At 50.8% G+C, this 68,852-nt stretch overlaps 4 protein-coding genes across 7 annotated transcripts; 2 read left to right on the top strand and 2 right to left on the bottom strand.

The window, feature by feature from the left end:
* The first annotated feature begins 16,528 nt into the window (after positions 1–16,528).
* SHD (Src homology 2 domain containing transforming protein D) lies at positions 16,529–22,900 on the top strand. 2 transcript variants are annotated; one of them, XM_038771357.1, is made up of 6 exons: positions 16,529–17,600; positions 18,438–18,567; positions 18,910–19,122; positions 19,483–19,654; positions 21,996–22,115; positions 22,322–22,900. In XM_038771357.1, exons 1-6 carry the CDS (start codon positions 17,316–17,318, stop codon positions 22,506–22,508), a joined length of 1,107 nt encoding a protein of 368 aa, XP_038627285.1. In that variant the 5' UTR covers positions 16,529–17,315; the 3' UTR covers positions 22,509–22,900. The 2 variants fall into 2 exon arrangements, with proteins under 2 accessions (XP_038627285.1, XP_038627284.1); XM_038771356.1 differs by having other exon boundaries at positions 18,862–19,122.
* A 3,954-nt stretch (positions 22,901–26,854) lies between these two features.
* Positions 26,855–31,639, bottom strand: TMIGD2 (transmembrane and immunoglobulin domain containing 2). The gene is given in 6 exon segments (XM_038770712.1): positions 26,855–26,926; positions 26,928–27,190; positions 28,286–28,384; positions 29,137–29,170; positions 30,885–31,240; positions 31,594–31,639. Coding segments are annotated over 6 exon segments (870 nt in total).
* Positions 31,640–40,429: 8,790 nt separating this feature from the next.
* Positions 40,430–50,535, top strand: FSD1 (fibronectin type III and SPRY domain containing 1). Of its 2 annotated transcripts, XM_038771154.1 has the most exons (14): positions 40,430–40,594; positions 41,116–41,203; positions 41,511–41,606; positions 41,980–42,111; positions 42,370–42,471; positions 42,740–42,762; positions 43,082–43,203; positions 43,539–43,748; positions 44,454–44,552; positions 45,877–46,036; positions 46,613–46,692; positions 49,126–49,377; positions 49,609–49,697; positions 49,877–50,535. In XM_038771154.1, the coding sequence occupies exons 1-14, from the start codon at positions 40,536–40,538 to the stop codon at positions 49,985–49,987; spliced, it is 1,623 nt and encodes a 540-aa protein (XP_038627082.1). In that variant the 5' UTR covers positions 40,430–40,535; the 3' UTR covers positions 49,988–50,535. The 2 variants fall into 2 exon arrangements, with proteins under 2 accessions (XP_038627082.1, XP_038627083.1); XM_038771155.1 differs by lacking the exon at positions 41,116–41,203.
* A 427-nt stretch (positions 50,536–50,962) lies between these two features.
* On the bottom strand, positions 50,963–67,840 carry STAP2 (signal transducing adaptor family member 2). Of its 2 annotated transcripts, XM_038771276.1 has the most exons (14): positions 67,694–67,840; positions 65,214–65,285; positions 64,398–64,532; positions 64,120–64,176; positions 63,748–63,848; positions 63,147–63,278; positions 62,945–63,014; positions 62,722–62,824; positions 62,355–62,438; positions 60,651–60,791; positions 57,314–57,346; positions 56,463–56,549; positions 51,505–51,597; positions 50,963–51,298 (listed from the first exon to the last, which is right to left on the bottom strand). In XM_038771276.1, the coding sequence occupies exons 1-14, from the start codon at positions 67,793–67,795 to the stop codon at positions 51,240–51,242; spliced, it is 1,269 nt and encodes a 422-aa protein (XP_038627204.1). In that variant the 5' UTR covers positions 67,796–67,840; the 3' UTR covers positions 50,963–51,239. The 2 variants fall into 2 exon arrangements, with proteins under 2 accessions (XP_038627204.1, XP_038627205.1); XM_038771277.1 differs by lacking the exon at positions 57,314–57,346 and having other exon boundaries at positions 67,694–67,795.
* Positions 67,841–68,852: the final 1,012 nt, after the last annotated feature.

Here is a 68,852-nt window from a genome sequence, read left to right as displayed (position 1 = left end):
ACAAGGGGACTGCATAGGATCCAGAGATGGGGTGAATCACCCCCCATCCAGTCTCTAGACTATAAACTCGTTGTGGGCAGGGAATGTGTCTGTTTATTGTTATATTGAACTCCCCCAAGTGCTCTGCATACAGTAAGCACTCAATAAATCCAACTGAATGAATGAACGAACCCCACTCTGGTCTGCACCATATGGGACCCAAGCAGTCCCAGCCCAGCACAAATGAAGCCACAGGAATTAGACGGACATCCATCCAACAAAAAGCCATCGGCAGGAAAAGAGGCCCAGGAGAGCCAGACGCAGAGAGGGAGGGTTCGGCGGGACACTCCTGTTCTTTGATGCTTCTCACGTAAGCTGAGCTGGCGGAAGAACCAGGGAATACGTTTCTGCTACGCGGGAACTCAGGAGCGGAGGCTCTGTCCTCTGCCTCCCGTCCCTAGAGCTGTGGCGGAGCCTTAAACACATTTGTCTTTCTGACAGGACTCGGATCCGGGTCTTTCCGTCGAAAGCAGGTCATTCATCATGCACCATGCAGAGCAAACCTTTGAATTGGGCCCTGGTGCTCCTCTAATGAAGTGTGGGTAGCCCCTTTACCTCTTCCTCTCCTTGCTTTACTCAGCATTGTGCACTCTTTGTGATGGTGGAGAAATGATCTCTAAACCCCTTGGGAGTTAAATAAGGAGTGAGCAGCAGCCTGTGGCATTGATCCAAGGTAACCTGTAAGGTACAGGCTAAAATTGCACTGTCTGATTGATCCAGGGTTTAGAACAGTGCTCGGCACATAGTAAGCGCTTAACAAATACCAACATCATCATTTCCATTTCCCCTGTAACTTTGTACTGACAGCACTGGCCAGGCTCACCCTGCTTCGGCCTAAGGGACAGGCAGAGTTCTGCTCACACAGCAGTTCTTCCAGTCTGGCCACACAGATACAATTCCAGTGTTGGGATACCTCTTTTTAGCCAAATAATAGCCCAGACGCTCTTCTCCTCAGGCTGTTGTCCTTCCATTGGCCAAGAAGGTATCTGGAAGTTTAATGCTCTTTGCCCCGCTGGTTTGAGGGAAACTGGGGGCAAGGTAGCTGATCGACTATTCATTCAATCGTATTTATTGAGCGCTTACTGTGTGCAGAGAACTGTACTAAGCGCTTGGGAAGTACAAGTTGGCAACATATAGAGACGGTCCCTACAGAACACCTTGGGCCTGGGGGGATCTTCCCCCATTTTCCCTACTGAGAGCTTACCTCCTCCAGGAGGCCTTCCCACACTCAGCCCCCTCCTTCCTCTCCCCCTCCTCCCCATTCCCCACTTACCTCCTTCCCCTCCCCACAGCACCTCTATATATGTATATATATATTTGTACGTATTTAGTACTCTATTGTATTTGTACATATTTATTCTATTTATTTTGTTAATACGTTTGGTTTTGTTCTTTGTCTCCCCCTTTTAGACTGTGTGCCCACTGTTGGGTAGGGACCATCTTTATATGTTGCCAACTTGTACTTCCCAAGCGCTTAGTACAGTGCTCTGCACACAGTAAGCGCTCAATAAATACGATTGAATGAATGAATAGAAGGGGGAGACAGACAACAAAACAAAACGTAGACAGGTGTCAAAGTCGTCAGAACAAAGAGAATTAAAGCTAAATTCTATTTATTTTATTTTGTTAGTATGTTTGGTTTTGTTCTCTGTCTCCCCCTTTTAGACTGTGAGCCCACTGTTGTGTAGGGACTGTCTCTATGTGTTGCCAACTTGGACTTCCCAAGTGCTTAGTACAGTGTTCTGCACACAGTAAGCGCTCAATAAATACGATTGATTGATTGAAGCAGCATGGTGTAGCGGGTAAAGCACGGGCCTGGGAGTCAGAAGGTCATGAGTTCTAATCCTGGCTCCACCACTTGTCTGCTGTGTGACCTTGGGCAAGTCACTTCTCTTCCCCCCCACCTTACCTCCTTCCCCTACCCACAGCACCTGTATATATGTTTGTACATATTTATTACTCTATTTATTATTTTATTTGGTGTATATGTTTTGTTGTCTGTCTCCCCCTTCTAGACTGTGAGCCCGCTGTTGGGTAGGGACTATTTCTATATGTTGCAAACCTGTACTTCCCAAGCACTTAGTACAGTGCTCTGCACACAGTAAGCGCTCAATAAATGATTGAATGAATGAATGGAATAAATAGAACAGTAAATATGTACAAGTAAAATAGAGTAATAAATCTGTACAAATATATGTACAAGTGCTGTGGGGAGGGGAAGGAGGTAGGGCGGGGGGGGATGGGGAGGAGGAGAGGAAAAAGGGGGCTCAGTCTGGGTAGGCCTCCTGGAGGAGGTGAGCTCTCAGTAGGGCTTTGAAGGGAGGAAGAGAGCTAGTGTGAGTCCTAATAGGGATGCCGGCAACCCAGCCCTCTTCATCATCATCATCTTCATCATCATCATTAGAAATGGTGGTATTTGTTAACCGCTTACTATGTGCTGAGCACTGAACTAAGCACTGGCATAGATACGAGTTAATGGGGCCAGCTATCATCTATGTCCCCCAGTAGGAAGAAGGACAGGGATTGAATCTCCATTTTACAGATGAGGAAACTGAAGTTCATTCATTCAATCGTATTTATCATATTTATTGAGCGCTTACTGCGTGCAGAGCACTGTACTAAGCACTTGAAGTACAAGTTGGCAACAAGTGAAGTGATTTAATAATAACTGACTGCTTACTACATGCCAGGCACTGCGCTAAGCGCTGGGGTGGGTACAAGTCAATCGGGTTAGACCCAGTCCCTGTCCCGCGTGGGGCTCACGGTCTCATCCCCCTTTTCCAGATGAGGTGACTGAGGCCCAGAGAAGTGAAGTGACTTTCCCAAGGTCACAGAGCAGACAAGGGGCGGAGACAGGATTAGACATTCTGACTCCCTGGCCCGGGCTCTATCCACTACACCATGCCTTGCCTAAAATCACCGAGCAGGCAAGCGGTAGAGCCGGGGCAGGGAATGTGTCTGTTTACTGTTGTACTCTCTCGAACACCTAGTACAGCGCTCTGCACACAGTAAGCGCTCAATAAATACGACTGACTGACTGATTAGAACCCAGGGCCTCTTGTCTCCTAAGCCCCTGCTCATACCGCCTTACCTCCTTCCCCTCCCCACAGCACCTGTATATATGTATGTACGGATTTATTACTCTATTTATGTATTTTATTTGTACATATTTATTCTATTTATTTTATTTTGTTAATATGTTTTGTTCTGTCTCCCCCTTCTAGACTGTGAGCCCACTGTTGGGTAGGGACCGTCTCTCTATGTTGCCAACTTGCACTTCCCAAGCGCTTAGTACAGTGCTCTGCACACAGTAAGCGCTCAGTAAATACGATTGAATGAATGAATGAATGAATATCACTAGGCCACATTGCTTCTCTTCTTCCCTCTTTGTTTTGTCTGCTTCCATCTTTTAAGAACCCTCCCCATCCCCCCGCCTTACCTCCTACCCCTCCCCACAGCACCTGTATATGTGTTTGTATGTATTTATTACTCTATTTTATTTGTACATATTTATTCTATTTATTTTATTTTGTTAGTATGTTTTGCTTTGTTGTCTGTCTCCCCCTTCTAGACTGTGAGCCTGCTGTTGGGTAGGGACCGTCTCTCTATGTTGCCAACTTGTACTTCCCAAGTACTTAGCACAGTGCTCTGCACACAGTAAGTGCTCAATAAATACGATTGAGTGAATGAATGAATGAACTTCCACCCTACCCCTACCCTCTTCTGCCTGGCCATGGCAACCAGAGCCAATGTAGCCCTGAGTCGAAAACCCCATTAACTCTCCTGGCAGTTCCATTTACCTGCATTCAGCAGCAGCCTGTGGAGCCGTAAATTGGGGTCACCACTCTCTCCGGATCAGCTATAGCTTTTCTTGGCAGTCAAGAGGGGCAGTCAAGCTATAGCCATCAGGAGCAGAACAGGCCCCCCAGGAGGAAAGACCCCTTGCACTCCGTATTCAGATTAAAAGGTGCCCCAGGAGGGGGAAGGGAAATCTCTAGTTTATCTTGCTTGAACAACTTAGATCATGCAGGGGAGGGAACAGGAAACTGACCCTCTTAAAGCCAACGACCCTGCTCTGTCTCCTCCCCCGGGCAGCTGAGAAATTGGGCTTTCCACACCCCCTCCAATTAAAGGAATGCCTTTTCTTCAGAGCCGGAGGCCAAGAGGTATCTGGTACCTGCTCTGGGGCCCAGGCCAGAGAAGCTGAGCTGACATTAGTCCTTTTATTTGTTTATAATGGTACTCATTGAGGACTTACTGGGTGCCAGGCACTGTTCTAAGCACTGGGTTAGATACAAGGTAATCCGGTTGGACACAGTTCCTCTCCTACCTGGGGCTCACAGTTTCAATCCCCATTTTACAGATGAGGGAACTGAGGCACAGAGAAGCTGATTTGCCCAAACTCATACAGCGGATGCAGCATGACATAGTGAATAGAGCATGGGCCTGGGAGTCAGAGGGTCATGGGTTCTAATCCCGCCTTTGCCACTTGTCTGCTGTGTGACCTTGGGCAAGTCACTTTGCTTCTCTGGGCCTCTGTTACCTCATCTGTAAAATGGGGATTGAGACTGTGAGCCCGTCATAGGACAGGGACTGTGTCCAACCCGACTTGTTTGTCTCCACCCCGGCACTTAGTACAGAGCCCAGCACATAGTAAGCACTTAACAAATACCATAATTATGATTATTTATTATTTTTAAGGGGCAGAGGCAGGGTTAGAACCTGTTACCTTCCGACTCCCAGGCCCGTGCATTGTCCATTGGGCAGTGCTGCTTCTCACGCTGCTTTTAAAGGTACTTGTTAAGCCCTTACTACGTGCCAAGCACTGTACTAAGGTACAAGATAAGATTGGACACAGTCCCTGTCCCTCATAGGGCTCACAGTCTTAAGATTTCTCTAAAAGGGTTAATCTTCTGAGCTGCAGAAGTGACAGACAGCCAGGGGGGCTCACTTCTCCCACCCTTCACTTTACAAAGGAGCCGGAGAGCCGCTAATTTAGCTCGTTCTAGCAGAAGGATTCCAGGTTGGTCAATTACTGAGTCTTCTACCTCTAGGGCAGGGTCTTTCCAAGCTGCCCATTCTTTTCCTCCTGTGTATTGTTTTCTGCCGAAAACTTCTGACACTGTCTCATGTTCATTATGGGCAGGACACATGTCTGCTAATTCTGTTGTAGTGTACCCTCCTACTTAGACCAGTGCACTGCACATAGTAAGCATTCACTAAATACCATTGATTGATGCCACACACCCCTTCTCCTCAGCACCCTGACTATAGGCTCTCTGCTCTTCACACACACCACACAGCTGATGTCATGCCTCCCCATCCTCTGTTGGGAGGTTTGTTTCAAAAGGTCCATTTTTTGGTCAGCGTTTCCAGATTAAAAGCCCTATTTTGGGGAAAATGTCATTTTGTCTACAATTACCTTCAACCCAAGCCATGTCAGACAAAAGCAGCAGGAAAACGTGGCATTTGACTGCACCGAGGACGGGCTTAATTACACCTGCTGGGTTGGGGTGGAGATGCTGAAAAGCATCCAATTTTTCACATATGTTCCAAGCTTTTTTCTGGGCCTCTGGAGGGAGAAAGGGCCTGATTCTAAGGGAGGCATCAGTCTGCCAATGTTTAAGGTTAGTGGGTGGGTGGGGGGTCCTCTCCTCTTATTTAGGCAATAATTAAGGTTGGTGGGGGAACCCCCTCCGCCTATTTAGGCAACAATGATTTGCACCCAACTTTGATGCACAATTGGGCATTTGCAGGCAGATGGCCAAGAAATCCAGGGGTTTTGTTTATTGCGTCAGATCGGAAAACTCAAAGGACCATCAGTCAATCGATCTGGTATTTATTGAGCTCTTTAATAATAATGATGGTATTTGTTAAGCGCTTACTCTGTGCCAGGCACTGTACTAAGTGCTGGGGTGGATAAAAGCAAATCGGGTTGGACACAGTCCCCTGTCCCACGTGGCAGTCTCAATCCCCATTTTACAGATGAGGAAACTGAGGCCCAGAGAAGTAAAGTGACTTGCCCAAGGAAACACAGCGGACAAGAGGCAGAGCAGGGATTAGAACCCATGACCTTCTGACTCCCGGGCCCTGTGCTCTAGCCACTACACCAAGCTGCTTTTTGTGTGCAGGCCACTGTACTAAGCACTTGGGAGAGTACAATCCAACAGAGTTGGTAGATACATTCCCTGCCTACCCAAAGTTTACAGTCTAGGGGGGAAACATATATTAATATCAAGTACATATATGTATGTAAGTGCTGTGGGGCTGAGGGTGGGGTGAATATCAAGTGATTAAAGGGTACAGAGCCAAGTGCATAGATGATGCAGAAGGGAGAGGAAGTCAGGGAAAAGAGGATTTACTCCGGGAAGCCTGTTTCAAACCCATTTGCCCATGCACATGATTAAACAAGGTCTGGATTTTTTTTTTTTTTCCAGAGGGGATGGAAACCCTTCAAAGTGGTAGAATGGCCCAGAGATGAGCTCGTTATGGGCAGGGAATGTGGCGGCTAATTCTGTTGGATTGTACTTAGTGCAGTGCTCTGCACATAGTAAGCACTCAGTAAATACCATCGGTGACATATCTATATCAGACCAACTGTGTGACATTTGCCAAAAAAAAGTTTAAAATCTCAGCAGGTCTTAGTTGCTGTTTCCAGCCTCGGTTTCAATGGTTTCTGTCACCGTTCAGCTCAGATTGCCTGGCAAGGTTGAGTTTGTGGAAGCAAGAGAGTGGGTGTGCATGCAGGCGTCCCTGTGTGAGCCACTCGATTAGCCTAGGTGGAAGTTGGCATAATTGGCAACTGACGTTTGGGGGAGGCTCGTCTCCCATCACTACAGTTCTGCCTGGACTCTGGACGGTGAGGAAACTCCCTCAGGGCCACCAGGTCGACCTGGGGGAGGTGCTAGGTTAGGGGCGGAGGGAATGCTAGAGAAACACTAATCAGGCTTTTCCAATGATGGACTCCATTTGTAGCTGCAGGATGGGAGGGAGGGTGCTGAGAACGAGATTCTTGTTTTCATTTTGTCAGTCCCTGAGTTGGTGTGGCAACTACAGAATTGGTTTAGTGGAAAGAGCACGGGCTTGGGAGTCAGAGGACATGGCTCCGCCGCTTGTCTGCTGTGTGGCCTTGGGCAAGTCGCTTAACTTCTCTGTGCCTCAGTTACCTCATCTGTAAAATGGGGATTAAGACTGTGAGCCCCACGTGGGACACAACTTAGAACAGTACTTCGCACATAATAAGCGCTTAACAAATGCCATCATTATTATTATTGTTTCAGCGAATGTGAATGGCTTTCAAATACGCATTTCCACCCCGTTTCCAGTCCTGACTGCCCAAATGCGGTCTGGCTGAGCTCCTGCAGTAGGAGAAGCTGACAGGGGACTTTCAGAATCAACAAATCACACCCCTTCCTTTGGTAATGCTAAATGCAGTGATTGTTGAATAGCCTGTTACCCTAGCAAATGTTCCCATCTGTCCTGGATGGATTGGGCTTTGACCTGTATGGAGGCAGAGGACTAGACCAGATGACCTCTGATCCTTTGCAACTCTGTGACCCTCTAGGTGCATATGGGGAAAATCCAAAGCAATAAAGCTCCAAACTCAGTGGGAAAACACATTGGAACTTGAGAACTTGAGTTTTTCTAGGTTTTCAGTAGCTCAAGCTGGGGTGGTGGGGAAGGGAGGATTTCTTTTTAAACTTCTCGTAGCAGTTTCCCTTTCTGTTGAGATTTTTTTCTAACCTCGCACTCGGAATGTGTTGCCCAAGCAGATTATTTTATTGCGGAGAAACAAATCACTTTAGGCCTCCGTTGGATTTAAATTTATTCTGGCCTTTTCTTGTTTCTCCTTGAAGCAGCTGGTCTGCAGAACAGAATGTCAGGCTTTGTAATTCTTCACCCTGTCTTATCTCTTACCTGAGCCGAGAACTCTCTGGGGCTTGTCTGTTTCTGAATCAGATCCTTATCCCCGTGACTCTCCACTCCTGAGTCTCAGAGTTCTCTCAATTAATCATTCAATCAATCGATTGTATTTATTGAGCATTTACTGTGTGCAGAGCACAATAATAATAATACTTGTTAAGCACCTACTATGTGCTTAACAACTGAGGTATTTGTTAATCATTTACTATGTGCCAGGCACTGTTCTAAGCCCTGGGGTAGATACAAGTTAATCAGTCCCTGTCCCACATTGGGCTCATATTCTTAATCTCCACTTTTTTTTACAGATGAGGTAATTGAGGCATAGGGAAGTTAAGTGACGTGACCAAGGTCACACAGCAGAGTCGGAATTAGAAGTTCTGGGTTCTAGTCCCAGCTCTGCCACTTGTCTGCTGTGTGACCTTGGGCAAGTTATTTAACGTCTCTGTTCCTCAGTTACCTCATCTGTAAAATGGGGATTAAGGCTGTGAGGCCCCTGTGGGACATGGATGGTGTCCAACCTGACTAGCTTGTATCTATCCCAGCGCTTAGAACAATGCCTGGCACATAGTAAATGATTAACAAATACCTCAGTTATTATTAGTATTATTATTACCCAGAAAGAAATGGAAGAAGAGGAAAATGAGGGCTTAATTGGGGAAGACCTTATTTTTTTTCTTAATGATATTTGTTGAGCGCTTACTTTCTGCCAGGCATTGTACTAAGCTCGGGGATAGGTACAAGTTAATCAGGTTAGACACAGTCCTTGTTCCACATGGGGTTCACAATATTAATTCCCATTTTACAGATGAGGTAGCTGAGGCATTGTGGAGCGAAATGACCTGCTCAAGGTGACACAGCAGACAAGCAGTGGAGCCGGCATTAGAATTCAGGTCCTTTTGACTCGAAGGCCTGTGCTCTATCCACTAGGCGACACTGCTTCTCTCAGAGGAGATGTGGTTTTAATAAGACTTTGAAGGTGGGGCTCCCATTTCATTTTTTTGGTCATTGGTTGCATCTAAGTTGTTCCTCTTGTTCCACTTACAGGTATGCTATCTGTGTCAGCCTTCCTCCACTCCCCTCCCCTCCCCAAACTGGGTGGCCAGTTTCTTGAGTGCAGGGTCCACACTGTCTACTTTTATTTGATGTTCCCAAGAGCCTCGGTCAGTGCTCTGCACAGAGAAAGTATTCAGTTAAATACTGATGGTCATGCGTTCTCATCCCTGGAATCCTGTCCTCTGTGGCAAAGGCATCTGACTCCTGCCTGCCAGTTCCCTGACGGTCTCGTTTCTCACTGTCTCCGGGGTCTGTCACGCTTATCGGCCGGTTGTTGTCAAACCTAATTTGAGACCTCTTCTGTCATCTGGCTAGCACCACTGCAGAAGAGTGTCCAGGGGGCAGCCCTCTCCGCTTCCCTCCAAGCGGGTGTTTAATATCCTTTCTTTAAGATGATGAATAATGGAGATCAGATAGAGAAGGAGATATTTTGACCCAGGCAGGACCTCAGGGAGAAGGCTCTCTCTCTCTCTCTCTCTCTCTCTCTCTCTCTCTCTCTCTCTCTCTCACACTCTTTTGTGCGTTAGTTTTTTTTAATGGCATTTATTAAGCGCTTACTATGTGCAAAGCACTGTTCTAAGCGCTGGAGCACTGTTCTAAGCGCTGGGCACTGTTCTATATCTCTGCCCAAGCACGAACTACCACGGTGATCAGCCATAGAAACCAGATTCATTCAATCATTCATTCATTCGATCATATTTATTGAGCGCTTACTGTGTGCAGAGCACTGTACTAAGCACTTGGGAAGTACAAGTTGGTAACATCTAGAGACAGTCCCTACCAGTAGCAGGCTCACAGTCTAGAAGGGGGAGACAGACAACAAAACAACACATATTAACAAAATAAAATAAATAGAATAGTAAATATGTACAAGTAAAATAGAGTAATAAATCTGTACAAACATATATACAGGTGCTGTGGGGAGGGGAAGGAGGCGGGGGGATGTGGGGAGGAGAGGAAAAAGGGGGCTCAGTCTGGAAAGGCCTCCTGGAGGAGGTGAGCTCTCAGTAGGGCTTTGAAGGGAGGAAGGGAGCTAGCTTGGCGGATGTGCAGAGGGAGGGCATTCCGGGCCAGGGGGAGGACGTGGGCCGGGGGTCGACGGTGGTGAGAACGAACTAGATGATAGCTCAGGGAGCTGGTTCCCATCTCCGTTGAGTCATTGGACACGAAAGAGAACGATCCCTGATTAAAACGTCAACTCTTTTCTTTCAGACAGATTCATTCCAATCCAGCCTTTTTCCTTCTTGCCCCAAATCAGCCCTTTCTCTGGGACCTGGCCACCGAGATTCCCGGATTTCTCATTAATCCTTCTCTGCTAATCCTGTCAGCCCTTTAATCATCCCAGTGGTTTCTGTGAGGGCGGGGGCGTGCTTTACCAGGAGTGAGCTGGGAGCCATGCAGAACTTGTTGCCTAAAGATATCCCCAGATGCCAGAAGGCCCTTCCCATTCCAGTGCTTTCCCCTTTTAGAAAATGAGCAGGGCTGGTGCGGGGAGGAGTCTACGGGTTTATCTCTCCTAATCCCGGTGCCTCAGGCTAGACATTTAGCAGGGACTTTTGCTCAATCAGTCAACTGTATTTATTGAGTGCTTACTGTGTGCAGAGCACTGTACTAAGTGCTTGGGAGAGAACAATATAACAGAGTTGGTAGATATGTTTCCTGCCCACAACAAGCTTACAGTCTAGAGGGGGATAGAGACAATCCAATAAATAAATAAATTATGGGTATGTATGGAAAGAGCATGGGCTTTGGAGTCAGAGGTCATGGGTTCAAATCCTGGCTCTGCCAGTTGTCAGCTGTGTGACTTTGGGCAAGTCACTTAACTTCTCTATGCCTCAGTTACCTCATCTGTAAAATGGGGATGAAGACCATGAGCTCCCCGTGGGACAACCTGATCACCTTGTAATCTCCCCAGCACTTAGAATGGTGCTTTGCACATAGTAAGTGCTTAATAAATGCCATTATTATTATTATTACTATTATTATTATGTATAGAAGTGCTGCAGGGCTGAGGGAGAGGTGAGTAAAGGGTGCAAATCCAAGTGCAAGGGCAATGCAGAAGGGAGTGGGAGAAGAGGAAATGAGGGTCTAATCAGGGAAGGCCTCTTGGAGGAGGTGTGCCTTCAGTCAGTTAGTCAATTGTGTTTAATGAGCATGTGCTGTGTGCAGAGCACTGTACTAAGCACTTGGGAGAGTACAATATAACAATAAACAGACACATTCCCTGCCCACAGCGAGCTTACAGTCTAGAGAGGAAGACAGATGTTAATAAAATAAATAAATTACGGATACGCACATAAGTGCTTTTGTGCTGAGTGTGGGAATGAATAAAGGGAGCAAGTCGGGGTGACTCAGAAGGGAGTGGAAGAAAAGGAAAAGAGGACTTAGTCAGGGAAGGCCTCTTGGAGGAGATGTGCCTTCAATAAGGCTTTGAAGGAGGAAAGAATAATTGTCTGTGGCATATGAGGAGGGAGGGCATTCCAGGCCAGAGGCAGGACATAGATGTGGGCGAGAGGTTGGTACTGAAATGAAATCGAAATACACTGAGGTTAACATTAGAAGAGCGAAGTGTGCACCCTGGGTTGTAGTAGGAGAGTAATGAGGAGAGGCAAGAGGGAACAAAGTGATTGAGTGCTTTAAAGCCGAAGGTAAGGAGTTTCTGTTTGATGCCGAGGTGGATGGGCAACCACTGGAGGTTCTTGAGGAGTGGGGAAACATGGCCTGAATGTTTCTGTAGAAAAATGATCTGGGCAGCAGAGTGAAGTATGGACTGGAGAGGGGAGAGACAGGAGGCTGGGAGGTCAGCAAGGAGGCTGGTAAAGCATAAGTGCTTAGGTTAGCGTGGTAGCAGTTTGGTTGGAGAGGAAAGGGTGGATTTTAGTGATGTTCTGAAGATAGAACCTACAGGATTTGGTGACAGACTGAACGTGTGGGTTGAATGAGAAAGGTGAATTATGGATAACACCATGGTTATGAGCTTGTGAGACAGGAAGGATGGTGGTGCCGTCTACAGTGATGGGAAAGTCATGGGGGAAAATGATTGGATTGGGAAGATAAGGAGGATAAGAAGTTCTGTTTTGGACATGTTAAGCTTGAGAGGTCAAGTGACTCACCCAAGATCATACAGCAGTCAAGCAGGGGGAGCTGGGATTAGAACCCATGACCTTCTGACCCCCAGGCCCAGAGTCTAGCCACTAGGCCACGCTGCTAGGAACTAAAAGCCACTAGCCACTAGCAATGGTGGGAGGGAGATGGAGCAATACCTGGAGGGAGCTGTGGGGTCAAGGGAGTGGTTTTTTAGGATAGGGGAGACATAAAGCATGTTTGAAAGCAGTGGTGGAAAAAGACATTTTCCTGCAGGAGGGGGCACCCCCCCCCCCCCCCCCCCCGGGCAGAGGGGACAGGGTGATATACATTCAGGGCTAACTTTAGATATCTGGCTGCCCCGACGTGGGGAAAATTTAGCCTCACTCCACGTACTGTTCATTATGTCACGCTGCGCACGCTCAGAGCTCATCTCTAGACTGTGAACTTGTCTCTAGACTGTAAGCTTGTTGTGGGCAGGAAATGTGTCTGTTTATTGGTATATTGTAGTCTCCCAAGCACTTAGTACAGTAAGTCCTCAATAAATACGATCGACTGAATGAACGAATGAACATTACAGTGCTGTCCTGGGCCACATTTTGTGGAAGAGAATTTCTTGGCCACCACATTGCCACTGCCCTACCCCCACTGGCCCCAAATGAGTCGACAGCATACCCCGGGCACTTCGGCTCCAAAACCCTGGCTTATGGATCCCTTCCATCCCACTTCCATCTGTATGAAGGGCAGCAGTATCCCCATCTTTGAGCTTGCAGAAGTGCTGCCCTAATGCCCTCTGAGCGCTGCTGTCTATGAGTAGACAGTGGGAGCGGGGGATGGCGGAGGGGGTGGAGGGACACTGTTATGAAAGTCAGGGCATTCAGTAACTAGGTACCCGGCCCTGTGGAATTTGCCACTGATCTGTAGAGCCTCCCTCCATCTGCCATCTCATCCTCCTTCGGGGGATCCAGCCCCAGGCCTGGGGTTTCTGGGCTGGAGGAGCAACTGAAGGGAATGGGCAGCCACTCTCTCACCTCACCACAGCCTCTGGATCCTTGCCAGCTGCTCCACAACCATGGCAGGAGGACAGAACTCACCCAACCAAATGAGTCTGGCCCAGCAGACAGGGTGATGGTAGCCTTCCTGGCCGACGCTCTATTTGCTTCCGATTGTGGTTGGTAAAAAGGAGGAGTCGAGATGGAGGCTTACAGACTCCAAGAATTCAACTGGTGCCTAGGCCCTCCTAGAGATCATCTTATCCATCCCCCAGCTTCAAGGCTGCACTGCCCCTTTCCCAGATCAGATACGTGTCTTTTCTAGTCTTATAGATCTTCCCTTCAGGAAGGGAAATTTCACAGCCTCTCTCTTTCCATTCTAAGTGTCTCCCAATCATAAAGTCAGAAAATTCTTTCTGCCCGATCTAAATTCCTCCTGCTGTAATTTCAATTAGTCTGTGTCCAGTGGAGATGGAGAGAAGGGGTTTGGCAAAAACACAACCCCTGCATTATGGGAGAATTTGGGGTAGCTTGGATTCATAAAACACTTTCTTTACTGTGGTCTCCTTGATATCCCTGAAGGCAAGGGTCATGACACATTTTAAAGGCAATGTTCAAAGAGGTTAAGTGACTTCTCCTAGGTCACACAGCGTGCCAGGGGTAGAATTGGAACTAGGGCAATTAAGTGCTCACTATGTATCATGCAATGTACTAAACACTGGGATAGAGACAGGGAAATCAAGCTGGACACAGTCCAAGCACTTAGTACTGTGCTGTGCACACAGTAAGTGCTCAATAAATACGATTGAATGAATAGAAATTAGATAGCCTGACTACCAAGAGATTAAATAAAACAACTCATTATTTTTTGCAGAAACAGGATGATCTTCAAATCCCATTCATTCAATCATACTTATTGAGTGCTTACTGTGTGCAAATCACTGTACTAAGTGTTTGGGAGAGTATAATAATAATGATGATGATGATGGTCTTTGTTAAGCGCTTACTATGTGCCAAGCACTGTTCTATGCACTGGGATAGCTACAAGGTTATCAGGTTGTCCCACGTGCGGCTTAAAGTCTTAATCCCCATTTTACAGATGAGGTAACTGAGGCACAGAGAAGTTAAGTGACTTGTCAAAGTCACACAGCTGACAAGTGACGGAGCCAGGATTAGAACCCATGACCTCTAACTCCTAAACCCATGCTCTTTCCCGTAAGCCATTCCTGCCCACAGTGAGCTCACAGTCTAGAGGGGGAGACAGACATTAATATAAATAAATAAATAGATAATAAATAAATAAATTACAGGTATACACAGATAGATACATATGTGCTGTGAGGATGGGAGGGAGGATGAATGAAGGAGCAAGTAAGAGTGTAGAGGGAGTGGAAGAAGAGGAGAGGGGGCTTAGGGAAGGTTTCTTGATGGAGATGTGCCTTCAATAAGGCTTTGAAGTGGGAGAGAGCAATTATCTGTCTGAAATGAGGAGGGAGGGCGTAGGATGTGGGTGAGATAGATGAAATTGAGGTACAGTGAGAAGGTTAGCATTAGAGGAACGAAGTGTACGGGTTCTGCTGTACTGGTCAGCTCTGATGTAACTAGCTCTCAAATTTTGTGTTTCATCTGGGTCTTTCCTTGAGTGAGCCATATTAACCTCCAGCATTTCAAGAAAAAAAAGATGAAAGCCTAGAAGTCAAATGCTCTTTTGATTATTCTGCTCATATAATTAACATTCCTCACACACTGGATTGAAACTAGACAGCCCTTTTCAAATATTTACACTTTAGGTAGTGCGAATTTTTTTCAAGGGAGAGGATTTATATTTGATGAGATGTCAACTGTTCTCAGGGACACGGATTTTTTTTTTCTGCTGGCAGACTTCTGAAAACAGTATGATTGCAGTAACCACTCTAGTCCCCCAACCCAGTCCCCAAGAGGTTTGAGGATTGCCAATCTCATTTCTTCAGAGAAGAACATATAAGCACCTCAGGAGGTGTCTGAGCTAAAGAGGTTTGAATGTTAATGTAGCCCGTGGCATTTCTCTATCACATAGAGGTTATGGCTCTGGTTTAATCCCAGATCAAGGGGCCTCTAGTTCAGGATGCTACTCCCCCACTCCTTCCCAGATTATTAGCCTCAGAGGTTACGTTTTGTAAATGAACAAAATTCTGGGGGAAATCTAATCCGTCCCGGTGCCGCCAAGCAGGGTGGTTTATACCCTACTTAGGTAGAAGTGCATTTGTCCCTTAAGATCCTACCACTTCCCAAGGGTAGGTTATCCCAATGGACTAACTAGGTCAGGAAATGCCTTCTAATGTCTAACCTAAATAATTCCTGCTCTAGCTTCAACGCCTTGCTGAGCCTTCAGGAGAGGAGGAGAACTGGTCTCATGAAAGCTTTGTTCTCAACAAGGCCCTGGCACGTTCTGAGGTCCCAGAGAATCAGCTGTGGTCCTGGAAAGAGAGGATTTAGACAGGTATCTGGGTGTGAGTCAGACAGGGCTGTGTTAACCTCAGACACGGGATTCAGGCCGGTGTCTACTACTGCGAAACAATGGGGTATGACCACAGGGTCTGGAGTGACGGGTGAGAGGCAGCCAAGACTGAAAGCTGAGATCCCAGGGTTTATAGCAGGGCTTGGAATCCGAAGTAAGGCCGGGTGTGGACAGGCAGGCGAGGCTTTGTGCCTCCTGCGCGCTGACTCTCTATTCCTCTCCCCCTTCCCCCAACCCTGGAAGAGCCGGGAACAAAGGAGGGCAGATGCTCCGGGCCGGGCCACGTGCAGGGAAGCAATTGTCGTTTCATCTCCTCCGGGATGGCGGGGAGGGGGCTGCTCTTTGTTTGGGGAGATGCCCTCCCCGGCGCTTCCCGCCCCCTCCCCCGCCTCCCGGCTCCGGCTCTGGGAGTTGGCGATTTCAAACCTCGGCGAGGGAAAGAAGAGGGTGTTAGCCCCCTTTCATTCATTCATTCAGTCGTATTTGTTGAGCGCTTACTGTGTGCAGGGCGCTTGGGAAGTCCAAGTTGGCAACATAGAGAGGCGGTCCCTACCCTTCTACCCAGCTCCGTCCCTTCCCCCTCCCCGCTGTGGTTGTCCATTTCATTCAATCCTGTTTATGGGGCGCTTCCTGTGCGCAGAGCACTGTACTAAGCGCTCGGGGAGTACAATTCGGCAACAGGGACAATCCCTAGCCGACGACGGGCTCACGGTCCATTTCGACTTTCGCCTCCCTTAAGTCGGTTTCAGCAGCTGCTTCCCAAGGGGACAGGGGCGCTGCTTGGGGGGCGGGGTTGAGGGTACCCCCCACCCCCCAATCCCCACCTCCAGCGGGCGGGGGAGCCGGAGGGGGATGGGGAGAAGCCTCCACCCGTCCTTTCCCATCTCTGCTGCCGAAGGGCTCCTTCGCCCAAGCTGCGAGATGGAGGGAAAGGGTAAAGCTGGCTAGGTGAAGAGGACTCACAGACAGTTGATCGCTCGGCAGTGGGGCGGGATCCTCTCCTCTCCTCCACCGCCGGGGCGCCTGATTTCTTAGGGAGAGAAAGAAAGAAAGAAAGAAAGAAAGAAAGAAAGAGAGAAAAGAAATCTCTTTTCTTTTGTGCCTGTGCGGGTACCCCGAGAGGGGGTTTGGGGAAGGGAGGAACGAAGAGGAAGAAAACGCTCGGAGCCCGGAGTCAGTCAAGTACTCGCCGGCAAAGTTTGGTCCGGCGCCCCGAGGACTCGGAGCGAGGAGACTTGCCGCCGCGGGTCTTTCCTTCCGGATCGCTGCCGGGAATCTAGAGGAGCGGGGAGGGTGATTGGTTTTCCCGGGTTTTCCCGGGTTCCCGTTCCCGTTCTTGGAGCCGCTGTACAGGGAAGGACGCCGGCGGGATCTCGGGTTTCGCCCCCAGACTGCAGGGACCGGAGGAAACCTCCCCATTTCTTCTCCTGCGCCCCTGACTCCCCTCCCTCCTCTCATCCTCCCTCCACCCTCACCCCCTTCATCCCCACCCTGCCTCCCTCCCTCGGCCATTAAGTTTGGCCGAGATTTGGGTCCAGGAAAGTTGGGGAAGGGGGGGGAGCGAGGCAGAGTTTCAGCCTGCTCAATCTGGTGATGGGAAAAAGTGCAGAACCCCGGGGGTGAAGGAGGCTCCAAGGGTTTAAGGAGCGAGCTGAAGCGGGGCCCCTACCAGTTGTCTCATTCTGGCCAGCGAGGTCCACGTGTTGAGGGGGCCCAGGTTGGAGTAGATGGCCAAGTGGCTGAAGGACTACCTGAACTTTGGCAGCCGGCGGTCTCCCCCGCAGCCCCCCAAACCTGACTATACAGAGAGCGACATCTTCAGAGCCTACAGGGTTCAGAAGAGCCTGGACTTCGAAGACCCCTATGAAGATGGGGAGGGCAAAGCAGAATCAGACCCAGGTACTCTCGACTCACCTGGCAAATACAGCACCCTTAAACACCGGCTTATCAAGGTGGATTCCACAGACCTAAACTGCGACAAAGTCCTGCTGGGGACCCCAGGGAAGGACAAGGTGGGTAAGAGGAAAGAAAGGGCCAGAGGTTTGGTTTGGGGGGCTTCAGCTGCTCCTTGGGGTGGGTCCTTCCTGAGGAAGGGTCTCTCTGAGTCAGGAAGTAGTAAATCAGGACCTTGGAGGGGTGTGTGGGTGTGGGTGTGTGGGTGGGTGCCGGGGGCGAGGGTGTGTGTGTGTCTGTGACCTGCTTGGTTAAAGGGAGGGAGGTCTGAATTAGAATTCTGCTTTTTTGGCTCTGTACTGTGTGGCTTCAGAAATATCAGTGGCCCTCTCAGTGCTGACCGAGGATAGTTGGTCAGTACTGTGCAGAGAGGTGGAATGGCTCTATATGAGAACTGGGAAAGCTAGACTGGACAACAGCTAGACACATCAGGGAGAAATAAATCCCAAGGAGAAGCTGGGCACTCCGCCCTGGGAAGTAGTAGTAAGGACACGAGCTGAAAGGATGGAGGTGTGGCAGGGCCGGGGCGGGAGGAGATGGTGATGTCTGAATGTCCAGTTCAGCCCAGATCATCCTTCATCTTAGAAACCGTGGGTTTTGAGGGTGGATTTTGAAGGTGGGAAGGGAAGGGTTTGCCAGGTAAGGACAGACTGTTAGGGAGCTGAAAGGGGGGACCCGAAGGGGAAGACAAAATGGGGCAAAGATTGAGCCCCCAGCGCTGGGGGCTGAGAGTGAGAGGAGGGGGGAGTTGAAATTTTGCAGGAGAGAGGAAAGTGAGGGGCCTAAGGACAAGGATGAAAGGGCAGCAGGAGGGGGTGGGGAGGACAGTACAAGAGAGGGAGAGGCAGAGACAAGGAGCACTGGTCTTGACTTTCCCTCCCATTCCTCTTCCCCAGCCAGCTGCTGAGAGTGAGTACTGTGACCCCTTTGACACTCGAGACGAGGCCCGGGTAGCCCTAGGGAAACAGCCACTGCCTGAGAACAATGGCTACATGGAGCCCTATGCTGCCCAGCGGGTCATGGCAGGTTAGTGAAGTGGCCCAGGACCCAGGGGCCACACTCCCAGCTCTGGCTGGGCCCCCAAACGGGGCCACCCTACCAGCTGTGCCTGGACCTTGGGAGACATGCCAGTGTCTGTGTCTGGGTCCCAGGAAGGAGGACATTCTCCGGGCACCCCATCCACTCTGAATGTGGTGCCGCTGCTCCTCCTCTTGTGAGTGGGGAGGAAAGACCGCTCCATCTCAGGCTGCCTCCCTCCCCATGTGTGCTTGCTCGCTTGCTCTAGCACACGGTTGCGCGCCTGGGTTTGTGTGCTCACAGGTCCCAGGACCTGGGCTGGTGCTGAGCCCCACTGCTGCCTTCCCCCAGAGCTGCTGCAGCCGGAGGGCCAGAGGGGGCCAGGGACCCAGGCAGGGCTGCAGCTCTACGACACTCCCTACGAGGAGCAGCGGGAGGGGCTGGAGGCTGAGGGGAGGACTCGACCTCTGGAGAACCGCCTGCCCCAAGACGACGAGCGGCCTGCCGATGAGTACGATCAGCCTTGGGAGTGGAAGAAGGATCATATTTCCCGCGCCTTTGCAGGTGGTACTCAGCCCATTCCCGCCTTGACCGCCCAACCATTAGACCCCATCCTTCTCTCCTCTCATGTTTTGCTTGCTGGCCCTCTCCCTTTTCCCTTGCATGGCTCTGAGGATCACCGATCCCACCCCCCGGGCGGACACTGGGGGAAAGTGTGATCTGGCCCTACTCGAAGAAGACCCACAGGTCTCCCGATCCCCCCGCTGCCCCCGCCCCCATTTAACTCTTAATTTGGACTGCCAGGCCAAGTTCAGATTTAAGCCTTTTGTGGTTCTTCAAAAGTGACCCCCAGAGGAAAGAGACAGGAGTAATTGTCCAGGAGGAAAATTTGGGCTCAATTTTCTTTGCTGTTTCTCTCCACAGTGCAGTTTGAGAGTCCTGAATGTGAGCCAGCCTCAGGACTGGCTAAGGAGCATTGGTGCCCGCCCCCAACACTTGGGCTGGGTGGGAGCAAGCTCTGGAGGGGACCCATCCGCGAGGGCAGCACCCCTGTGGCTGAGCGCGTGGATCCAACTGTGCCTCTGGAGAAGCAGGCGTGAGTGAGCACGCAGGGTGGGGAAATGGAGTAGCGGGGAAAGCAGTTCCAGCAACCACTGAGGCCCTTGCCCGAAGAAAGGCTAAGGCCCTTCAGCAAAGTGACTTTTGTTCTGCCATTTAAAGTGGGCAAGGGAAGACTGTGAGCCCACTGTTGGGTAGGGACCGTCTCTATATGTTGCCAACTGGTACTTCCCCAGCGCTTAGTACAGTGCTCTGCACACAGTAAGCGCTCAATAAATACGATTGAATGAATGAATGAATGAAAGGGCTTACACAGGGAGCAGACCAGAGGTAGAAGAATTGGGTTAGGAGGAGAGGAAAAGGGAGAAAAGGGAGCCAGGGCAAAATAGAGATCGAGGCAGACCTGCTGACAGACAGAGACATACAGCCGGACAAAGGAGACAGAAAGAGAGGAAGAGACATAGGCAGAGAGACAGTCAAGAGAATCAATCAATCAATCGTATTTATTGAGCGCTTACTGTGTGCAGAGCACTGTACTAAGCGCTTGACAGCTAGAGAAAGTGAGAATCGGGGAGAGATGGATACCTGCAGAGACAGACAACATTTTCTAAGCTCGTCGTGGGCAGGGAATGTGTCTAATAATGATGGTATTTGTTAAGTGCTTACTATGTGCGAAGCACTGTTCTAAGTTCTGTTTATTGTTATATTGTACTCTCCCAAGCACTTAATCACTTAGGACAGTGCTCTGCCCACAGTAAGCACTCAATAAATAGGATTGAATGAGTTAGGTGAAGTGACAGGTGACGTTTTGGTGTAGGACCACTGACATTCATTCATTCAATCGTATTTATTGAGCGCTTACTGTGTGCTTACTTTCTGCCACCGACAGCAGCTGGCAGAAAGGAATGGAGAGAGAGTCAGACGATGTGGTCCCTCCTCCACCATCATCATGTTCACTGGGACCACTGCTTCTGCGGCTTGCCCTCAGCCTTCTCCCTGGAAGTTTCTGGCGATCTGTCCCAGTACCTCACTAACCTCACTGTCAGGAAATTCTTCCAGAGGTCTACTTCTAAACCCCCTTGCTGCACTTTAAACGCATGGAGTTAGTTAAGAAAATGACACACAGAGACACGAGGTGAGGAATTGGCCAGGAGCTAGTTAGAATCGTGGAACCAGTCTGAGGCAGCATATTTTGAAGGACGTGGCGAGATCATGGAAGGCCCAAAGGAGAACAATGAAAATGATGAAAAGTGGGAATGGGAAGAGCAGGAAAAGGGATCGCAGTGAGGCAGAGGGTGCCTTTTTATAGCTTCCTGTCAGTAAAGGATATTCCCTTTTTCATCTGCTCTGAGGACCAAATGCGTCGAAACCGTATCAGGAGGGATCTGGGTTAGACCACAAGAAGACCTGCCTGCCGATGTGAGATTGGGAGTTATTACGATAGGTGATTCAGGGAGACTCTGGAGACCTTTCAGTTGGGGGGGGGGGGGGGGGGGGTGTCAGACATTGATGAAGGTGAATTCGGTGATGACTTACCTGAAGCTGGGATATGAACAAGATGATCTCCAGGAGACCTTGCAAACCTCAGGCCTCTGAGATTGTGCCCTCAGCATTATCAATGGTCATCTAGCAGCCACAGAGTCGATTAGAGCCAATGTTCTAAGCAGTAGAGGTTTCCATTCAGAGTCCTTACTAGTGTCCTGGCAATAGGTACAACGGGGCTTGTCACCCTTGACAGAAGAGCTTTTCTAGCAATGTGGGAGGATGGGATAATATTTTTAAATTATATGTCATTAATTACTTAATTGTTCATATTAATGTCTGTCTAGATTGTAAGCTTGTAATGGGCAGGGAATGTGTCTGCTAATTCTGTTGTACTCTCCCAAGCACTTAGTACAGTGATCTGCACACAGTAAGCGCTCAATAAATACCTTTGATTGATTGACCGGGAGGAGAATCAGGGAAGCAGGATTGGAGGGCAAAGGAAATAGAGGGGAAACAGCTCTCTTTCAGCAGAATCCCACAGTTTGAGACTGATCGTCTGGAGGAGTTTCCCACCTCTGTCCAAGCTGAGAGGAAAGGAAGGAAAACAAGGGGAAATCAAGAGATAGGGACAGAACGACCAGTTCATTTTAGGAATCCACCTGAAACAAGTCAGGATGAAGAGAACCAAAGAAGGAGGCCGGAAAGACCCTTTCCTAAAAGAGGCCAGACATTCGTAGTGTGGAGCCTAGAGGAATTTAGTTGAGCAGCCGACTCTGCCTGGCTGATTTGGAGAGGGGTGGGGGTGAATTGGGTAAGGGGAGTGGTGGGCTCTCTCTTTCTCCGTCTCTTCCTTTGGCTGACCCACACCTCTCCTTCCTCCTCTTCTCCCTCAGGTGGTTCCACGGCTCCATCAGCCGAGTGGAGGCAGAGAGCCAGCTATCCCTGTGCAAAGAGGGCAGCTACATGGTCCGTCACAGTGAGACCAGCCGCGATGACTACTCCCTGTCCCTTAGGTGAACCCGGGGCCCAGGCTCCATTGCTGAGCTGGGAGGGACTGGGAAGAACTGGAAGGTGGAGCGCGGGGGGGGCGATAGGATCGTGGTGTGGGCCTGACCTCTGCCTTGGGGCTTGGCTTTACCCCCTCCCCTCCCACCCCCTTTTGAGATCCCCAGGGTCATGAAGGGGTCAGTGCCTAGCTAATCCTGTTCCCCGTCTTCAGGAGCAGCCAGGGCTTCCTCCACATGAAGTTCACCCGGACAAAAGAGGACAAGTACGTGCTGGGCCAGCACAGCGGCCCCTTCGCCAGCATTCCCGAAGCTGTCCACTACTATTGTGCCCGACCGCTGCCCGTGCAGGGGGCCGAGCACCTGGCCCTGCTTTATCCCATCACCGTACAGACTCTCTGACCCGGTGTATCTACCACGGGCCCTGGCAACCGTGCTGCACGGGGTTTAACAGCCGGGGCTCGTGTTCTTCAGCATCGGGCCTGGTGCTCAGGCCCGGCGGTCTTCTTGCCTGCTGTGGTTTCAGGCTCTGATCGTGCAAAATGACTTCTCCCTGACTTGCCATCCTCCCACCTGCTTCTCGCTGTGCTTAGGGAGTCCTGGAGAAAAGGGGCAGTGCTACGACCCTTCAGCTGGAACCTTGGTCCCAGAGTGACAAAAGAGCTAGAGTGCCCTACGCATAGAGACAAAGAGGGCAGCAGTTGGTACTCCAGAGGCCTGGCACCTCCAAATTCTGTGTCTTCCCAGAGCCCAGGAGCCAGACTTTTGACGGAATAAATAAGTTATTGACTCTCCTTTCTCTCTTTTTGGTGTCCTCTTAGGGCTGGAGGAAGAAGCTGGGGGAAGGAGAGCTGTGGAGAAGGGGACAGGGAACCTGAACTGGAGACTGGAGATAGGGGGAGTGCCAGGGGTGATAGTGCCCTTTGACAACTACGTTGCTGGGTGCCTGGAGTAGGGGGAGGGACAGGCAGAGGAGCCACAGCTGAGAGATCAAATGAAGGAGCCCTTAGCTTGTTTCCACTCTCCCTTTTCCCTCCTGAGTCTGGAGCCATTGGGCGATGTTTGGGTGGGGCCGGCCAGGGCCTCTGCTCTCCAGGACGTGTGGGACTGGGACTCCTCTCTTCAACCGTAGCCCCTAACTCCCAAGGTCCCCTGGAGGCTGGATAATAGGCCTGGGACAGGGGATAGGAGCAAAGAGTAAGGTACTTATTCTTAATTACGTTTAATTTAATTTTGGGGAAGGGAGTGATGGGCGTGTGGGGGGGTGGGGTGGCCTGTGGTCACCAGGCAACAAACAGGAGGGAGTATAATTCCTCCTTGGAGGAAAAGAGCAGAGAGAATTGCGGTTTCAACCCTCTCCCTTTCCACAGGATTTGGCTCTTTTAATTCGAGCCACGATTGTTGTGGAAGGGGCTGGGTGCAGGTGTATCCTCCCCTGTGACCTGCTGAGCCCAAGCAGATCTCGCCTTCCTCAGTCAACGGATGGGTATTGACCGGCCCCCTGTAAATATCAGCTCTGTTTTTGGGGGGTTCCAGGGCTGGGGTCGACCCGGCATTGTGTCCAACGCCACGAGCTGCGGAGCAAACTCTGAGGGGAAAGGAACCCACCAATCAGTGGTATTTAGTAAGGGCTTACTCTGGACTGAGCACTGTACTAAACCCATCAATAATCAATCAGTGGTATTTGAGTGCTTTCTATGTGCCAAACCCTGTACTAAGCGCTTGGGAGAGTACAGCACAACAGGATTAGCACCCAGCTCACAAGGAGCTTGTAACCTCCAGCACTTAAACACTTATCTGTACTTATCCACAGCACTTTTGTATACGTTAGTCAATCAATTGCTTATTCTGACCATCCTATTGGTGCATACCTTTATGTCTGTCTCCCTCATTAGAACACATGGGTGGGAAACATGTCATTTCATGTCATGCCTACATCTCCCCCATCCTAAAAAAACCCTCCCTTGACCCCACGGCTCCCTCCAGTTATCACCCCATCTCCCTCCTACCTTTCCTCTCCAGACTTCTTGAGTGAGTTGTCTACACCTGGGGTTTCAAGTTCCTCTCCTGCAATTCTCTCTTTGATCCGCCCCCTCAATTTGGCTTCCATAATAATAATAATAATAATGGCATTTATTAATGCAAAGCACTGTTCTAAGCGCTGGGGAGGTTACAAGGCAATCAGGTTGTCCCACAGGGGGCTCACAGTCTTGATCCCCATTTTACAGATGAGGTAACTGAGGCACAGAGAAGTTAAGTGACTAGCCCAAAGTCGCACAGCTGACAATTGACAGAGCCGGGATTTGAACCCATGACCTCTGACTCCAAAGCCCGGGATCTTTCCCCTTCACTCCAGAGAAACCACTCTCTCAAAGGTCACAAATGATCTCCTTCTTGGCAAATCCAGAGGCCTCTGCTCCATCCTATCTTCCTCGACCTCTCAGCTGCCTCTGACACTGCTGACCACCCCCTTCTCCTGGAAACACTATCCAACCTTGGCTTCACTGACACTGTCCCTTCCTGTTTCTCCTCTCATCTCTCTGGACGCTCATTCTCAGTCTCTCGTGGGCTCCTTCTCTGCTTCCCACCCCATAACTGTGGGGGTCCCTCAAGATTCAGTTCTGGGCCCCCTTCTATTCTTCATCTACACCGACTCCCTTAGAGAATTCATTTGCTCCATGGCTTCAACTACCAGCTCTATGCAGATGATACCCAAATCTCCATCTCCAGCCCTGATCTCTCTCCCTCTCGGCAGTCTCGTATTTCCTCCTGCCTTCAGGATATTTCTACCTGGATTTCCTACTGTCACCTTAAACATGTCTAAAACAGAATTCCTTATCTTCCCACTCAAACCCTGCCCTCCCCCTGACATTCCCATCACTGTAGATGGCACCACTGTCCTTCCTGTCTCACAAGCCTGTAACCTAGGGGTTATCCTTGACTTCTCTCTCTCATCCAACCCACATAACAATAATAATAATAATAATAATAATGGCATTTATTAAGTGCTTACTATGTGCAAAGCACTGTTCTAAGTGCTGGAGAGGTTACAAGGTAATCAGGTTGTCCCATGGGGGACTCACAGTCTTAACCCCCATTTTACAGATGAGGGAACTGAGGTACAGAGAAGTTAAGTGACTTGCCCAAGGTCACACAGCTGACAATTAGCGGAGCCGGGATTTGCACCCGTGACCTCTGATTCCAAAGCCTGTGCTCTTTCCACTAAGCCATGCTGCTTCACTCCAAATATTAAAATGACAATGATTACGGTGGTATTTGTTAAGTGCTTACTATGTGCCAGGCACTGTACTAGGCGCTGGGGTGGATACAGGAAAATAGCATCCCTGTTCCATGTGGAGCTCACGGTCTTAATCCCCCTTTTACAAATGAAGTACCTGAGGCACGGAGAAGTGCAGTGACTTGCCTAAGGTCACACAGCAGGCAAGTGGCAGAGGCAAGATTAGAACCCATGACCACCTGACTCCCAGGCCCATGCTCTATCCACTACAACATGCTGCTTCAAGGCACTCGATCACCTTGCCCCAACATACCTCACCTCGCTTGTCTCCTAATAATAATAATGGTATTTGTTAAGCGCTTACTATGTGCAAAGCACTGTTCTAAGCGCTGGGAAGATACAGGGTAATCAGTTTGTCCCACGTGGGGCTCACAGTCTTAATCCCCATTTTCCAGATGAGGGAACTGAGGCCCAGAGAAGTTAAGTGACTTGCCCAAAGTCACACAGCTGACGAGTGGCGGAGCCGGGATTTGAACCCACGACCTCTGACTCCAAAGCCCGGGCTCTTTCCACTGAGCCATGCTGCTTCTCCTACTACAATCCAGCCCGCACACTTTGCTCCTCTCATGTTTAACCTTCTAACTGTACCTTGATCTCGTTTTAGACTTTGAGCCCACTGTTGGGTAGGGGCTGTCTCTATATGTTGCCAACTTGTACTTCCCAAGCGCTTAGTACAGTGCTCTGCACACAGTAAGCGCTCAATAAATACGATTGATTGATTGATTGATCTCACCACCGACCTCTCACCCATGTCCAGCCCCTAGCCTGAAACCCCTCCCTCTTCATGTCTGACAGACGGTTACTCTCCCCACCTTCAAGGCCTCACTGAAGGCACATCTCCTCCGAGAGGTCTTCCTTGACTAAGCTCCTTTCCTCTTCTCCCACTGCCTTCTGCATTGCTCTAACTCCCTTTATTCATCTCCCCTCCCAGCCCCACGGCACTTATGGACACATCTGTAATTTATTTATTTACATTAATGTCTGTCCCAATCTCATTGTGGGCAGGGAATGTGCCTGTTTATTGTTATATTGTACTCTCCCAAGCACTTAGTACAGTGCTCTGCACACAGTACATGCTGAATAAGTATGATTGACTGACTGACCCAGACACACACACACAAACACAGAGTCTCTCTCTTCCTCTCTCTCTTTTTCCCTCCCTTCTGTTCCCCTTCTTCCCCTCCCCGCCTCAATGCTCCTGTTGTCCTCAAATCTGGAATACCCTCTCCTCTCAGCTTCATCAAACCATGCCCCTTCACCTCCTTTAAAGCCCTCGTAAAAAGCCACCTCCAAGAGACATTCCCCAAACCTTCCTGGTCGTGTCACTCCTTCAGCCACTTCAGTCAACACTCATGCATTTCCTCTGGGTTTATTTATTTTTCACTCGGCCTCCAGATCTCAAGGGGCTGGGTGGGTCAAGTTGGCGCTGTAGAGATTAGTGGCCCATCAGTCAGTGAGGTGGCCTTGGGCTTCCCAGACTCTACAGAGAGGTAATGGGCAGCTGGCTGGCGGGAAGGCTGTGTGTAGTAGCAGTGCTGAGGGCTAAAGCCGGGGCTGGGCCTGAGTGCTTGAGGAGGCCGGCAGTTGGAGGGCACAGACGTGCTCGGTGGGGTGGGACAGCGGGCTGGGTGGAGGGACTGAGCTACAGGGCTTTGTCCCTTTGGAGTTCCCCTTTCCCCTCTGTTTGTCTTTTTAACCTCCCTTTTGCTGGTTTCGGGCCCCGCTTTCTTCCCCTCTTGGCCTTCAGCCTTCGGTCGGTAGAGGATATCAGCGTAGAAATGTTCTCCTGAGGGGGCAACACAAATGTTTTGTTTTGTTGTCTGTCTCCCCCTTCTAGACTGTGAGCCCGTTGTCGGGTAGGGACCATCTCTATAGGTTGCCGACTTGTCCTTCCCAAGCGCTTAGTACAGTGCTCTGCACACAGTAAGCGCTCAATAAATATGATTGAATGAATGAATGAAATGAGCAGCCGTCACTCCGCAGTGGGGAGGAGAGATGCAGTAGAGACTGCAGTCCAATTTTGCATTGTCCTTGGAAGCCCTTGGAGGTCTCCTATTGGAAACCCAAAGTATCCTAAGCCTGTTTATCTGGAGAGCTGGGCCCCCAGGCCCTGATAGGAAGAAGGTAGGGAGGGGGAGAGGGGTACGCGTGTGTGTGCATGTCTGTCTGTCTGCCTGTCTGTGTACCTGTCTACATGTTTTGTTTCGTTGTCTGTCTCCCCCTTCTAGACCGTGAGCCCGTTGTTGGGTAGGGAGCGTCTGTATATGTTACCGCTTGTACTTCCCAAGTGCTTAGGACAGTGCTCTGCACACAGTAAGCGCTCAATAAATACGATTGAATGAATGAACCAACCACATTGAAGCCTCTCATATCACGTGTGTACGTGTCTGTGCCGTTCCCCACAGACCAGCCATATTGATGCCTCTCATGTCACGTGTGTGTATGTGTGCTTCCCCACAAACTGACCATATTGATACCTCTCATGTTGTGTACGTGTGCGTGTGTGTGCATGTGCGCGTGTGTGCGTGCTTCCTCTTGGACTGACCATGTTGATGCCTCTCACATCCCAGAGCTTAGGCACAATGAAAAAGGCAATGTGTTTGCAAGAGGAAAACTGGTCAGGCCCAGGATAGGAGTGAGTGGGCATGATGGATGCGGGTGGAAAGTTCTGCAGATTCTCTTGCAAAGGGACTGGGGTCTGAACAGGCTGGGAAGGGAAAAGCGGAACAAAGTGTGTGTTGGTGGCCTTGTCCCTGAGGGTTCTAGCTTCTCCGCACAGTGCTGTTTCTTTGTAAGCTGGACTCCGAAGCAGTTGTTGAGCGATCCAAAGGGTCTGAGCTTGCTGGGCCCTGCACCCCTGGTCTCCTGGGTCCAGTGTTACCTGTGTCCCTATGCTGACGATGGTAGCAGCTGATCACGGCTGCCAGCACTAGTGCAGCCAAGGCTACGCCGCCCGTCACCAACGACCAGAAAATTAAATCTGAAAGAACAGGGAAATAGGAGACATTTCAGATGACTTCTGAACCGCTGCGATTTTCATCGGCTGGGCAACCCCACCCTGACATGAAATGGTTTGAAAGAAGCAGAAAGGAGAGGGGGGGAAAGGAGAAGAAGAGGCAGAGGGGACCCGAGAGGGAGTAGGGGGAGAGAGAGGAGCAGGGGCTGAGTATTCTCGGGGGAAAGTTGCAGGGATTCTCTGGGCAGGGGCAGAGGGGTGGGGAGCGAGCTGGTGGCTTCAGCCTCCGTCTGTCTGTCTGTGACTGAGTCTGTCTGTGAATTTTTCCCCACTTTCAAAAGGATTAGGGACACGGGGATGCAAGTCATTTAGAGAGTGGCCCTGTTCCAAAAGGGTTTGCATTTGCCAACCAGTAGCCCTGAGTGGGGTCCTGAGTGCAGGGTGGCGCCTACCCTAGGGACCAATGGGGACCTTGGGTCCTGCCCCTCTCGGCAAGTGGGGGGACTCCAGAGATCTGTCATTGTAGACCTCCCTTGATCTCCATGGTAACAGCCCTCTGGTGTGATGATGACCAGGAAGGAGAGGTGGGACAACCCCAGGGCCAGAGAACCAGTAGCCAGGTGGGGCTCCAGGTGTGAGAGGGAGGAGATTTAAAGGTAAAACTTCCTCTCGGACAGTCCTGTCTGGAAACCGAGAACTGAGTCCTGAGAGGGGGCCAAGCGGGGGAGAAGGTTTGGTTGGGGTTCTGGGGAAGTGGAACAACTGCAGCCTCTCACCTGAAATGGAGCTTTCGGGTTCAACTGATTTGGTCTCTGCAAAAAGAAGGAAATCTGTCATGAGGTGCCCCTGTGATTCCCTCTGCTCCCAGATCCTTCCCTTTCCACTTTCCACTGTCCAGGGCCCCTCAGCTTCATGCCTCTTTTGCCACTGAGGCTTTGGGCTTCACCATATAGGCCTCTAAATCCCCACTGAACCCAGAGCAATGCCTAGGAACTTACTGGGATGAAAGAACTCTTGCCGTACGCTACCATGGAGGGCTCCTCGGGACTTTTTTTGGGGTGGCATTAGTTAAGCGATTACTCTGTGCCAAGCACTGCTCTAAGCGCTAAGATATACACAAGACCATCAGGTCAGACACAGTCCCCGTCCCACAATGGGCTCACAGTACAAGGGCGTGAGGGGGAGATCAGCTGTTGAATCCCTATTTTACAGATGAGGAGACTGAGGCTTAGAGAAGTGAAGTGACTCGCCCAAGGTCACACAGCAGGCAAGGTGCATAGATGGGACAAGAACCCAGGGACTCTGGGTTCTTTCCACTAGACTGTGCTGCTTTTTTTCTCTCTCTGAGGCTGCGCTCTCCTTGAACATCTATCACCTAGGTTTTTCTGGTGACAGCAGCAGCTCCCGGTGAACAGGAAGAGAAAAGAACCGAGTACCTTAGCCCTGGGGGTGACACAACATCTGACTATAGAGACGCAGCATGGCATAGTGGCTAGAGCACGGGCCTGGGAGCCGTGAGGTCGGGGGTTCTAATCCCGGCTTTGCCACTTGTCTGCTGTGTGACCCTGGGCAAGTCACTTTACTTCTCTTGCCCTCAGTTCCCTCATCTGTAAAATGGGGATTGAGACTGTGAGCCCCATGTGGGACAGGGACGGGGTCCAACCTGATTTGCTTGTATCCACCCCAGTGCTTAGCACAGTGCCTGGCACATAGTAAGCGCTTAATGAATACCCTAATTATTATGAATTATTATTATTATTACTATAGCCTTAGCCGCAGGACCCAAGGAGGCGGGAGAGAGGAGATATTGGCCGGGGAAGCAGCTGCAGCATTGGGGCAGTGCCCACGACAGTAAACACAGTCACTTGTGTCTTTGCTAATTGGGTAACTGGCCCAGCTGATGAAGTGGGGGAAGGGCACATGGCTGGTACTGCCAGTTTCTCTGCAAGGCCAGAGCCAGCGAGCTGGACTGGCTGCACGGGAGAGGGGACGGAGCCACCGAGGACGGGCGACTAGTGGCCTGGGTCAGCGAGAGGCAAGGGAGGCTATCGTGGAGGACGCCTACGTTTTCAGCTCTGCCCTGCTGAGGCCTCTCTAAGTCCTCTCTTGCGTCTCAGGTTTCTCAATTGGGTCATGAGAAATGAAGAGCAATGAAGATGGTCAGTGGTACACAAGAGGGGTATGACACGTTTAAAAAATGTTACTTCTCATTGGATAACCACCCCCCCCCCGCCACATACACGCACGCACACACTTGGGTCTCATTCATTCAATCATATTTATTGAGCACTTACTGTGTGCAGAGCAGTATACTAAGCACTCATTCTACCCCCTCAGTGCTTAGCTCACGCCCCGGAGCACCAGAAAGGAGGAGAGAGCTACTCCCATCCCTTTTCCTTCCACCCCCTAGGAGGAGCCAGATTCTAAGAACTAGATCCAAGCTGGTATTCCCGGTTCTCCAGCCGCCAGCTCTGCTCTCCACCCCCGGCCCCTTTTGGGCCCCCTGCTCACCTGTTAGTTCCGCATCTTCCAGATTAACGGTGGTTCCGCTGCCATTTCCTTGTTTGATCTGGGGGATCTCCAGTATGATGCGACACTGGTAGATCCCGGTGTCATTGTTGTCATTGATGGGCAGGTTCAGGAGGAGGGTGCGGTTTTCCCAGGACAACTTCCAACCCCGCGGGTGGTTGGTCTCATTGAGCACGTTGTTGGTAATGAGAAAAGAGTGTAGCATGGTTCCATTCTTCATCCACTCCACTCGGATCTGCTCCATAATCTCATCTGATGTCACCGTACATTTCATGTTTGCGATGCTTCCTGGTTTTACCTGGATAGTCTGGGGCTCCTGTTTTATCTGCAGGTTATTCACTCTCTCTAGTAATGGGGGAGAGATGGGATGATGAGGGTGAGGCCAGGGGATAGACACTAGGGTTCGTCTGGGTCACAAAGAGACGCTTCTGCAGTCAGAGAGTTGGCGTCCAGTGCCCAGCCTGCTTCCCCTCCCGCTCCTTCGGCTCCTGGGCGACACTCTGCCCCCACGGGGGAGAGGTGGGGACGTCCCAAAGTGCTTTGAGGGGGTTCTTCCAACCCCGCCACTTCGTGATGGGGGTTGGGGAGGACCGGGTTTCCTCTCTTAAGTTCCATTCCTGGGGTTTGTCCCATTCCACGCTCTGAAGAAAGCCCAGGCCAGCTGGGCCCTGGGACTGGGAAGGGAATGAAATGCCAGTACTCACCCACTAGCAACCCCAGAAAGAGCAGTATTCCCTTCAGAACCCCCATGGTGCGGTGCCCTCCGCTCCCACCCAAGGGGCTGTTGCAGGCAGCTCTGGTGGGACCCGGGACACTTCAGGGTGCTCAACTCTCCGATCTCTGCTCCCTTATCTGCCACCTGGGCCGTCCACAGTCACACTTCACACTTCCTGCCACAATATCCGTTCCGCTCTCTCAACTGACACTCTTGAACATGATCCATAACGAGGGGGCCAGATCCGAGACAGGAGGGAGGCTTGAGGGATAATGCTTCTGGTTTCAGTTCTTTCTGTTTCAAAATGGGCCCGATTATTAGGATATCTGTCGACTCAGAGGAATTGGGGAAACTGAGGCACTGGAAGAAAGGAAGGGACTGGCTCAGCGTCCGCTATCAGAGGGAGAACAGAATTTAAACTCAATGGCTTAGACTGTGAGCCTCGTGTGGGACAGGGACTGTGTCTAATCTGATTGCATTGTTGTTACCCCAGCGTTTAGGACAGTGCTCGGCACAGAGTAAGTGGTTTGCAAATGCTACCATTATTATTGTTATTACTGTATTTGTTAGGTGCTTTCTGCCTGTCAAACACCATTCTAAGTACTGGGGTAGGTGCAAGTTAATCAGGTCCAACACAGTTCCTGTCCCACATGAGGCTAGCAGTCTAAGTAGGAAGGAGAAAAGGCAGTGAATCCTTATTTTACAGATGAAGAATCTGAGGCACAGAGAAATTAAGTGACATGCCCAAGGTCACACAGGAGGCAACTTGCAGAGCCGGGATTAGGACCCAGGTCTTCTGACTCCCAGGCCCAGGCTCTTTCCACTAGGCCACGCTGCTCCTCCTGCCTTCAGGGCATCTCCATCTGGATGTCTGCCCGCCACCTAAAACTCAACACGTCCAAGACTGAACTCCTTGTCTTCCCTCCCAAACCCTGCCCTCTCCCTGACTTTCCCACCTCTGTTGACGGCACTACCATCCTTCCCGTCTCACAAGCCCGCAACCTTGGTGTCATCCTCGACTCCGCTCTCTCATTCACCCCTCACATCCAAGCCGTCACCAAAACCTGCCGGTCTCAGCTCCGCAACATTGCCAAGATCCTCCCTTTCCTCTCCAACCAAACCACTACCCTGCTCGTTCAATCTCTCATCCTATCCCGTCTGGACTACTGCATCAGCCTTCTCTCTGATCTCCCATCCTCGTGTCTCTCCCCACTTCAATCCATACTTCACGCCGCTGCCCGGATTGTCTTTGTCCAGAAACGCTCTGGGCATGTTACTCCCCTTCTCAAAAATCTCCAGTGGCTACCAATCAATCTGCGCATCAGGCAGAAACTCCTCACCCTCGGCTTCAAGGCTGTCCATCACCTTGCCCCCTCCTACCTCACCTCCCTTCTCTCCTTCTACAGCCTGGCCCACACCCTCTGCTCCTCTGCCGCTAATCTCCTCATCGTGCCTCATTCTCGCCTGTCCCGCCATCGACCCCCGGCCCACGTGATCCCCCGGGCCTGGAATGCCCTCCCTCTGCCCATCCGCCAAACTAGCTCTCTTCCTCCCTTCAAGACCCTACTGAGAGCTCACCTCCTCCAGGAGGCCTTCCCAGACTGAGCCCCTTCCTTCCTCTCCCCCTTGTCCCCCTCTCCATCCCCCCATCTTACCTCCTTCCCTTCCCCACAGCACCTGTATATATGTATATATGTTTGTACATATTTATTACTCTATTTATTTATTTATTTATTTATTTTACTTGTACATATCTATTCTATTTATTTTATTTTGTTAGTACGTTTGGTTTTGTTCTCTGTCTCCCCCTTTTAGACTGTGAGCCCACTGTTGGGTAGGGACTGTCTCTAAATGTTGCCAACCTGTACTTCCCAAGTGCTTAGTACAGTGCTCTGCACACAGTAAGCGCTCAATAAATATGATTGATTGATTGATTGATTAATTATTCTCATTATTCTCATTCTCATCATTCTCATTATTAAAAATTATGAGTAGCAGTTTTTCCCTTCGGTGTTAAGGAATGCCCATTTCGGCTCAGTAGATGGATCCCCCACAATCAGACTGCTCTTTTAAACCGACTTATGAGTCTTCTTGGAAGCCAGAGGTGTGGAACACCCACTTCGACACATTCCGGTATATGTCTCGCACCATCAAGACCACTGTAAAGGAACTGACAGCCCCACATCCTGTGGCTACTTCTCAGCCTGCTGTCTAAACCACAACCTTCACCACCTCCCCCCGACACGCTCCCCCTGACCTCCTTTCGTGCACGATCTTATTTCCACTATCTCCCTGCCGGACATGAGGGACAGCCTGGGGGCCCCATCTTGCCTGATGTGGGTGTGTAGGTGCTAGCCTGTCTGTATCCTTCATTCACCTACCCCGATCTCCGCCTCTGCCTTCGCCCCCCTAATGCCAACCTTCTCACTGTACCTCCATCTTGTCTATCGCACCGCCGACCCCTCGCCCACGTCCGGCCTCTGGCCTGGGATGCCCTCCCTCCTCAAACCCGACAGACGATTACTCTCCCCACCTTCAAAGCCTTATTGAAGCCACATCTCCTCCAAGAGGCCTGCCCTGACTAAGCCCTCCTCTCCTCTTCTCCCACTCCCTTTTGTGTCGCCCTTTATTCATCCCCCCTCCCAGCCCCACAGCACTTACGTTCATATCTTTGATTTATTTATTTATGTTAATGTCTGTCTCCCCCTCTGGAATGTAAGCTCCTGTGAGCAGGGACGTGTCTTTTTATTGTTATATCGTACTCTCCCAAGCTCTTGGTACAGTGCTCTGAGCACAGTAAGGGCTCAAGAAATACAGTTGAATGAATGAACGAAGCAGGCTGTCCTGGAGGCTTAGCTTTCTGCCCGATTTGACCTCTTCTCTTCTCAAGGCTTCCACCTGTAATGTAATCCCTCCATTCTCTCTTGCTCTGAGAAATTCACCGCAACTCTGCTTCAGTCGAAAGGGCCTGGTCTGACCCTTTAGTGAAGCGGCAACAGAATATTGCCAAAGTCTTTATCAACTTATTTTTGCTTGCTGTGTGACCTTGGACCAGTCACTTAACTTCTCTGTGCCTCAGTTTCCTCAACCGTCCTCTCTCCTACTTAGACTGTGAGCCCCGTGCAGGACTGGGACTGTGTCCAACCTAATCAGCTTGTATCTACCCCAGAGCTTAGAACAGGGTTGGAAACATAGTAAGAACTTGAACAAATACCACAAGAAAAGCCATTGTTTGAAGATGCAGCAAGGGATTTCAAAGCTGGTGTTAGAATAGGGTGGTCATTTTCTTTTATGATATTCATCAAGTGCTTGCTATGTGTCAAGTACTGTCTAAGCGCTGGGAGAGATACAAGTTAATCAGGCCGGACACAAGTTAATCAGGCTGGACACAGTCCCTGTCAGTCAGTCAGTCAGTCAATAGTATTCATTCATTCATTCAATCATATTTATTGAGCGCTTACTGTGTGCAGAGCACTGTACTAAGCGCTTGGGAACTACAAGGCGGCAACATATAGAGACGGTCCCTACCCAACAATGGGCTAGTGCTTACTGTGTGCAGAGCACTCAATAAATATGATTGATTGATTGATTGATTGATTGAAGCAGCATGGTGTAGCGGGTAAAGCATGGGCCTGGGAGTCAGAGGGTCATGAGTTCTAATCCTGGCTCCGCCACTTGTCTGCTGTGTCACCTTGGGCAAGTCACTTCTCTTCCCCCCACCTTACCTCCTTCCCCTCCCCACAGCACCTGTATATATGTTTGTACATATTTATTACTCTATTTATTTTACTTGTACATATTTATTCCATTTATTTTATTTGGTGTATATGTTTTGTTGTCTGTCTCCCCCTTCTAGACTGTGAGCCCGCTGCTGGGTAGGGACTGTCTCTATATGTTGCCAACTTGTACTTCCCAAGCGCTTAGTACAGTGCTCTGCACACAGTAAGTGCTCAGTAAATACGATTGATTGATTGATTGAAGTAGCATGGTGTAGCGGGTAATGCACGGGCCTGGGAGTCAGATGGTCATGAGTTCTAATCCTGGCTCCGCCACTTGTCTGCTGTGTGACCTTGGGTAAGTCACTTCTCTTCCCCCCTACCTTACCTCCTTCCCCTCCCCACAGCACCTGTATATATGTTTGTACATATTTATTACTCTATTTATTTTACTTGTACATATTTATTCTATTTATTTTATTTGGTGTATATGTTTTGTTGTCTGTCTCCCCCTTCTAGACTGTGAGCCCGCTGTTGGGTAGGGACTGTATCTATATGTTGCAAGTTTGTACTTCCCAAGCGCTTAGTACAGTGCTCTGCACACAGTAAGCGCTCAATAAATACGATCGATTGATTGATTGTACTAAGCACGTGGTACCACGTTAATATAATCACTCATCCTATCCCGCCTAGATTACTGTATCAGCCTGCTTGCTGACCTCCCAACCTCCTGTCTCTCCCCATTCCAGTCCATACTTCACACTACTGCCCGGATCATCTTTCTACAAACCGTTCAGGACATAAAAGGACATGGACATGGACCGTGGACTCCTCAAAAATCTCCAGTGGTTGCCTATCCACCTCCTTATCAAACAAAAACTCTTCACCATTGGCTTTAAAGCACTCCATCACCTTGCCCCCTCCTACCTCCCCTCGCTTCTCTCCTTCTACAACCCAGCCCACATACTCCACTCCTCTGGTGCTAACCTTCTCAGTGTGCCTCGATCTTGCCTCTCTCGCCGTTGACCGCTGGCCCATGTCCTGCCTCTGGCCTGGAATGCCCTCCCTCTTCAAATCCGATAGACAATTACTTTCTCCCCCTTCAAAGCCTTATTGAAGGCACATCTCCTCAAAGAGGCCTTCCCAGACTAAGCCCCACTTTTCCTCATTGACCACTCCCTTCTGTGTGACTTGCTCCCTTTGCTCTCCTCCCCACTCCCAGCCCCATGGCACTTATGTATATATCTGTAATTTTATTTAATTATATTGATGTCTGTCTCCACCGCCCCCACCGCCCCCCCCAACTGTGAGCTCATTGTGGGCAGGGATTGTCACTGTTTATTGCTGTATTTTTCTTTCCCAAGCACTTAGTACAGTTTTCGGCACACAGTAAGTGCTTAATAAATACAATGGAATGAATTGAATGAATACAGTATGACAATATAACAGACACATTCCCTGCTCACAGTGAGCTTACAGTCTAGAGGGGGAGACAGACATCAATACAAATAAATAAATTACAGATATGTACATAAGTGCTGGGGAGCCATGAATAAAGGGAGTCAGGGCAACGCAGAAGGGAGTGGGATAAGAGGAAAGCAGGGTTTAATCAGGGAAAGCCTCTTGGAGGAGATGTAAGGCTTTGAAGGCACGGAGAGTAATTGTCTGTCGGATTTGAGGAGGGAGGGCATTCCAGGCCAGAGGCAGGACGTGGGTGAGAGGGCAGCGGAGAGATACACGAGATCGAGGTACAGTGAGAAGGTGAGCATTAGAGTAGCAAAGTGCGTGGGCTGGATTGTAGTAGGAGAGTAGCTAGGTGAGATAGGAGGGGGCAAGAGGGCTGAGTGCTTTAAAGCCAATTGTGAGGAGTTTCTGTTTGATGCGGGGGTGGATGGGTAACCACTGGAGGTTCTTGAGGAGTGGGGAAACATGGCCTGAATGTTTCTGTAGAAAAATGATCAGGACAGCAGAGGGAAGTATGAACTGGAGTGGGGAGAGACAGGAGGCTGGGAGGACAGTAAGGAGGCTGATACAGTAATCGAGGCAGGATAGGATAAGTGATTGGATAAATGAGGTAGCAGTTTGGATGGAGAGGAAAGGGTGGATTGTAGCGATGTTGTGAATGTGAAACTGACAGGATTTAGTGATGGAGTGAATACGTAGGTTGAATGAGAGAGTTGAGGATAACGCCGAGGTTATGGGCTTGTGTTCAATCCCGGTTCCGACAATTGTCAGCTGCATGACGTTGGGTAGGGACCGTCTCTATATGTTGCCAACTTGTACTTCCCAAGCCCTTAGTACAGTGCTCTGCACACAGTAAGTGCTCAATAAATACGATTGAATAAATGAATGAATAACTGGAGGGAGCTGTGGGGTCAAGGGAGGGTTTCTTTAGAATAGGGGAGTCATGGGCATGTTTGAAAGCAGTGGGAAAGAAGCCACTGGAGAGTGAACAGTTGAAGATGGCAGTTTGGGAGAGAAGAAGGGAGGGGACAAGTGTTTTGATGAAGTCCAAAGTAATGGAGTCGGTTGCCCCTTCTGTCCCACATGGGGCTCTCAGTCTAGGAAAAAGGGAGGCACCCCTTTGCCAACTTGGAAGCAACAGACACATGGAATGAAGTCATAAGAAGCAGCATGGCTTAGTGGAAAGAGCACAGGCTTGGGAGTCAGAGGTCGTGAGTTCTAGTCCCACCTTTGCCACTTGTCAGCTGTCTGACTTTGGGCAAGTCACTTTACTTCTCTGTGCCTCAGTTACCTCATCTGTAAAATGGGGATTAAGATTGTGAGCCCCACATGGGACATCCTGACCACCTTGTCTCCTCCCCAGCGCTTAGAACAGTGCTTTGCACATAGTAAGCTCTTAACAAATACCAAAATTAATTAATTAATATGAAGAGGGAGGGAGTTCCAGCCCAAGGGAGGACATGGACAAGGTTGAGGTACCTCAATAGGTTGGCGTTAGAGGAGTGAAGTGTGTGGGCTGGGTTGCAGTAAATCAGTGAGGGAAGGTAGAAGGGGGAGTGCCTTAAAGCTGATGGCAAGGAGTTTCTGTTGTGTAGGTGCATGGGTGACCTTTGGCGGTTCTTGAGGAGTGGGGTTATATATATATATAATATTAATAATGGCATTTGTTAAGTGTAAGTGTACTGTGTGCCAAGCACTGTTCTTAAGCAGTCTCTTCCCCCTGAAGATATATATATGGGCTGAATAGTTCTTTTAGAAAAATGACCCAGGCAGCAGAGCAAAGCATGGACTGGAATGATGATGATGAAGCTATTGGTTAAGCACTTACTATGTGCCAAGCACTGTGGGGAAAGACAGGAGGCAGGGAGGTCAGCAAGGAGGCTGATGCAGTAATCAAGGCAGTACATGATAAGTGCTTGGATCAGCCCAGTAGCAGTTTGGCTAGAGAGGATAGGGCAGATTCTAGAGATGCTATGAAGGTAGAACCGACTTCCTTATCTCCCTTCTCTCCCACTCTAACCCAGTTTCTCTAACACCAAACTACTTACTGTGCCTCGTTCTTGTACTGCCGCCATCATGCCCTGCCCCCAGCAAGGAACTTCTCTCCCCTTTATATAAGACAGGCTACTCCGCTCCCCTTCTTTGAAGCCCTACTAAACTCGAATGTCCTCCAGGAACCCTTCCCTGACTAACCTCTCATCCCCCCACCCTATTTCCCCTCCCTCCTGCCTCACCCAAACACTTAGTCCCAACCCCGAAGCACTTAGGTACTCGCCCCACCCTATCCGCTTAGCACTCACGTCCATATCCTAGTACTTGATTGTTGTAACTAATTTTAATATCTATCTCCCTTACTAGATTTTAAGATCTTCAGGGGGAAGAGATCGCTTAGAACAGTGCTTGGCACACAGTACGTGCTTAACAAATGCCATTATTAATATTATTAGTGGAAAGAGCCTGGGCTCGGGAGTCAGAGGTCATGGGTTCTAATCCTGCCACCGCCACTTGTCAGCTGTGTGACTTTGGGCAAGTCACGTAACTTCTCTGGGCCTCAGTTACCTCATCTGGATCAAGACTGTGAGCCCCAAGTGAAACAACCTGATTTATTCATTCATTCAATCATATTTATTGAGTGCTTACTGTGTATAGAGCACTGAACCAAGTGCTTGGGAAGTACAAATCAGCAATATATAGAGACGGTCCCTACCCAACAACGGGCTCACAGTCTAGCAGGGGGAACCTGATAACCTTCTATCTACCTCAGTGCTTAGAAAAGGACTTGGCACATTAGTAAATGCTTAACAAACGCCATTATTATTATTATTACTCTGTGTCCTCTTCCGAGCACTTAGTGACAATGCTCCGCCACAGTAAGCGCTTAATGAATGCCGTTGATGATGATGTCCCCGGTTGGATTAATAACGACACAGATACCACCATTATTATTATTGTTATTTTACAATCACAAGGCCGCTCGTCTCTGAGCAGCCTTGCGATTGTAAAATAACAATAACCTGCATATATTATATATGTTTGTACATATTCATTACTCTATTTATTTATTTATTTATTTAACTTGTACATATCTATTCTATTTATTTTATTTTGTCAGTACATTTGGTTTTGTTCTCCGTCTCCCCCTTTTAGACTGTGAGCCCACTGTTGGGTAGGGACTGTCTCTCTATGTTGCCAACTTGGACTTCCCAAGCGCTTCGTACAGTGCTCTGCACACCGTAAGCGCTCAATAAATACGATTGATTGATTGATTGACTGTGAAGATCTTGGAGATAAGGTGGTTAGATTGGGCGATCCCTGGAAGTCCCTCATCCTCCTGGCCTTCCCCAGGAAGATCCCTCCTTCCCCGATCCAGTCAGGTAGGGCAGAGGGGGTATGAGGGCCTCCCAACTATCAGGGACCTTAGCTCCGGTTCTTTTACAAGTCATTGTACGTTCCCAAGCGCTCAGTACAGTGCTGTTTACACAGTGAGCGCCCAATAGAGATGACTGAATGAATGGATTTCCCTTAGGCCTCGCCCGAGTCCCCTCCCCAGGCCCCGGGCTGGACTACATTTCCCAGGGTGCCTCGGGCCGGCGCGCATGCGTGTTCCGGGCTGGCGGCGGCGGGTAGCCGAACGGTTAGCGCTAACGCCGGGCTGGGCATGTAGGATTCCCGCAGCTTTGTGCACAGGAGCAAAGAAGCGGGCTCAGTGGGTTGCGGGCCGGTTGCCGCCGACTCCTGGCCATCTTCTTTGATGTTCCTGAGCCCCGTGGGTTGCAAACTCGACCTGGAGGCGCGATGGGGGACCAGAAGGTAAGTGGGGTGTGTGTGTGTGTGTGTGTGTGTGTGTGTGTGTGTGTGGGAGGGAGGGGGATGGGCTGCGGGGCGGGGCCGGGGAATGCCGCAGCCGCTGCGCCAGGTGATGCTCCAACCGGTTTGCAAAAGGACACAACCGCTCCCCACGGCCCCATCGCTGTAGCAAGGAGAGGGCTGGATGCGGACGAGATGCAACAATAGGGGGCCGGGCCACCGCCCCCCATCTCCCGGGCACGGCGGCCTTGGGAACCCAGGCATCCCCGGCCCGGGGGATCCCCAGCTTTTGTGGGTGCATTGCTCAGATCCCGCCCCCCGCCATCAGCCCTGCCTCACGTCCATCCACCCCAACGGTGTCCTAGGACGGGAATGGGAGGGAAGAGAAAATTGGAGAAAGGAGGGAAAACTGGGCTCCTACCTCGCGGGTCTACACCCCCCATCTCACAAACCCACACACCCACCCAACCACCACCACCCCTACCCCTTTTCCTTTCCATTTCTCCTTTTTCTCCCCTCCCCAGGACCCAGGCGGCCTCACAGGATGGGGCTCGAACCCCTAGCCCCTGCAATGAGATTCCGCATCCAGTTAGCCCCCGCCCCCAACCCCAGGTTGTTCCCCAGTTTATCTCTTTCTTCCTCCCCTCCCCCCTGCTCCTGTTCTCGGGTTACCCCTGCATAACCTTCCCGGATTGGCGCCCTTCTCTTCCCCAGCACCCAACTGAGCCTTCCCTCTACCCTTGTTGGGGCGGGAGGGGCCCCAACTAAATTTGCTGGAACAGAGAGGGTTCGGGGTGATTGTGGCCCCGGAGGGATGAGAAGGGAGGGCATGCTGGGGTGGGGAATTGGGGACTTGGCTGGAGGAGCAGAGCTGCGGGATACCTATGTCTATGTTTTGTGGGATTGGGGTTACATTCAGGAGGCCCTGAAAAAGATCATCACCACTCTGGCTGTCAAAAATGAAGAGATCCAAAACTTCATCTATGCCCTGAAGCAGATGCTGCAGAATGTGGAGGTAACAGATGTGGGCATGTGCCCCGAGTCCCATGGGTGGCCCCACAGTGTTGTGCCTAGCCTGGGATGTGTAGCAGTAATCTTGCCAACAGGTTCCTCCAGACTGTCAGCCTACCTCAGTGTCTTGTCAGCCAGCCCCCTCCTTACCGTCTCCCTCCCCACTCAGTCCGCTGCAGGCATGGGAATATCCCGGAGCCTAACCCTGGGACCTCCCTAGAGACAGCCCTCCCCGAATCTGTGTTCAGATACCGTGCTGCTGTTTTGGGGGCCGGAGCGTGTCAGCTGCAGAGGGAAGCAGAGGTCTGGGCGGGAGGTTCTGAAAGCCCAGGCCTGCAACTGAGTGCCCCCCCCCCCCCCCTTCCTTGTGCCCCTAGGACAACTCCACCAAAGTTCAGGAGGACCTGGAGGGTGAGTTTCAGTCCCTCTTCTCCCTTCTGGATGAGCTAAAGGAGGGGATGCTCATGAAGATCAAACAAGACCGGGCCCTCAGGATTTATGAGCTCCAGGTGAGACCCCGCCACAGCAGCGGACACACCCGGCACATCCAGTCGTTCCTGATCTGGGCCGTCATTCCAGGGAGCGTCTGCCCCGGGCATCGGGTTTGAATTCCACTGTGGTCGGTTGCCGTCGAGAGTGAATTGTATTTGATATACTAGAAGTAGGGCTCCTTGAACCCATTTTGGGCTAAGTGCCCAGGGCTGCTTTTTAGCAGGATTGCGGCCCAGCCTCTGGATTCCCCCATTGTCCTTTCTCCTCCTGTTCAGAACCAGCTGACTGCCTGTACCAAGGCCCTGGAATGCTCAGAGGAGCTCTTGGAGACGGCCAACCAGACGCTGCAGGGAGCAGACAACCATGACTTTGCTCAGGTTGGGGAGGGGAAGGGTTGGGCTTGAGGGGAGTCTGAGAGGAGATAGGACCTTTTTTTGGGGGGGGGGGGTAGGGAAGGTTTAGGGGCTCAAGGATGGGGAGGGATGAGGGAATGGGGGGCTTGATCGCTTCCTGAGCTGCCTGGGGAGGCCGGACTGTGAGGAGTAGGGGAGTGGGGATGGTGGTTTCTGACAGCACATAACCCTTTTCTCCATGTGACTTCTTCCCTTCCCCACTCTTTGTCCCCTCAATCCCTTCGTGTTCCAGGCGGCCAAGCAGATCAAGGACAGGTATGACATCCCGCCCTTGGGTGCCTCCCTTGCTTGGAACCTTGGGCACTAGTCCCTAGGTTCCCAGGCAGTGTCTCGGGGTGGGGGAGGAGGATGTGTGACTGTGGGAGATTCCTCCGAGCCCATTGAGAGCATATTGAGGAGCAGGGCCTTCTCCCTCCCTCCCTTCCTCCCCCCACGAGGGGAGAGATGAGACGTTGACACCCCTCCCCAGCCCCCCACCACCACCCAAATGCCCATAAGGCCAGGTCCTCCTGGTTTCTGGGTCAGCAGTGCCAGTCCAGGTGCCTCTGGGAGCTGCCCCTCTTGCCCCCCACAGTGTGACCATGGCGCCTGCGTTCCGGCTGTCCCTCAAGGCCAAGGTCAGCGACAACATGAGCCACCTCATGGTGGACTTTGCGCAGGAGCGGCGGCTGCTGCAAGCCCTCAAGTTTCTCCCAGGTGTGGGGGAGGGGGCAGAGGGAGGGACCACAGAGCAGAGACCGCCGAGCCGAGGCCACAGAGCAGAGGCTGGCGGGATGGGGCTTGGCCGCCTCGGGGAGGAGGCAGCAGGGGGCCCGATGAGGGTAGGGGAGATGGTTGGCCGTACCACGGCTTGGCCTCTGGTGGCCAGAGGGAAGAAGGTGGCAGGGGTGGGGAGTCTCATGGAGATCTGGCCATGTCCAGTAACACGTATGGGTTTCTGAGGGGGCGATGCCCCCAGGTGGGACTGGTGCTCAGGCTCTGAGGCTTCTGGTTCTCGATTATTTCCCCTCTTTGCTCCTGCCTCTCCCCAGTGCCCAGTGCCCCCGAAATCGACCTAGCTGAGTCTCTGGTGGCGGATAACTGTGTGACTCTGATGTGGAAGATGCCGGATGAGGACAGCAAGATCGACCACTATGTCCTGGAGTACCGGCGGACCAATTTTGAGGGGCCTCCCCGGCTGAAGGAGGAGCAGCCCTGGATGTTAATCGAGGGTATCCGGCAGACTGAGTACACCCTCTCTGGTGAGTCACGGCCCGGGCTCGGGGAGGAGGCCCCGGCTTCTTACTCTCTTCTGCGCTCCCAGCCTCATTTAGCTCCTACCCCTGGGCCCTTTGCCTCTAAGGAGAGAGTGGTGACCTGGAGACAGGACACTTGGGCCCTGGATTGGCATTGCCCAGCAGGCTATTTTTAGGCTAACCCCCATACCTGGCTTGTGGGGGGGGTGCTGTGTTGCCCGAGTTTTCTGGGCCTGGCGGGAAATGGGCCCGGATCTGGCTTCTGGGGTGGGCTGCTGTGCACGTGCAACGGTTTCATCGACGAGGATGAGGCACCTGTGGGAAAACACCTTGCGTGAACAGCCACGCGTCAGCACAACCACCCCGGCTGAAAACTCCTATAAAAGGGGTCCTGCAGGAGACTAGAGGAGTGGCTTTGCCCCTACCCTTTCTGGCCAATGGGCTCAGGGCCCTCAGGACCTCCACTTACCCAAATCTGGGTGTGGTTGTACCCCATTCCCCGCCCCCCAGCCGTGACCCCCCCCCCTCGGTGTCTCCCTCTCACCCTTCTTCCTTCCCTCCCAGAGAAGACAGGTTGCGAAAGTTCTCCAATCTGGGCTAGGGTCATTCCCCTGAGTGCTGGGGTGTGATGCTGGGATTTCTCCAGCACTTTCCACCCAATCCCTGGCCAATGGCTCCTCCCTGGTCCCACCATCTCACTCTCCCTCCCAGGTCTGAAGTTTGATATGAAGTACATGAATTTCCGAGTGAAGGCATGCAACAAGGCAGTGGCAGGCGAGTTCTCAGAACCAGTCACGTTGGAGACCAAAGGTACATTTCCCAGAGGGGCTGACTGGCTTCCCTTCTCTCTCCGTATTCCCTCTTGAGTCTCGAAACCCTCAGCATCCTCTGCCCCTAACTTAGAGGCCTGTGTTGACCCAAGCGGTGGGTACCCTCTGCAAAGGTGCTGGTAAGGTTGGGTGACTCATGACAGGTTATGGTCAGGTGTAGGGTGGGTTTGGGTCAGGTCTGGGTGCACTGAATGAAGGAATGACTAATCACCACCATCAGGATCCCTGGAGTAAATCATGGTTGCCATCCTGAAGCTGCCTGACCTCCTGTTTTTCCTCCTCTTCCCTCTCCCCGGCATGGCCCAGGTCTTCCCTTCCTGCCTCACCCTAGTCTACACCTCTCTATCCTGTATGAGAGCCTGACAGGGTGAGCAGGACATCTGCCCAAATAGTGGGGGAAGGAAGAAGGGATATGTGAGTGCCCAGCCTGCCGAATAGACTTGTAATATCTGCCATTTGTCTGTCCTGACCCAACCCTCAGGTCCCTGTAGGAAGGTCGCAGGTTGGGCTGGGGAAATAGGCTTTCTCTGGGGGTATGGGGCGGGTTCACGGGATCGGTCTGCCCAAGCGAGCCAGGTACGAGTGCTAAATATGATGACGGATTCTCCCGTTGGGAGTGACGGACAGTCCTCGGTTCAGTCACAAAGACGTTTGGCCCCGAGAACCTGTGTGAAGCAAACCATTGGCCAAGTCTAGTAACCAGGCAGCCCAACCATGGTCATCTTTATTGCTCCTACCTCCTCCACATCACCTTTCCCTTCTAAAAGTAGTTCTGGGAGGGCGGGGAGAGCGGGTGTGGAAAAAGGGGGCAAAGAGGGATTGTCCAGGACCCTCCAGAGCTTTAATGTGGCTCTCTTGCCCACCTCTCAATCTCGGGCATGCCAAGTGGGTGAGGGTCTCTCCCCTTTTTAAAAATCTTTCCCGCCTCCTACGGTTCCAATCCTCATTAGTAGGAAACTTTTCTTCTACCTAAACTCGTAAGTCCATTTCTTCTCACGTTTTTCTCAGTGAAGACAAAGAACAGGAAGTGGGCTGTAGATGATAACTCATCCTAGACGCGAAGGCCGCTCTTAAAAGGCCGAACACTCTTGTTTTCTTTTTATTCTATTTCTAATTTCTAACCCCTGCATCATGGGTGGTTTCTACTGCTTTTGGCTGGAGGAAGGCTCCTGTGACACCCCCCCTTCCCCCTCCCCAACCAGGCCACGCTTTAGCCCCTGGTCCTTTGGGCTGGTCGTGGCCGTGGTTGACTGCTGATGTGGCCCCACTCCCCAAGCTCTGTGCTCCTTCCCCATTCTGTGCAGCATTCATGTTCCGCCTGGATGCAGCTACATGCCATCAGAACCTAAAGGTGGAGGAGCTCTCGGTGGAGTGGGATGCCATGGGGGGAAAGGTACAAGACATCAAGGCTCGGGAGAAGGATGGCAAAGGGCGGACAGCTTCTCCAGTCAACTCCCCAGCTAGGTAATAACCCCTGGAAAGGGGCTGATGAAGAGATGGGGATCCTCGGGGACGGGAGAATGGGAGAAACCCACTGGAGAGCAAGGTCAGAACTGGGGAATGGTGGGGAATGGTTGGAGATGGTTGAGACCCCCCACCCCCACCGCGTCCAATTTCCCATTATTATTATTGTTACTGTTATTATTATTATTGTATTAAGCACTTTCTGTGCATCAAACACTTTTCTAAGTGCTGGGGTAGATAAAGGTTAATCAGGTCAGACCCAATCCCTGTCCACATGGGGCTCACCGTTCTGAGGGGTGGGGAGAAAAGACACAATGAATCCCCGTTTTACGGAGGAGGAAACCAGGCCCGTAGAAGTTAAGTGACTTGCCCAAGGTCACACAGCAGGCAGGTTGCAGAGGTGGAATTAGAATCCAAAGCTTCTGATTCCCAGGCCCGTGCTGTTTCCACTAGGCCATGCTGCTTGCTCCTGCAAAGTTGTTTGAACCGCAGGAATCCCAAGGGCTCCCTCTCTCCCTTCTTCCCTGTAAGGTGGGCCAGGGGTTCCTTCCCTGAGTGATTGGTGGCTCTCCACAGGTGCACTCAGTCTCCCAAGCGGATGCCCTCAGGACGGGGAGGCAGGGACCGTTTCACCGCTGAGTCCTACACGGTGCTAGGTAAGAAAAGGGCGTGGGGCTGGATAAAATGGTGGCAGGGTGGGGTGGCGCACTGGGCGGCTTAGGGGTGGGGGCAGCAGGAAAGGGCTTCCTGCTGGAGAATGAACTACTGGAAATAGGAGGGAGATCACTCTCATTTGGGCAAGAGTGGGAATAGATCTTCCTCCCTGTTTATATATCTGTGGCCATAGTGGCATCTCTGTACTTACTGGGGTCTGTTCCATAGCACCAACATTGAAATGAGCCTCGCCTCGCACAGCCAAAGCCCCACAGAGAGACCCAGACACACAAAGAGAGTTTGAGAGAGAGATGTACAACCTCGGAGTGCCTCAAACAGAAAGCCAGAGAGGACATGGGAGACTGAGATTCAAAGACACTGAAACAGACACTCAGAGGCAGAGCGAAACAAGTTTGACAGACATAGAAACCCCATCACCCAGAGGTAGAGACCAAGTAACAAAGAGATCTGGAGTCTTGGGGAGACTGACATAAGGAGACACAGAAAAGCAGAGAAAGGCACGAAAAGAAACAAAGCAAGAGACAGGTAGAGAGAAAGAGGGGGAGTTGGTGAAGACAGAGGGGAGAGATGAATGGAAGTGGAGAGAGGAGACAGGTGGAGAGAGAGGGGAGAGACAAATGAAAATGGAGAGGAGACAAATGGAGATGGAGCCAGAAGTAGAGGCTGCAAGACAGTAAAACTGACAGTCAGAGGCAGGGGGACACCATCAGAAAGAGTAAATGGGGTAAGTGGAATGTGTCCCTTCCTGTGCGTGTGGGAGAGTGTGTGAGTAGCTGGAGTGATCCCATTGTGAAAACTGTGAACATTTCATACGTTTCTGCTAGTAATGGGTAATAAATGAGTAAGCTTAGGAATGTGAACTAAATGAGATAAAGTAAAATATTGGCTCGGGTAATTTATCAAAAGCAGATCCTCAAAGTTTCAACGGCAAAATCAGACTTAGACGCCCAGAGAATAATAATAATAATAATAATGGCATTTGTTAATCGCTTACTCTGTGCAAAGCACTGTTCTAAGTGCTGGGGAGGATACAAGGTGATCAGGTTGTCCCACATGGGGCTCACAGTCTTAATCCCCATTTTACAGATGAGGTAACTGAGACACAGAGAAGTTAAATGACTTGCCCAAGGTCACACAGCTGGCAATTGGCTGAGCCGGGATTTGAACCCATAACCTCTGACTCCCAAGCCCGTGCTCTTTCCATTGAGCCACGCTGCTTCAAGAGAAGCCTTGACCCCACCTGTATCCACAAAGCCAAAATTACTTAGGTCAAACTATCCTAGTAGTTCATGGTTTCCTGTTGGGTGGAGACTGAAGGGCTTATTGTGGCTTTTGGGGGATAAGGTGGTTGACCCCCAAAATGGTCACAGTGGAAGCAGACCCGTTAGAGAGTAAGTGCAGACGAGGAGCGGTGCCTGCGGAGACGCACCTGGACTCGAACAGTGGTTAGAGGGCATCCTCAATCACAAGTGAAGGAATGGATGAGCACCGTATTAACATCCAAGAATGTGGCAGAGAATAGCCATTATAACACGTATTGGGGCAGAGGTGTGATAAACCAGGACATTTTTCTCAATCCACACCAAATGATGAAGTCCCTGACTAATGCCCAAAGTGAGAAATAAAAATGAATAACACCACCGATGAAATGCCTTGTAAAGTTTGTACAGGGCTCTTGCTTTCAAGGCATTTTCTCAGCTATGTTAGTCTCATGTGGTCTTTTGCATCTTTGAGAGACAGGGAGGAGCAGGGGAGATAATAATGATAACAGTAATTGTGGTATTTTGTTAAGCCCTTACTATGTGTCAAGCGCTTTACTAAGCACTGGTGTGCTTAGTACAAGATAATCCGGTTCCACATGGGGCTCACAGTCTAAGTAGGAGGGAGAACAAGTACTGAATCTCCATTCGGCAGGTGAGGGAACTGAGGCCCAGAGAAGTGAAGTGACTTGCCCAAGAAGCAGCACGGCTACTGGAAAGAGCCCAGACCCGGGAATCAGAAGGACCTGGGTACTAGTCCCGGCTCTGCCGCTTGTTTCCCGGGTGACCTTGGGCAAGTCTGACTTCTCTGTGTCTCAGTCCCCTCATCTGTAAAATAGGGATTAAGACTGTGAGCCCCGTGTGGGACAGGGACTGTGTCCAACCTGATTAACTCGTGTCTACCCCAGTGCTTAGTACAGTGCCACGCACTTAACAAATACCATTAACAACAAAAAAAGGTCACACAGCAAGCAAGTGGCAGAGCCGAGATTAGAACCCAGGCTCGTGCTCTTTCCACTAGGCCATGCTACTGACGCAGCTTGTCAGTAGTAGAGATATCTGCGCCTCCCGAGCTGGGGAGGGCATGATTGCAGGGGGGTGGTGGCCCTGGGCTGGGATTCTCCTCTTCTCAACTTCCACTCCTTCCCCTGACAGGAGATACCCTGATCGACAGCGGGGAGCATTACTGGGAAGTTCGCTATGACCGGGACAGCAAGGCTTTTGGGGTGGGTGTGGCATACCGCAGCCTGGGCAAGTTTGACCAGCTGGGCAAGACACCTGCCTCATGGTGTGTCCACCTCAACAATTGGCTGCAGGTCAGCTTCACGGCCAAGCACAACAACAAAGCCAAGGTGCTAGACACCACCGTGCCTGACTGCGTGGGTGTCCACTGCAACTTCCATGAAGGTGATGGGGCTGGGGGGTATGGGGAGGATAGTCTGGGGATGGGGGTGGTGGTCATGGAATGGGTAGCTCCATCAGCCACTCACAGGAATGTGGAGGGGGCTTTGAGGGCACTGACGTGTGTGTCGAGGCCTGGGGAGGGCTTGTGCTGGTGGGCTGGTCATCATGGAGGGTACCCGGTCTGGTTAGTTTGCTGATTTTTACCCATCTCATCCGCCATCTGTCCGTCTCCAGGGTTCCTGTCCTTCTATAATGCCCGTACTAAGCAGTTGCTCCATACCTTCAAAGCCAAGTTCAGCCAGCCGCTCTTGCCGGCCTTCATGGTGAGAGGGCGGAGAGGGGGGCGGTTCCTCAGGGTAAGGGCACTTGTGAGGGAGACGAGGTCCTGAGTATCTGGGCTGGCCCAGGCTTCCTCTGGGGACTGCTCGCTTCCTGGCCCCTTTCCTTTGTCCCACTGATATCTCTCTCTTGCTCTCTCTGTCTCATCTCCCTCGTTTACCAGGTGTGGTGTGGCAGCTTTCAGGTGTACTCTGGCCTGCAGGTGCCCAGCTCCGTGCGTTGTCTGCAGAAGCGGAACAGTGCCACCAGCAGTTCCAACACCAGCCTCACCTAGTTCAGCCCAGGCCCTTCCTTTCACTCCCAACCCTCCCCCCTCCTCCCATCCCCTTGGCAGGAGGTGGGCTTTGAATGTACCAGGCCAAACACCTTCCCCCGTGGTAACAAAACCAGTCCTTGAAGCCTGAATTTCCACCCTAACGTGTCGCCCTTGAAGAGACTCAACTGAGGTGGCAGAGGCCTTGGGCTTGTCTATTAGCTGCTCTCCTAGCCCCTAGGGCTCCCCACCCTGGGTCTCAGCCTTGTGTGTGTGGGTGTGTGGGTGTGTGTGTGTATGTGTATGCGTATGTATGTGCACGCTCATGCACAAGCGTGCCATCAAGAGCCTCCCCTCACCATTCCTCAGAGAAGGCTCAGGGCAGGATCAGTGGGCTCTGTTCACCCCTTAATTACCTCTTCTCCTGGCAAACACTGCTTTTGGCCTTAACACTAGACTGGTCATTGTAGATGGAATCTAAGGGGAGGACGATCAGGGCAGGGCTAGTTCTACCCCCCCTCTCCCAAAGACCGCCCCCTCCCCCGCTCCCCCCCACCATTAAAGCAAGATGTACCTGGCTGGGCTTGAAGTGTGATCATTTTGGATGTGGGGAAGAAAGGGTAGGGCCCAGTGACCCATCCGGGGATTTTTCTAGTCTCCTCCGACTTCAACCCAACCTCCTTGGCATCCCACAAAACTAAGGGAGCTAATATGCTATTGCCCCTTAAACAGAAGGGGAAGCCAAAGCCAAATCAGAGCCACAGAGTTCACTCAATCTCTGCCCTCCCCTCTCCCTGAATTTCAGGCCTTCCCACTTTGCATGTGGCCAACAGGGTCCTACCCTCCCTGGGGAACAGGTCCAGATCGGACTAGATGCCCCCCTCAGCCCCCCAACCTCCTCCAGGTCGGCTTTGGTCTCCACCATTGGGGAGCTGGGGCAACAGCTGTCAGGATGGGTTGAGAGGGCGGGGAAGGGGACTATCATGACACTGCTGATGAGAATGAACCCTTTTAATACCCGAAGGGAGTGCTGGGGGCTAAGGGGTGCAGATCGAAGGCAAAGATTTGGCTCATGCCCTTCTCTGGCCCCTGGGTTGTGTCCCAGCCACTCGGGCTCCAGGTCTAGTTGGCATCCCCTGGGCTCAGGATGCGGGGAACGGGGCAGGATGGTCCTTGTTTGCTGGGGCCTGTCAAACTGGTACTGGGGAGGGGAAGAGGCCTTAGCCTCAGGCTCCCTGTAGCAGTGGCTGGAGACAGGCTTCAGCGGTGCAGGTCACTCGTCCAGGGTCGCTCTGCGCAGCTGCAGCTTCCGCTCCAGTTCCTCTGACATTTCTGCCAATCCCACAGAGGAATTGAGGGCGGTGGGGCAGAAGGGAGGAGAGAGGCTAAGTTGAGGGCAGAGCTCATATTCCTTGGGTTCTCCTTTGGGGCAGCAAGAGGCCCGACCCTCCCCCCCCCCACCCCCACTTTCTGCCATGTGAGATGCCCTCCCCCACCATCCTCTGTCCGCATCGCCAATCCGTCTTTCCCCTCCTTACCGGTGCAGATGCCCATGGAAGCCAGGAATTTGGGGTGTGAAGAGCTAATTCCAGATTTCTTCGGGGTGGCAGAGGAGATGAGGCCTTTCGGCTCTGAGGAGAGAGTCGGTGATGGGTTTAGCACAGATCCAGAGCGCTGCACGGGGAGGTTGGGAGCCATGCCTTGGCCCTACCTTCAGAGAGCTTGCAATCTAAGAGGGGGGGCAGTACTTCCAGGAATACATTAAGGGGAAGACTAGGCTTCTAGGATGAAGAATGAGTGGAGAAGGTGGCCACGAGCAGTGATTTAAAAGAGGGGACAGAGACTGGGCAGATAAATGCTGTGCACACAGTAAGCGCTCAATAAATACCTTCGATTGAGAGGAGCAGGGAGATGCTTCCATGCATAAGCCACAGACTGGGCAAAGGCTCAGAGATAAGGGAAGAGTGCCCAAGTGCCTAAGAAAGCAGGCTTGACTGGGACAGAAAATGTGGGCTACAGCTTAGCCAGACAGGAAGGCAGTCAGAATGGGCCCAGCAGAGATCTTGGAAGGTCATTATCATATGCTCGTGCCCAAGAACATGGGCAGTCCCAACATTGAGTCAGAACAATCAATCAATCATTGGTATTTATTGAGCACTTATTGTCTGCAGAGTAATAATAATAATAATGGCATTTATTAAGCACTTACTATGTGCAAAGCATTGTTCTAAGTGCTGAGGAGGTTACAAGGTGATCAGGTTGTCTCCCATGTGGGGCTCACAGTCTTAATCCCCATTTTCCAGATGAGGGAACTGAGGCACAGAGAAGTTAAGTGACTTGCCCAAAGTCACACAGCTGGCAATTGGCAGAGCCGGGACTTAAACCCATGATCTCTGATTCCAAGGCCTGGGCTCTTTTCCACTGAGCCACGCTGCTTCTCTAAGTACTTAGTACTTCTCTTAGTACTGTATTAAGCACTTGGGAGAGTATGATACCTGCCCACAAGGAGCTTACAGTCTTCAGGGGGAAGACAGACACCAAAATAAATTACAGACAGGGGAAATGGCAGAGTATAAGGATATGTTCATAAGGGCTGTGGGCAGGGGGAGTATAAAAGTGCTCAAGAGGCACATACCCAAATGCATTGGCAATGCAGAAGGGAGGGTGAATAAGGTGGAGAAATGAGAGAGTAGTCTGGGAAGACCTCTTCAGAGATGTGATTTTAGGGGAGAATGATGGTCTGTTGGATATGAAGGGGGGGGCAGTTCCAAGACAGAGGGAGCGGGTGGGCAGAGAGTCGGTGGTGAGACAGATGGGATCAAGGTACAGTGAGTAGGTTGGCGTTAGAGGAGCCAAGTGTGTGGCCCAGGTCGTAGTAGGAAATCAGTGAGGTAAGACAGGAGAGGGAAAGCTGGCTGAGTGCCTTAAAGCTGACGGTACGGAGTTTCTGTCAGACGCAGAGGTTGATGCACAACAGAGGTTTTGAGGAATGGGGAGTTGTGGACTGAACTTTTTTTTTTTAAGCAATCCGGACAGCAGAGCGAGGAATGGACTGGATAGGGGAGGGACAGGAGGCAGAATCAGTCAGTCAATCGTATTTACTGAGCGCTTACTGTGTGCAGAGCACTGTACTAAGCACTTGGGAGAGTACAATACAACAAAAAAACAGACACAGTCCCTGACCACAATGAGCTTACAGTTTAGAGACAGGGGTCAGACTAGCTGAACCAGACTGTCCACCAATATAAAACCGGACAAATGGCCTCTCTACTGGTGTGGGCTTTGCTCCACCCCCTGCAACTTGGTTCCTCTAAGGGTGACCAGGAGCCTGCTTTCATTCTTGTAGGAGTCCTAGGACTCGGCTCAACATCTGAACGATCCAGGTCTAGGTCTAATCTCTGCTTCCAGCCTTACCCAAACCTGGGACCTAGATTCCTCTGTAGCCGCCTCGGCCTTGGCTCTAATCCCCACCCCCAACTTTCACTCCTGAAAGACACTCTGGCCCCAGACCCTGCTGCCCCATCCACACCCGTCCTGGCTCCTGAGGCCTGACTCCTCCCGCAGGTAGATTGCGTCCTGGCTCCGATCATCACTTCCTCGGGGATCCTGGTGAGGGGCAGGGCTGGATTCACATGGTGAGATGCAGCAATAGTTCTGAGCCCCGACTCTCTACAAACCCCAGGGCTCGGCCTGAAAATCCCACGGGGCCAGTAGTACCCACGTCAAGACTGTGTGGCTCCTGGAAGTCTTGACTTTCCCTGCACCAGTTGGGCTCTGAGTCAAGGAGCCACTCAAAACCAAGTAGGAGAACGGCCTGTTGGAAGTAAAGGAACTTACATTTCTCAAATGCAACTCTGCTCTCACATCTCCTATCAAGGCTTCTCAGTCCAGCCCTGCATAAGCTGTTGCCCACTCACCTGTACCCTAAATCTGGCCCTGGTGAGAATTGTTCTGATGACTTGACACCTGTCCACATGTTTTGTTTTGTTGTTTGTCTCCCCTTTCTAGACTGTGAGCCCGTTGTTGGGTAGGGAAGTCGTGGTGGGAAAGTCTCTATATGTTGCCAACTTGTACTTCCCAAGTGCTTAGTACAGTGCTCTGCACACAGTAAGCGCTCAATAAATACGATTGAATGAATGAATGAATGAATGAATAGGTTGGTGAGGAATAAACTGAGACCCTTGGTTCCCCGCATTTATCAAAGTTCTGAATCCAATTTTTGGCCCAGAACACACTCAGCATCTCCCTCGCACTCATCTTCCAGGTGCTGATTCATCACCCCCAATTTTTACTGCTCAACTGCAAGGTGTTTGGCACAATTTTTTTCCAGAAGTTTTTTCCTATGCTCCAAACAATTCTTCAGCTTTTCCCACCCAGTAATGTATCTGAAACACAGTCCTGGTGCTGTGAATTTGATTTTTATTGTTTTAAAAAAACCTACTTGATTTTAGTTTGGATTCAGTCTAGTCTTTCAGCTGCTGGAACTATAGGCCCAAGGTAATCTGGATTATTATACCTAAAATATTCATTTAGATTAATACTCATTTTAATCCTGAATGCTGGTAATCTCACAAGCACTTAGTACAATGCTCTGCTCTAAATAAGCATTCGATAAATACCACTGATTAATTGATGGATTCATTTTCCTTTTGAGAATCAAGGTTTTCATTCCATTTTTCCATCATTGAAGTGACCAGTGGGTCTCATTTTTCTGCTTTTATCCTTTGGCTCCACTCCTATCCAATGTACAGAACGCTCTTGGAGCCAAGCTGTCAGTCCCGGCACATATTCTTGATAATATATGACATTGGGGTGAAACTACAGCTTTACCAAGCAGCCTCAGATTTTCAGAACTATGCTATATAGCTAAAATTTAGGAAAAGATTTTAAACTATCAAGTATTTATAGGCCACAGGTTGCATGTGCTAGTGAGTCCCTTATGGTGGCCCACCATCCCCTCCCCCTTTTAGTCCTTAAACTCCCCACTTCCAGCAACCACCAGTCTCTGGCAATAAAGCAGTTCTAAAACAGCAATGGAAATATCAGAAGGGATGTGCATACCTCTAGCCCGCTCTCAGTTTTGTCTCTATTCCAGAGCTATTTTAGCATTGTTCTGGTGCCCGAAACTGGGCCTACCATGAGGCAAGACCCTTCCCACCCCAACAGAGGAAAGGTTTTTTCGGAGGGAGGGCGGGGAGAAATGGAATTTTCACACCAAGACCTCAGCCTCAGCAGTCCCTACTCCTGTATGAGATTGGTCCTTGCTAATGTTCGTGGTGATGGTGTAGCCTCCTGCCTGGGAAGGCTGGACTTCTCTTGCTTAGATTTGTCCGATACTGAAATGAGAGATATGGAGGATGTGGTATTGTCAAAAATGATGGGAAAGTCTTGGGGAGGACAGTGGCGTTGGGGAGCGAGAAGGAAGCTGACTCCTCCCCATTTCTCAGTGAGTCTTGGGGAGTGAGAGAAGATGAGGCCCCCTCTAGAGAGACCATGTCAGCTGGGGATAGCCGGGTTTCAGTGGCGAAGAGGAGCAGTAACTGGGTTAGGAACAGGCCAAGGATGAAGGGAAGCTTTCCCATGATGGAGCAGGGGTTCCACAGGCCGCATTTGGCTGAGGATGCGGGACTGAGGAGGGAGGGAGGAGGGGATAACACGAGGGGTGGGGAGGGGAGTATGAAGTCGTGGTGGGAAAGGACATGGATGTGGTGATTAGAGGGAGGGATTTGAGGGAACATTTAAGAGAGCTTTAAGAGGTTTTAAGAGAGCTTGTCCAGAGCAATAGCCGCTTAGTCTGGGGTGGAGATCAATTGCAGGACTGATTGCAGGTCCTTCCAGGTGGGTGAGAAGAAACACACCCAATCAGAGGGATCTTTGGGAGTCAATGGGTGAATGTTGGAGGGGCAATGGTCCATCCAACCTAACAATCAGTCTCCAACAAGGGTAACGAGACACTTGGAGGAATTGAGCTCACCTCCTCCATGAGGCCTTCCCAGACTGAGCCCCCTCCTTCCTCTCCCCCTCCCCATCCCCCCCCGCCCTACCTCCTTCCCCTCCCCACAGCACCTGTATATATGTTTGTACAGATTTATTACTCTATTTATTTGACTTGTACATATTTACTATTCTATTTATTTTATTTTGTTAATATATTTTGTTTTGTTGTCTGTCTCCCCCTTCTAGACTGTGAGCCCATTGTTGGGCAGGGACTGTCTCTATATGTTGCCAACTTGTACTTCCCAAGCGCTTAGTACAGTGCTCTGCACACAGTAAGCACTCAATAAATACGATTGAATGAATGAATGAAGTGAAGAATAATATTTTAGGGGCAGCTTTAGAGTGTAGGGAGGCTGAATCCTGGGGACCAGCAAAGTTTCAAGAAGGCAGTGGTTGATCTGGGACTGAGTGGTTGTGTAGATGCTTGGGTGATGTTACCCAAAGTTGAGGGTGGAAGGGTGGAGGCGCTGACTGAGCACTGGCACTGTGAGGCCCGTACCTGTTCTGGTCAGGGGAGGAGGCTCCTTCTCCTGGGTCTTCGCTGCCCACTTGGTTTTCACACCATTGGGCCGGTTCAGGGGCAGCCCTGTCACACGAAAAGTAATAACAATAATTGCAGTATTTGTTAAGCACTTTTTCAAGTGGTGTTTGTTAAGCACTTATTATGTGCCAGGCACTGGACTAAGCGCTGGGATGGATATGAGCGAATTGGGTCGGACACAGTCCATGTTCCACAGGGAGCTCAAGGTCTTAATCCCCATTTTCCAGATGAGGTAACTGAGGCCAGAGAAGTTGAATGACTTGCCCGAGGTCACACAGCAGACAAGCGGCAGAGCCGGAATTAGGACCCAGGTCCTCTGGCTCCCAGGCCCGTGCTCTTTCTGTTAGGCCATGCTGCTTCTTACTATGTGTCCAGCCCTGTGGTAGATACAGATCAGATTGGACACAGTCCCTGTCCCTCGCTGGGCTCACAGCCTAAGGGGAAGAAAGAACAGGTATTGAATTCCCATTTTACAGATGAAGAGACTGAGGCGCAGACAAGTGAAGGGATATGCCCAAGGTCCCACAGCAGGTAAGTTGTGGAGTCGGCATTAGAACTCAGGTCTCGAATTCCAGGTCTGTGCTTTTCCACTGGACTGATTCTCCACCAAGGGAATGACTCTGGACATTCAGGCCGCTCATCTAGTTAGAGCAGGTAACTGGCATCCTGGCTCTCATTCCCCTACTTTCTCAAGCCCAGAATGGCCAGAGAAGCCAAGATGAGAATTTGGTGTGTCTCCTCCCCTAGGCATTCTCTCCGCCCCACAGTGTCTCCCCTTTGTCCTGGGCCAGTTGCCAGTTCTCACTCACCGCTGGGCTTCGAGCGTTGGAATTCAGCAACTTCTGTGAGGTGGTGGAGCGGTAGAGCCCCCCAAAATGATGAGGGATAGGAGGGTAAAGGCAGAAGGATAGAAAGAGATAAGAAGAGAGAGATATAGAGAGACAGAGAAAACAGGAGAGATGTAGGTTACCTCTCACTTTCCATTATAACCTGGGCTTACTTTTGTCCACTCATTCAGTGAGAAGCAGCATGGCTCAGCGGCAAGAACCCAGGCTTGGGAGTCAGAGGTCATGGGTTCTAATCCCAGCTCTGCCACATGCCTGCTGTTTGTACATATTTATTACTCTATTTATTTATTTATTTATTTATTTTACTTGTACATATCTATTCTATTTATTTTATTTTGTTAGTATGTTTGGTTTTGTTCTCTGTCTCCCCCTTTTAGACTGTGAGCCCACTGTTGGGTAGGGACTGTCTCTATATGTTGCCAATTTGTACTTCCCAAGCGCTTAGTACAGTGCTCTGCACATAGTAAGCGCTCAATAAATACGATTGATGATGATGATGATGATGCTGTGTGACCTTGGGCAAGTCACTTAACTTCTCTGTGCCTCAGTTACCTCATCTGTAAAATGGGGATTAAGACTGTGAGCTCCACGTGGGACAACCCGATCACCTTGTATTCCCCTCCAGTGCACGTGCTTAATAAATGCCATCATTGCTATTATTCAATCAATCAAACTTGAGCGCTTACCTGTGTGCAGAGCACTGTACTAAGCACTTGGGATAGTACAATATAACAGTTAGTTGACATGTTCCCTGCCAACAATGAGCTTAGAGTCTAGTCTGTCATTCATACAATACTGATTGAGCGCCAACTAGATGCAAGGCACTCTTCTAGGTGCTTGGGAACACACAATTCACCCAGTTGTCCTGTAAGGCAGGATTGTGTTTTTTTGTTGTTTTTTTATGGTATTTTTTCAGTGCTCACTCTGTGCCAGGCACGATACTGAGTATCTGGGTAAATACAAGATAATCAGATTGGACATAGTCCATGTTCCACATGGAGCTCACAGTCTTAATCCCCATTTTACAGCTGAGATAACTGTGGCACAGAAAAGTCAAGTGACTTGCCCAAGGTCACACAAGACACAAGTGTTGGAGCCAGAATTAGAACCCAGGTCCCCTGACTCCCAGACCTGTGCTCTTTCTACTAGGCCCCGCTGCTTCTCTGCGTTCTTGCAAAAGCCCCTGCGATAAGGAAAACTCACGCTGTGGTACTAAGGCGTTTCAATGCCCTTGGCAAGCATACGAACTGTTGCTTTTGACATCTCAACATGCTGTATCAAACCAGGCTTGTGTTGTTGGATGAACATTCCCTAATTCTCTACCAACATTCCAGTCAAAACGTGTAGTGAAAACACGTTATGGCCGAACTGAGGTCCTCTGACTCCTTCCACTGAGCGACACTGCCAGCTACCTGATGAAGGCCTCCCTTGATATCCAGGCTCTGGAAAACCATAAGGATCTGGGGGACCCCAGGGTCATCTTGCCTAGGAATTACCGGTGGGAGGGGCTAGGAGGAGGAGAGTCCATCAGCTGGGGGCAAGAGAGTTCATCAGTCCGGGGAAAGGATAACCGTAGTATTTGTAAGCACTTACTATGTGTTAAGCACCGGGGGAGATAAAAGATAATCATGTCCCCCATGGGACTTTCAGTCTAAATAGGGGGGAGAACAGGTATTGAATTCCCTTTTTACAGATGAGGGAACTGGGGCACAGAGAAGTTAAGTGATTTACCCAAGGTCACACAGCAGAAAAGTGGCAGAGCCGGCATTAGAACCCAGGTCCTTCTGACTTCCCAGCCCGTGCTCTATCGAGTAAGCCACACTGCTTCCAGCACCAAACCTCCCCCATTCTCCCCGTCCTAGAAGCTCGCCATCATTTTAAACCGAATGTGGGCAGTAAACGGAAATTTCTACCCATCCTTCCTCTTTAGTTCACACATCTGCTTCTTCCGCTACCCTAGTTCAAGTCCGCATCACCTCCGGACCGGGCATCAACCGGGCCTGGAGTCTCTCAGAACATGTCACTCTCCTCCTCCGAAGTCTCCAACAGCTCCCGGGTTCTGCTAATCATCAGCTTCAAGGCTCCTCCACCAAGCTGGTCTCTCCCCCTGGTCCCCCTCGCCATCCCCCCCATCTTACCTCCTTCCCTTCCCCACAGCACCTGTATATATGTATATATGTTTGTACATATTTATTACTCTATTTAGTTATTTATCTTGTACATATCCATTCTATTTATTTTATTTTGTTAGTGTGTTTGGTTTTGTTCTCTGTCTCCCCCTTCTAGACTGTGAGCCTGCTGTTGGGTAGGGACTGTCTCTATGTGTTGCCGACTTGTACTTCCCAAGTGCTTAGTACAGTGCTCTGCACACAGTAAGCGCTCAATAAATACGATTGATTGATTCCTCTATCCCCCATCTCCTCCTCTTCATTCTATGCTCCAAGCACAGCACCAAGTGCTGAGGCAGATAGCTTCTAACTATGCTTCGGTCACAACTCACCCATCTCCAAACTATTTTGCACATTCTTCTCCCCGCATAGAACCCCTTCCCCTCTCTAGTCGGCCAAACCGTGTGCCTCTCCACCTTCAAGGTCCTCCTCTGGGAAGACTTCCTTAACTAGCTCTCTACCTTTCTGGTAATGTCATCCTATCAAGCCTCTCAGCAGTGAAGTATACCTCTGTTCATTTGCGATCTATGTATCGTTTGTTTAATTGTTACTTGTGTTGGTTTGATCATTTGTTTCTATGCCCTTATTCTTCCACTTCTTGTATATTAGACAGTTAGACTGTAAACTCCTCGAGGGCAGATATCGTGTCCTTTACTTCTACTGTATGTTCCCAATAATAATAATGATGATGGCATTTATTAAGCACCAAGTGCACCTTTGGCACTTGTCTACTTGTTTTGTTTTGTTGTCTGTCTCCCCCTTCTAGACTGTGAGCCCGTTGTTGGGTAGGGACCGTCTCTATATGTTGCTAACTTGTACTTCCCAAGTGCTTAGTACAGTGCTCTGCACACAGTAAATGCTCAATAAATACGATTGAATGAATGAATGAGTGAACTTTGGGAAAGGCAGCCCTACTGGTTGATTATCCTGAACTAGTTTTCATTGAGCACCCTTAGCCCAACTCAGCTGGGCAGGGAAATTGATTTAAATTGCTCCAGGAGGGCCTTCCAACCCACATTAGCCAGGATTTCCTGATTGCCATGTTACCCTCATCGCTACCCGCCCCCCCCAAACACACACACAATTTCAGGAACCCACAGGGAGGAGAAGGAGCTGGATATGCTTCTTACCCTCTTCATTGACATATTGGGTATGGGGCTCGCTGATGGGGATCACGTAGTTCTCTTCAGAGGGTGGCATGGGACCTATCGTGGGGGGCTTCAAGGGATTTTTGTCCAGGCCGGGGGGCTTCACGGGTTGTTTACCAGGCACTGTAATGAGAGAAGGAACCAGTCAGGGCAAAGGCTGAAGGGAGATGGCTCAAGAGACTCACAGCAGCAGGAGTAGCAGCAGTGGCAACAGCGGCAAACTGCCCAGGAGAAGTGCCGTGGCCTAGTGGAAAGAGCACAGGCCTGGGAGTTGGAGGATCTGGGTTCTAATCCTGGCAACGTCACTTGTCTGCTGCGTGACCTTGGGTAAGTCACTTCACTTCTCTCTGCCTCATTTCCTTCTTTTGCAAAATGGAGATTCAAGATCTGTTTTTCCTCCGACGCAGACTTGTATCTACCCCAGTGCTTAGTACAGTGCTTGGCACATAGTAAGCACTTAAATTCCACAATGATTATTATTAATTCCTTTGAGGGCAGTTGTCCCAGGACCCCGGGGCCTTGCGAAGAGCATGGGTCAGGGAGTCAGAGGATGTGGGTTCTAATCCCGGCTCCACCACCTGTCTGCTGTGTGACCTTGGGCAAGTTGCTTAACTTCTCTGTGCCTCAGTTACCTCATCTGTATAATGGGGATTAAGACTGTGAGCCCCATGTGGGACAGGGATTGTGTCCTACCTGACTGTCTTACATCTACCCCAGTGCTTAGAATGGCTCTTGACAATAGTAACTGCTTACCAAATACCACACTTATTATTATTATTATTTATTAAGAAGACCAGTTTTTATTGAAAGTCCATTCCTTGGCTTGGGGGTAGGCCCCCTTCCTCCCAGGATGTCAGCCGGGTGGCTTCCAAGATACCAGGACTCTCAAGACTTGCAAAACCCTGAGATAATTTCCAATGTGCATGGGCCCAACCCCTGGCTACTCATGCCAGGAGCTCCTGGGGGCTTTGCACTTCCCTCACTCAAGGTTGAGGGGGCCACATAGAGTTTGCGCTGCCCCTGGACCTACTGACGGTGTCTGGGTGCATCTCTGTCTGTGCCTCAGTATAATCATTCATTCATTCAATTGTATTTATTGAGTGCTTCCTGTGTGCAGAGCACTGTACTAAGCACTTGGGAAGTACAAGTTAGCAACATCATAATTAATCATAATAATTATGGCACTTGTTAAGCGCTTACTATGTGCCAAGCACTGTTCTAAGCGCTGAGTAGATACAAGGTAAATCAGCTTGGACACAGTTCCTGTCCCATATAATAATAATAATAATAATAATGGCATTTATTAAGTGCTTACTATGTGCAAAGCACTGTTCTAAGCACTGGGGAGGTTACAAGGTGATCAGGTTGTCCCACTGAGGGCTCACAGTCTTAATCCCCATTTTACAGATGAGGTAACTGAGGCACAGAGAAGTTAAGTGACTTGCCCAACGTCACACAGCGGACATGTGGCGGAGTCAGGATTAGAACCCACGACCTCTGACTCCCAAGCCCATGCTCTTGCCACTGGGCCATGCTGCTTCCCGTATGTTTCGGTGTCTGTCATTTGTGATCTATGTATCGTCTGTTTAATTGCTACTTGTGTTAGTTTTATCATTTGTTTCTATGCCCTTATTCTGAGCAAGGCCAGCTCTGTCGGGGAGGGAACTCTGGGGCAGGGGACATCACCTGGGCTAGATGCAGCTGGAGGTGGGAAGGACTTGGAGGCGGCCCAGCTACTCTCTCCGTTCTCTTTGTTGGACTCCACAAACCCTGAAACAGAGATGTGAGGCTAGGAGAGGCGTGTGGGAATCAGGCGGCCAGATGGGGATGGGTGTCTGCTGGACCCCACGCTCCGTCACACATGTCCTCCTGAACTGCAGGAGTGGGCCCAAAGGCAGTGGGCCCAAAGGAAGGGAGGTGGATGAAATGACCTCCTTAGCTTGAGTGGAGGTTTCTAACACCCAAGCTTCTAAGCCCCCAGGTCCTGTCCTGTCTGCCCTACATACAACCACAGGGTGCATTGGCAGCCACCACTGGCCCTGGTCAAACCCACCTATCACCTTCTCATAGTCTTCATCCATCTGGAATGGGACCAGCGCTTTCTTGGTGTTGGAGACAAAATAGTTCACTACAGCCCAGAGAGACGAGCAGGAGAACTAGAGGGCAAGAAGGTGGGATGAAGAGGGCCTGGGTTCTCCCTCCTGGGAACCCTTCATGGGTCCCTCGCCCTGATCCCTCCCCACCCGGACCTCTGTCATCGGGCACAACGTGCTCACCGGCTCCTCCACATCAATGATGTACAGTTGCCCCTCCTGTTTCACCTTGTAGTGCCGCACAACTTCGGTCCTGCAATCAAACCCCGCGGCTGAGCCATCTGCTCCCCGCACCCCTGGACGGGGACGAGATGGGGAAATGCCCCACGAGGCCCAGGAAAAGGTTGCCTCCCGGGTCTCCCCCCGACCTCCGCTTCCCAAGTACCCATTGAGCATCTGGCGGGTGGTGACGGAGATGCCGGCCCTGTCGCTCCCTGGCCTCAGGAGCAAATTCCCGCATTCGGGGTAGCGCTCCAAGAGCAGCTGGGCCTCCAGTCGGCTGACCTTCAGGAAGCAGCTGAGGAGAAAGAGATGCATCAGGATGCTTCCTCCCCCCACCTCTTCCTCTCAGCCAGATTACCAAGAACTGGCTCCTCATCCACCTCCACCCCCACTCTGTCTGTCTCTCTCTCTCTCTCTCACACACACACACACACACACACACACACACAAACACCTGGTCAGCTACACATCCACGCACGACACACTTCTCCACCGCTACACTTCTCGGGCAGCCTCGGCTCTACTGACCATGTTGCTGTGGTCACTGGGGAGGGTGGGAACAGGATATGGGCTGACTTGGGCCTGTGCTCAAGGTTGGAACAAAGTGCGTGTTCTGGGGAGAGTCGTGAGATGCAGAGTGGTTGGGATCAGCGGAAGCCAGATGTCTCACATGGGACAAGCTCAGGACGAATATAAACAGTCCAGTCCCTCTCCGGACCCTCGGCCGAGAGCTCTGGGACCCCTGCTTCACGGGGTCGACTCACTGAGGTATCTCGTGGGCTCGGCGTTCCTCCTCCTTGGCCAGGGCCTCCGCCATCATGTACTTGTGCCCTGGGAGCAGGGTCAGATTGGAAGGGACCTTCATCTGTAAAGGCAGAATCAATGCTGGAGACAGAACACCGGCCTCACCTCTGCCCCCAGCATCCCTTGCTTCTGTTCTGGCTGGCGGGAGTGGTGCCCCGAGGACTCTGGGGGAGACAGCAGACAGATCCTCCCCCAAGACTAGGGCATGGGCCAGCCAAGTCCCCTCTTCTTGCACGGTCTGTCCCTTCTGAAAGGGCCCAGCCACCCTCATCCTCAGTATCTCCTACTTCCCCTGTGGCAAGACAGTAGGGCAGTATACCAAAGCGACACACCTCTACCACCGTGAGGATGAACCCCTTCCACATCTCCCGTGCCTCCAGACTCTCCACCTGGAACCAGAAGCTTCACGTTAGCCAGGCCACACTGGGATGGGACTGGAGCCCCAATCTGACCCTTCTCCAAGCCCCAGCCCAGGGCATCAGAGCCCCTCCCATCTTCAGACACACACACCCCCCCCCCCCCACCTCCCCTACTGGGGAGATCAAACCAACCGCCGCACTCCTCCACCCCCACGAGCTGACCCAATCCACAGAAATCCCGGAGCCTGTACCTTGAGTAGGAGTTCCTGGTTCCGGAGCGATAGGCATAGCCAGGTTCCCCCATCCCTGGGGCTGCCCCCTAGCCCGGTCCTTGGGGCATCGTCTGTCAGCGACACAAACGTCTCCAAATCCACCTTCTCCACATACTGTGGAAGACAGTACAGAGGTCCCAGCACCAACCCTGCCCTCTCATGGGGGGCCCTTTGAAGACAGCTCTCGAGTTTCCGTCAACCAGAGCAAAGGGTCCCCTTCCCTGCTCTTCTTCCTCCTGTCCCATCAGTTCAGAAGAAGGGCAGAGGCTGGGATGGGAACCCCAACTGTCAGGCAGCTAGAGCACAGAGACAGAAAATACTTCCCGGAATGCCTTGCTTGGGCCTCTGGAAGACAGACCAAGCCCCAGAACCTAGTGGTAGGCCAGTGGGAGGGCTCGTTCCATCCATGCATCCAGGGAGCAGCTTCTGGGTTCTAATCCCAGCTCTGCCTCTTGCCTGCTGTGTGACCTTGGGCAAGTCACTTAACTCCTCTGGGCCTCAGTTTCCTCATCTGTAAAATGGGGATTCGCTACCTGTTATCCCTCCTACTTAGACCTTGAACATCACGTGGGACAGGGACTGGGTCCAACCAGGTAATCTCATATCTACCCCAGTACTTCGTACAGTGCTTGGCACAGAGTAAGTGCGTAACAAGTATCACTATGATTAGCAATTATCGTTAGCCTCTTCCCTGTCCAGCAGGGGAAGGGAGGCTGAATGGGGCTGGAGTCTTCAAACCAGGAAAGGGACGATCTGAGATGGATTCAGGAAGAAGGGGCTTCTCCCTCTGCTTACCTGGGGGTCCCGAATGCTGTTGTAGAAATACAGTGTGAGGCCCTGGAGCCCAGCCCAGAACTTCTTAAAGTCCTAAGGAAAGGATAAGGCAGGTGAGGCAGGGAGACTGGGGTCTTCTGGCTCCACACTGAACACATTCTAGACTGTGAGCCCACTGTTGGGTAGGGACCGTCTCTATATGTTGCCAACTTGAACTTCCGAAGCACTTAGTACAGTGCTCTGCACACAATAAGCGCTCAATAAATATGATTGATTGATTGATTGATCTATGCGCCACTTGCACTTGGCAGATCCATTCCGGAGCAAACCGGGAATCCAGTCTGGTCCAGGCCCAATCTAGGGAAGACATGAAGTCCCAGGACAACCCGGGCTGCAGAGGGTAAGGGATAGGCCCCTTTGCCCCAGTTTACAAGGTTGGTAGACAAGATTAAGACTGTGAGCCCCATGAGGGACATGGACTGTGTCTAATCTGATTATCTTGAATATACCTTACCGCTTAGTACAGTGTTTGGCCCATAGTAAGTGTCATTAAAATGCCATTAAAAAAAAAAAGCCAATGGCCCCAAGAGTAATGACAGTATTGATATTCATTCATTCATTCAATCGTATTTATTGAGCACTCACTGTGTGCAGAGCACTGTACTAAGCGCTTGGGAAGTACAAGTTGGCAACATATAGAGGCGGTCCCTACCCAACAACAGGCTCACAGTCTAGAAGGGGGAGACAGACAACAAAACAAAACATGTGGACAGGTGTCAAGTCACCAGAATAAATAGAAGTAAAGCTAGGTGCACATCATTAACAAAATAAAATAAATAGAATAGTAAATATGTACAAGTAAAATAAATAGAGTAATAAATCCGTACAAACATATATACAGGTGCTGTGGGGTGGGGAAGGAGGTAGGGCGCTGATATGCTGATCTCCCTGCCTCTTGTCTCTTCCCACTGTAGTCCATAATTCACTCTGCTGCCCGGATCATTTTTCCACATAACCTTTTAGTCCATGTCTTCTCCACTCCTCAAGAACCTCCAGTGGTTGCCCATCCACCTCCACATTAAACAGAAGCTCCTTGCCATCCTCTTTAAAACATTCAATCACCTTGCCTCCTCCTGTTTAAGCTCTCTGATTTCCTACAACAAACAAGCCCACACATTTTACCCATCTAATGCCAACCTACTCACTGTATCTCACTTTCATCTTCCTCACCATTGACCCCTTGCCCACATCCTGTTTTTGGGCTGGAACTCCCTCCAAGTAGAGGATCACTCTACCCACCTTCAAAGCCTTATTAAAAGCACAACTTAGGCCTGCCCCCACTAAGCCCTCATTTCCCCTACTCCTCTCCCTTCTCCATCGCCCTTGCACTTGAATTTGTTCCACCCTCACCCCACCCTCAGCCCCACAGCACTTAAGTACATAGCTGCACTTTATTTTAATGTCTGTCTCTCCCTCTAGACTGTGAGCTCCTTGGGGGCAGGGAGCATGTCTACCAACTCTGTTGTATTTTACCCTTCCAAGCTCTTAGTCCAGTGCTCAGCACACAGTAAGCACTCAATAAATATGACTGGTTGATATTGAGAGGACCAGTATCAAGAAAGGGTCAGTTCCTACAAAATCACTGTTCCAAATCATGTCTCTCAATCTCCCACCTTTGTCATTATGATCCTGTCCTCCGAGTCAGACCCTGAACCAGACATCTGGAATGCCTTCCCTCCTGATATCTGAACAATTGCTCTAACATGCTTCGAAGCCTAATTGAAGACGTCTCCTCCAAGAGGCCTTCCCCGACTAAGCCCTCCTTTCCCACTCCGTTCTGCGTCGCCCTGACTTGCTCTCTTTATTCATCTCCCCTCCCAGCCCCACAGCACTTATGTACATATCTATAATTTAATTTTTTTATATTAATGTCTGTCTCCCCTTCTGGACTGTAACCTTACTGTGGGCTGGAAATGTGCCTGTTCTATTGTTATAGTGTCCTCTCCCAAGCACTTAATACAGTGCTTTGCACACAGTAAGTAGTCAATAAATACGATTGACTGACTGATGGATTTTTGCTTATCAGTCAATAGAGCCTGGGCTGGATTGCTGGATTCCAGGATTCTACCTTTGGCAGGATCCCCATCCCTCTGGAGGCAGTCCCTAAGTTCAGCAACTTGCCCTTGGCTGCCCCGAGAGAGCGTCCCGCCTCCAACAAATGGTCCCCCAGACCCAGTGCCCCTCGGGTCATTGGTGGATAAGTCCGATGAAAAGCATCCTGCTACCGATCCCCTCCCGGCCTGCCCAGCGCCCTTCCCCGTCAGCCTCTGTCATCCCAATTCCCCAGGTCTCTGCAGCTTTCCCGGCCCCACAGCTCCTGGCTTTTCCCCCGCCAGCATCGGGGTGGGAACAGGGACGCTCGGGGGCTTCTTTAACTTGGGGGTGAGCGTGGTGGCTCCAAGAGTCTGACTGGAGGAGGAAGGAGGTGAGTGTCCGCTTACCCGATCCTTGGGGCCCTTCTTCTCCACGTAGCCTTCATAGTAATGGCAGGGGAGAGAGGATTTGGATTTGCGGCCTTTGGGGTATCCCGGGGCCGAGGCCATGGCTGGGGAGGGAAGGGGAGACGAGGAAGAGCCCTGTTCTGTTGTCGGTCGGTTCCAACCAGGAAGCAGAGCAGGTAAACAGGCTCTGGGAATTTCCTCTCCCTTCCCCCCACACCTTGCCCCTCCCTTGCACCTGATTGGGTGACTTCTCCAGTAAGGTTCAGAGGGCACTGGAGAGAAATCTTACTGCCCCAACTAGCTCAAAGGGGAAGCCTGATTCTCCTGCATTCCGCTGGGAACGGAAAGATCGACTTCTCTATCCTGCCCTCACTGTCTCCCGTGTCACTGAAAACCAGGACAGTGGGGAAGAATCCCTGCCCTGGCTCCCTCTGAGTCAGAAATGCTCTTCTTTCTCCCTGCGCTTCTGCAGAGCATTACTGGCTGGGCAGCTGCTGGCAACCTTAACAGAAAAGTCCCCTGAAATTCATTCATTCATTCAATCGTATTTATTGAGGGCTTACTGTGTGCAGAACACTGTACTAAGCGCTTGGGAAGTACAAGTTGGCAACATATAGAGACGGTCCGTACCCAACAGCGGGCTCACAGTTTAGACGGGGGAGACAGTCCGACGAAGGAGAAGAGTGGTCTTGGAGGACTGTTCTGCCAAATGGTCCTTTTTGTCCCCTGGCCTCAGAGGGCAGGGAGGATCAGAACTGAAGAAATTATGAGGCATCTAGCCTAAACTCCTCCCTTTCTGAATCACCCCAACTCCATCCTGATCTCCCCAGAACCAGTTTGGCCTCAGCCAGGCCTCTGGCTGGAACTCTCCAGTGCATTTCCTCCATGATCAGGATTCCCTTAAGGATGAAGATTCCCTAAAGAGACATCCACCTCCCCACCCTCCCCAACCCCTTCAAGCTCTTTCTATTTCTCTCCAGCCCTTTGCTCGCTCTTAATCAAGCCCAGCTAGGAAGAATCCCAAAACTCTCTCCTAAGTAGTTCTGGAGGAAGCAGGGGCGGGCAGGGGATTTGGGACAGAGCACATCTAGGGGCTTTAGTGAGCATCCCAGTTCAAACCCATTCCAGGAGTGACCCTGGCCTAGGCAGAATGGACACA

The sequence above is a fragment of the Tachyglossus aculeatus genome, chromosome X2 (assembly GCF_015852505.1).
Source record: "Tachyglossus aculeatus isolate mTacAcu1 chromosome X2, mTacAcu1.pri, whole genome shotgun sequence".
In the NCBI taxonomy this organism is placed as follows: domain Eukaryota; kingdom Metazoa; phylum Chordata; class Mammalia; order Monotremata; family Tachyglossidae; genus Tachyglossus; species Tachyglossus aculeatus.
This window is presented reverse-complemented; position numbering and strand designations above follow the sequence as displayed.

What these genes read in the sequence shown, in the direction of transcription:
- FSD1 (XM_038771154.1), top strand. Translation starts at nt 40,536, where the DNA reads ATGTTCCTGAGCCCCGTGGGTTGCAAACTCGACCTGGAGGCGCGATGG. An exon ending in GCGCGATGGGGGACCAGAAG is followed by an intron (nt 40,595 to 41,115) that starts GTAAGTGGGGTG and finishes TCCCCTCCCCAG; the next exon opens with GACCCAGGCGGCCTCACAGG. An exon ending in TCAGGATTTATGAGCTCCAG is followed by an intron (nt 42,112 to 42,369) that starts GTGAGACCCCGC and finishes CCTCCTGTTCAG; the next exon opens with AACCAGCTGACTGCCTGTAC.
- SHD (XM_038771356.1), top strand. Translation starts at nt 17,316, where the DNA reads ATGGCCAAGTGGCTGAAGGACTACCTGAACTTTGGCAGCCGGCGGTCT. An exon ending in GGACCCCAGGGAAGGACAAG is followed by an intron (nt 17,601 to 18,437) that starts GTGGGTAAGAGG and finishes CCTCTTCCCCAG; the next exon opens with CCAGCTGCTGAGAGTGAGTA. An exon ending in TGCCCAGCGGGTCATGGCAG is followed by an intron (nt 18,568 to 18,861) that starts GTTAGTGAAGTG and finishes GTGTGCTCACAG; the next exon opens with GTCCCAGGACCTGGGCTGGT.
- STAP2 (XM_038771276.1), bottom strand. Translation starts at nt 67,795, where the DNA reads ATGGCCTCGGCCCCGGGATACCCCAAAGGCCGCAAATCCAAATCCTCT. An exon ending in ACCAGGAACTCCTACTCAAG is followed by an intron (nt 64,177 to 64,397) that starts GTACAGGCTCCG and finishes TTCTGGTTCCAG; the next exon opens with GTGGAGAGTCTGGAGGCACG. An exon ending in TCATCCTCACGGTGGTAGAG is followed by an intron (nt 63,849 to 64,119) that starts GTGTGTCGCTTT and finishes CTGCCTTTACAG; the next exon opens with ATGAAGGTCCCTTCCAATCT.